Here is a 52,649-nt window from a genome sequence, read left to right on the forward strand (position 1 = left end):
TTGACTATTCTGATCTCTGGAACCTGACCCTTGCCTGCCCTTGACAACTCTTCCTGCCAATTCCCTTGATTGACAACCCGGTTTGACCCTTGCCTGCCTGACTATTCTCGATATCTGCCTGCCTCGACCCTGCCTGTCTGACGATTCTCTTTGCCTGCTCCATTTGTACCGTGACCTTCGGCCAAACTGACTTTTACAACAGTCATGCCCCTTTGCTTGCCAGAACTCCTCGCTTTGCTCCTCTCGAAAAGTCCAGGTGGCATCTGAGTACGCTGAGGGCTCCTCCCGAAGCCAAAGGCGGTCACATTACTGGTGAAGCCGAGCCGAGACCAGGGAGCTTGGCATTAGTTCTGGTTTAGGGTGCCGACCGTGACAGTGTGTTTGTTTGTGCACAGAAGTGGGAATCTGTTTAAAAAGAACGCTACACTATATATACTTTCTTGCTTCATCTTATCAATTCGCCACGTCTAAGCTGGCGAAGGAAACTCTGGCGAAAAATCTGCCGCAACAAAAAACAATTTTCGTGGATCAGAATAGTTGTGCGCATCAAAAAATTGTAGTAAACCAAAATTATTGGTTGAATTTAGTGCATTTGGCCAAAGTAGTCACGCGTATAAAAATTGTCGATTGTGTCAAAATAGTCGCCCGTCAAAATTATTTTGACGCCAATTGACTTCAATGCATTTCGCAATTTTTTTGGTAAATTCAAAATGTTTTTGGTAAATTCGCAATTTTTTTTGCCAAAACTAATTGCCACAGATTCGCCCATCACTACAAATGACAAGCGGCAATAATAATTTTAACATCAGGAACCTACTGTAATTACAATACAAACTCCACTAAGCAGTAGTAGATGTTTCTAAATCTGTTTCACAAATAGTATTTTATTTTCTTACATTTTCCCCTCAATTTTTTACTGAGCATTATTGTGTAACGCTAACCTGGGCTATACAGACCAAAAGGAGTGAATGTCCAGCTAGTGCTTAGAGCATGGGTTACATGTGACTCAAACACTTCAGGCTAGGGCCTTCGCTAAGTGGAAGATTTCAGGAATGGTGTAGTGTCACTCCCGGACTGGCAATCTGTGGGTTCTGGAAAATGCCCTGCTATATGGTCCCATAGAAAGTCGGTATTTAGTGGGCTGGTGGGAGCTGTTTGGGCCTCTATGTGGCTGATTGGGCCTCTGTGTACCTGAAATGCCAGGGCCTATTTTAATTCTCAGTCCGGACCTGGTGTCACTACAACTCTCAGGCTACTTTGCAATAAAAATAGGAAAAAATGGACGCCAGGAGATTCTTATAATGAAACAAAAGAGTAACAGTTTATTTGTGCAGGACAAATGTCCCCAGGTTTACTTACAGTGATGAGGTATATGTAGTATAAGTAGTGCTGAGACAGGCAAAGGATGATACAGCTGAGGAATGTGACTCCCATAGACATTGTAGTCAAGTAGTAATAGGAATTCCAGGCAGATGTACCTTGAAGTGGTTCGGATCCCACCCAGCGGAGTGGTCAGGGAGAAGGAGTCTAAGCCTGACACCCTATCCACTGTGGTCCCTTCACTTAAGACAATCTAGGAAGCTACACCCTGCTACACCCTGCTACAGATCCTTGATGGAGCACAAAGCTGCTCTTACTATCTGAACTCTCTATCTCACTCTCCTAGAGAGTCTATAACAGATATAACCTTGTCTCTAGCTAACCTTGTTCATGGGGTTTCCCGGTCCCCGACTCTAGAGGTATTGTACGGTCCCTCTTGGGCAATGGCTTTACTGGGCCTTGGTTTACCCAGGCTCAATCGGCACATCCAGATGGTTAGAACACCAGCAGCCAAAGGGGAAGATCCACTCCTTTCCAAACATTATATTGAGTGTGGCAGGAAGTGGTCATTAAACCCCTGACCAATAACTTGATAGGTGAAATTAAACTAGTTCCATGGGCTTTTGCCCAGCAACTAGGGAAAAGGAGGAAGGGTATGGATTTAAAGCCATAGGGACATATTAAACCTATGGGTCCCTACAATTGTTTTGTTTAGGAGGCATCATTTTCTTAGAAGACAGCTCTCTCGTATCAGTGCAGACAGAGATGGTCGATTGATGTTAAAGATATGGTGAGACTGGGTATCTAATGGCCTTATGCATAGAGCATCCTCTGTCAGTAGGATGGGATGAATAAGTATCTGGCCATCAAAATGGCAGATCTCTTCTTCCTGCTCCTTTACCTCAGGATTATAATATTTTTTCAGGTCAGGTCATCACAGAGGCCTCACATTTATAGCTAGGGTGCAGATTTAAAATGACTGCAGCTTATGTATCTTGACCATAGCAATTGTCACACATCAGTGTCCAACTGGAAACCCAAAGACTTACTGTTGGACCCTGCCAACACTGCCTACCCCGATCTACTGGCAACCACCACTACTCCCCTTTCCCCTACTCATCACTGCCTCCTGTTTACCCCTTACTTACACCTGCCTCACAGACACAGAGCAAACGGCCCACCACTATTTCTCCCCAAGTTCTGGTGGGACAAGCCAATGCTTTTTGCCATCAGGATTTTAGATCTAAGGCCAAAATTCCCTGCAGTTCTTTTAGGACTGGAGGGAAAGCTTCACTCCAGCAATGTTTATTTTTATTATTAAAACCGTATGAAGTGTACTATGAATCTTTGTTTCGTACGACTGTATCTTTGCATATATGGCCAGTTTAAGTCTTGTTTCTACCAACCAAAAACTTTCATATGAACTATATAATTGGATCGAACACAGTCCCTTCTAATTTGTATACAAATGTGTGCGGCTTACAGCACTGTAACAAAGGGCAGTTAATAGTTTGTCCTACATGACTGTGAAGAAAAGCAGGGTAGACTATATGGTCCAGGATGGCTTATGCTCCAAGATAAAAGAAAAGACAGTTTATAGGAAAGAGGGCAGCTGTTGTAGGATTGCAGGCAGTTAGTACTTAGTGAACATTGAGGAGATGGCAGTTAACACTTGCTGCTGAAGATAAAGGTTAGTTTATTGTTCGTTGTGTGGTACAGTTCTAGCAATGCAATGCAGTTTCAGGGGGCTATGTAATAAATGGCACTAAGTTTGCCCAGGAGCAGTAACCCATAGCAACCAATCAGCAAAAAGCATTTACTGGTCACCTGTTTAAAAGCAAACATTGTATTGGTTGTTATGGGTTACTGCTCCTGGGCAGACTTAGTGCCTTTTATTATATTTTTACATATTAGGGTTAGGCTTCGGGGAATAACTTATTTTGCTGGAGCTGCATACGATGAAAAGTATTTGGTTTTTTCTGAACACTATAAAAATGTATAGCTCACTTAGGGACAGATTTATCAAAATGTGAGATCAGAGCTCACTGCAAAAAAAAAAAGCACACACTTTCTATTCATTCCTGTGGGATTTTTAGAAATGTGCAGTATCAAATGGTGAACTCTAACTTTCACCCACGTGAAAGGTTTCTAAATGAACGACAGAGCCACAGAAGAAAAGTAAGGCCGTTTTGCTTTGCTAGCAGTGAATGGTTAAATACTAGACTTAAAAATACCCATTGAGAATGTACCAGCTAGAATTATGCATCTCAGAACCTGAGCTCTTAAAATCTTCCCTTTATAGGGAATATAGATATTTTGGGACAAATGCAGTAACCCTTAAGGATTTATCTAAGCTCCTCCTATGGTGTAGCTAGAACCACTGATGCCTTCTCTGGATCGCCAAATATGCTTCCCGCAAAACAAAATGACATTTTAATTGTCACACCTCCGTGTCCCAAAATACTTCCCTTTCTGCTACTCTTAGGCCTGTATAAAAGCAGATAAATATACATTGGGCTCAAGCCAATTCATATGCCATAACTTCTGTTTTTATAGTATGAGCTATGCATTGACATGATGTTGCACAAGCAGCCAATCAACAGTGACCTCTGGAGGGACTAAATAAACAACCAGCTATTACTCTCTTGTTGGTCACCACCAATCCATAGATTATGACTCCCCTTTCTTATGTATTGGGGTATCTAGTGGATACATAATAATCCTGGCATCTCTAGATATTCTTCCAATAGCCCTTTTTGCACTGCTTTGCCTTGATAATCCCTTACCAAGTATTGGAACTTTATGAAAAACTTAAAGGGATACGGTCATGGGGAAAAAAATTAAAAATGCATCAGTTAATAGCGCTGCTTCAGCAGAATTCTGCACTGAAATCCATTTCTCAAAAGAGCAACAGATTTTTTTATATTTTAATCTGAAATCTGACATGGGGCTAAACATATTGTCATTTTCCCAGCTGCCCCCAGTCGTGTGACTTGTGCTCTGATAAACTTCAGTCAATCTTTACTGTTGTTCTTAGGGTTGCCACCCGGCCAGTATTTTACCGGCCTAGCCGCCAGTAAATTTGTAATATGATTAAAGAGAGCCCTCGGCCTGCCCCCAATCCCCTGGAAATTAGCTTTTCTTTTGCTTCTTTTAGTGTCTGTGGTGCGGCCCCGCCCCTTTTGACATCACGACCCACCCATTTTGACATCACAGCGTGCCACTTTGTGTCCCTGCCCCCCACCAGCCGGTAAAGAATTTTAAAAAGGTGGCAACCCTAGTTGTACTGCAAGTTGGAGTGATTTCACCCACTCCCTTTGCCCCCCCAGCAGCCTAACAAAAGAACAATTGGAAGGTAACCAGATAGCTCCCTAACACAAGATAACAGCTGCCTGGTAGAACAACACTCAATAGTAAAATCCAGGTCCCACTGCAACACATTCAGTTACATTGAGTAGGAGAAACAGCAGCCTGCCAGAAAGTAGCTCCATCCTAAAGTGCTGGCTCTTTTTGAAAGCACATAACCAGGTAAAATGACCTAAGATGGGGCCTAGACACCAATATTACAACTAAAAAAATACACTTGCTGGTTCAGGAATGACCTTTTATATTGTAGAGTGAATTATTTGCAGTGTAAACAGTGTAATTTAGAAAAAAAACCACATCATAAAAATCATGACAGAATCCCTTTAAATCAGAACTGGATAAAAAAAAAAACATAGATACAAGTCCGTGACTTCCCTTGACATGGCTTTGCCTTCACCTAGGTCAGTGTGTAAGAGGAGCTCACTTTGAAGTATAATCACGTTTCATTGTTTCCGAGCAGAGAAAGTGTTTTTCTGTAGCACTCACTTCAAAGAGCATCTTGTAACAGTTTCAGTTCCAACTATATTAGGTGTTCAAACTGTCACCGGCACTGCAGGTATAGAAAAGTATATAACTGTAGCAATGTTTCCCACAGTCAGCTGGAAAATAAAGAAAAACACTATATAAATTTTAGTCTATGCAGATATGGGGATATTAATGGGACAGTATACACCCCCCCCCCCTTCCTTTTCAAAATGCATTCAGTGAATAGGGCTTGGGCTGAAAACAAATTTTGCCTATTATTTTTGATTAGGAAATATATATATATATATAAAATGAAAGTAAAGTCACATTCTACTTCCTGTCCTGCCAAGAAAGGCAAAAACAAATCAGCAGTCATCCCCCCCCCAACAATAAGCAAACCACTTCCGTCCCCCAGCAGCAGCCAGTTATCCTTTTAGATAAGGAGCAGCTCATTATACAGAGGCTCTATCATCTATCTATCTGTCTATCTATCATCTATCTATTATCAATCTATCTATTGTATCTATCTATCTATCTATCTATCTATATGTCTATCTGTCTGTCTGTCTATTAATCATCTAACAAATCTATTAACCTCTTCATTGCCAGGGCTCTTGCACCTAAATCAAACAATAATGTGGAAACCTACAGTAAATTGTAAGGAGTCAGCTGTCTGGCCCGGATGACCAGCATCATAGAATAAATGTAATTATGGTATCATTGTCACGGGTGTAATTGTTATTGTATCTGCTCTAATAGTTTTGCTGCAGTGTGCATGTAGGACTATGCCATAAATACCATAAAATGCACTATATAAAATTGTATTTAAAGCACCAATTGCCCCCCACAGCTATGCAATATGAAATTGATTTCAATGTTTTGGCGCTCGGACTTGGGCCGTTCCTGAAGACGGCCCATGTTAGTGCGCAGAAACGTTGAAATAAATTTTCACACTTTTTTTTCACCATAAACAAGACCTTGGAGTGTGGTTTTTCTTCTGTGGTTTGTTATGCTATGCTATAACCAACACCCAGGCAGTTACCTACTAGGATTGAGAGTGCACCACTATGACAGACAGATAGATATAGAGATAGATAATAGATAGATAAATAGATAGACAGACAGACAGATAAATTCTAGACAGACAGACAGACAGACCATAGATAGATAGATAGATAGATAGATAGATAGATAGATAGATAGATAGATAGATAGATAGATGATAGATAGATAGATAGATAGATAGATAGATATATGATAGATAGATAGATAGATAGATAGATAGATAGATAGATAGATAGATAGATAGATAGATAGATAGATACTGTAGATAGTTTGATTCTAAACCAGTTATTGGCACATGAAGATGATTAGTAGCCTTAATGTTGGTTTTCTGGCACGAACAATGTCCAAATGTCTCTGGGTTAGAGAAGCAAGAGAGTCCTGTTCTGGAGCGGAGTTTGTACCATTAGGGAGTTAAAATATAATATATTATTATATAATATATAATTTGTCTCTGCCATCTCCAGGGGACACAGGAGACAGGTCTGGACTGAGAGTCAAAATAGGCCCTGGCATTTCAGATACAAAGAGGCCCAAACAGCCCCCATCTGCCCACTTAATACTGACTTTCTATGGCAGCTTATAGCAGCGCCTCTGGCATTTGCCCAAAGGTGCTCCATGACTCCTATTGTTTTCCTTTCTAAGACCAGTTTTGCAAGTGTCCTGACTACAGCAGGTTGTACAGAGAGGTCTCCAGTGAGACTCCAAAAAAGGAACCCCCTCACTCGGAGAATGGCACTAACACTCGGGCAATACCTGGGACAGGAATCCCTGTACTCAAATAGTTAACCCACAATGTGGGAACTAATAAATCCGCATAATGGACTGATACCTCCCATATTGGAATAGAATAGATATTCTAAACTGAAATAGACATAGTGCCGGCAGAATTCAAAAATTAGCACCTGCTTTGAGGACACTGAGATCAACATCCAAGGAGTTGGAGAGCAACATGTTGTTCATAAGCTACTGGTTGAGGATCACTAATCAAGAAAGCTCTGAAATACAGAACAATGTATCTCTATTTATACAATCAATTCTTTGTTTCTTCAGTGTAATAATAAATACTCTGTCTGTACTGATGTTATTGAAACTACCATAAGTCATGGCAAAACAAGCTCATCATGTTAGTAGCTGTAAGGCATGAAGCTCCCAGTTAAGGAAATCCCCCCTTATCCAGATAATAAATCCTATACCTGTCCGGAGAAGGAAGTAAACTCTTTGTAAAATGCTTTTTGGAGACAACTGTTCATCAATAAAAGAGAGCACACCACCCTGAGTTTACACATTATATTGCATACAAAATATCACTGCATCTATGCCCTATAAAGAAGTGGGGGTGGGGGTATAGTAGAGGTGCCAGATTAACTAGCCCTGGGCAGCCAGACTCATTGATGAGTGTATCAGTTAGGGTTTAACTCCACAGGGAGATTTTGATCAGATTTTGTGGGTCAGATTTTTTCTGATCTTGCCATGCAACAACATGCAACTGCACAGGATTTGTAGGATTTTATGAAATGTGATCCCCCTATTGCTAGTCGGATGAGATAGACTCGGATGGTGTAGTTTTTTCATGCTTCTTCATCCAACATTCAGTGTATTTCAATGGAAAAATACGTTGGTCAGACACCATTACATTTTTATTTTGTTGTATGAAGACACATTATGCCGCATTCGCCTCGGACAGTCACGTCGGTTGGAAAACTTTCCATGTAGATAACACGTCAGATTTTTGTATCAGTCCCATTCTATTTTGACCCAGGTGACTAGATCCAACTTGTAGGATGTGATCTATCATTTAGACATCATCCAACAAAAGCACTTGTGGAGTTTAGACCTTTAAGCCCTTTACTCCGGACACATCCATCCTCAGCATCATCTGTTCCACTATCTAAATGGGAGGGTTCATGCATAGATATAGTATTGGGTGCATATACAAACAACTTGAAAATATATTCTGTATATACACTGAATATATATATATATATATATATATATATATATATATATATATATATATATATATATATTTCCAACAAAAAAGTCCGCACTCATAGGTCTTGTGAAGAAAAATTATTCAACGCTTCGGCTCCTAAACGCGATGATGGCTCTTGTTTAGGAGCCGAAACGTTGAATAAATCCACTTTTTTTCTTCACAAGACCTATGAGTACGGACTTTTTTGTTGGTTTTAAGTAGGATTCCTGGTTCCAGCACCTAGGCATTTTCTGGTACTCTGTGTGCACCTACCCATTTGTTTATTATATATATATATATATATATATATATATATATATATATATATATATATATATATATATATATATATATATAGGGGCCGAAACGTTGGACAATGCTGTGTTACAAATAAAAACACTATAATTCACCTTTACTAGAGTGTGCTAATCCCTGCATCGATTGTATCATTCCAATTGATCGTGTACCTTGCCCGCGACAAAGACAGAGTGCGGACACCCAATATATATATACTGTCCAACGTTTCGATCACATCATTCGACTTTACACATTTTACCTGCAGGCATGCTGTGTTTTTGTTTGGTGAGTGCTCCTCCATGTTCTATATATATATATATATATATATATATATATATATATATATATATATATATATATATATATATATATATATATATATATATATATATATATATATATATACTGTACATAAATATACTCACAAGCACTTGTATACATTCCATGCTTGTGTAGTTGTGGATGGGAGGGTTGAAATGCCACATTGAGACGTAGTTAACGGCATTGCCCACAGGTTCTGGGTTTGAGAACTGAGATGGGTGAGAGAACAAAAGCATAATCAGCTGGGGAAAGGTATAAGAATAATGAATAATAATTAAATGGAAGATGGAAGTGTCAGAGGGGTTTCCTATAGCATAAGGATTATAAAAAGGAAAGGCTGAGTGATACTGGATATTATAACCTCTGGGGAGCAATGTGTCATTTAGTTGAGCTGAGACAATGACTGGTGCAGTGTGTGTGTGAGTGGCTAGTAGGGTGGCTAGTGGTAGCCAGTGATGTGCAGGAGAGGTGAGGGAAGACAGATCACCTGCAGCCTGGCACACAATATCACTCTTCCAAGCTCAGCGTTGTGTTTGTTTTCATTAAGCTGAGGGACTGTCTGATGCCAGAGGGGCCAGCCCCCAGCTCCTGCCAAAGCCAACATCTCCCCGGCTCCCACACATCTTCCCACTGACACTGAGGAGACATCAGCTGTACCCTGAGCAGCAGCACAAGCGCCTGGACTCTAAGCGATTTCAGTCGCAGCGGCAGCGCTCATTGGCAACACGCACAGTTGTGTCGCAGCTACACCAGCAGGTACTGTATGAAGAGCTGCCCAGGCTGAGTGTATGGGCCAATATACTGCATGATCCTTCAATAGCAAACTTTACTAAACCCCTGCTTTTCTGCTTTGTGTTGCCCATCTTCAATACTTGGTTGTACCCGTATTTTCTGTGTGAGATAAGATTTATTGTATTAATATATAAATAAAATAGAGATGTGCACATATAGAATGTTTGGGTGTCACTGGTGCGGCTGTTGGGAATGAGGAGGTGGAAATGACAGTGAGTGTAATTTATAGAGATATATAGAAGTCTCCCATTCCTATCCATCTGCTGTTAGAGCACTTGACTGATAAATATAGAGTATTCCCGACTCCCACTCCGCTCATTTGCATTAACAGCTGATTTTATGGCATCTGGGCGATTTGCTGCGTTTTACAAATGGGATCCGGGTTAACTCGGAGTATTTTTATAAAAAAAAAAAAGAATTATACCACAACGGATAGATCTAAACTCGTTTCCATTATCAGAATTTTTCGTATGGAAATAAACACAATTATAGAAAAATACCTATAATACAGACAATTATAGTGTTTATGGATAGGCAGACGAAGCTTTGTTTATTGTAGTTGTTTTTATTTATTTCTGCATTTTAGCTATTAAATTAGCTTTTTTTTATAATAACCTATTAATAATCCGTTCATTCAAATGGGCATTTAGCTTCTATATATATATATATATATATATATATATATATATATATATATATATATATATATATATATATATATATATATATATATATAGCACAGAAAGGTTCCATAGAAAATTGTACGTTTTTTTTTCCAGCATATTGGATAGATATTATTTGGTTCATTTTGACTTCATTTCACCGTTTTGAATTTGCCATTTTACTGTTACCTTGTGTCCTTAAAGGACACTGTGTTTGTGCCTGTAGGTGTAGTTTTATATATATATATATATATATATATATATATATATATATATATATATATATATATATATATATTCGAATTCACGAAATTTTGATGCAATTGAATGTATGTATATGGAGGCAGACGAAGCTTTGTTTATTATAGTCGTTTTTGTATTGGCATAAATATTTATTTCTGCATTTTAGCTATTAAATTATTATAACCTATCAATAATCCGTTCATTCATATGGGCATTAAGCTTTTTGCTCCTATATATATTTATATATATATATATATATATATATATATATATATATATATATATATATATATATATATACATCTAGATAGATAAGCACAGAAAAGTTCCTTACAAAATTGTAGATGTTTTTTTCCATCATATTCCTGTGGATAGATATTATTTGGTTGATTGTGGCTTAATTTCACCGTTTTGAATTTGCCATTTTACTGTTACTTTTTGTGCTTAATTAAACCCTGTGTTTGTGCCTGTAGGTGTAGTTTTATCTATCTATCTATCTATCTATCTATCTATCTATATATATATATGTATAGGTGTGTGTAGTGTACCTGTAGGTAAATAGATAGGGAAGATACATGTGTGTGTACAGCAAAACAGCTAAAAACGAATGTATATATATATATATATATATATATATATATATATATATATATATATATATATATATATATATACACGAATGTTTTGATGCAATTGAATGTATGTATATGTATATTAGCAGCTCAATGACATTCTTTTCTTTCTCTGTTATTTGTTATCTCTCTCTTCATATTTATTTGTCTGACACTCTCTGTAACTGTGGATTTGTGTATTATAAATGAATGGCAGGGTGAGTGATGTCAGTTGTGCCAGGGTGGCATGTGAGTGGCATGTGAGTGTTGCTGGTCACTCCCTCGCCCAGTTCAGAGCAGAGTAGCGGAGTCAGGCAAAGTCTTTCCACTCCAGTGGGCTCATTTCTCGCCTCCAGGCACAGCTAACGAGATCTTTATTGTGGGCTGTGATCCTATTTGGGCCCTGGGAGAGGCCCGGGAGTGAGTGAATGTGGGGCCACTAATGAGCAGCAGCACTCACCGTACAGTCATTATTGGGATTATTGGGGCACCAGGGCGCTGCTTAGCACAGTGTATGTGTAGCACAGTGTATGTGTAGCACAGGACGCTACATAAACGCTCTAAAGTCACAGACAGTTTAGCGGCTCAGCGACTACTTGGGACATTTACCCTTTTACTTTATACACGGGCAGATTCCTAATATTTCCTTCTTTTAATATCTATGAACCTGTTGTCTTCTTAAATAATGCTGTGTCTGATCCGTAGGCGAACCTTCCATGTCAGTCTATATATATAGATATATGTATGTATATATATATTATATATAGACCGCACTGGGGTGGGAATGACCTGGTGCAATAGGAATTGTTTGTACTAAATAAACTGGTAAGCAAGTGACACAGAAGCCCGAGCAAAGGCCACAGCTAATTATTGCTAGAAATAAAGTTTACCTGCTTATTACTGGGCTCAGCTATTCTCTGACAGAGCTCCCTCTTAACAATGTGCTAATCTCCACTTTATGTTCACTACATGTCTGTCTGTCTATCCCTCTATCATCTATCTCTATCAATCACTATAATCATCTATATCACTGTTTCACTCTATCTATCTATCTATCTATCTATCTATCTATCTATCTATCTATCTATCTATCTATCTATCTATCTATCTATGTGTCTGTCTGTCTGTCTGTCTATCTATCTATCTATCTATCTATCTATCTATCTATCTAATCTATCTATCTATCTATCTATCTATCTATCTATCTATCTATCTATCTATCTATCTCTAATATATTAATTATACAAATATAATACACAAAAGCCATGAATATCCTGTAAATGATATCTGATGTCATTTCTGTCACATGACTCATTGAAATTTGTGTATTATAATAAATAAAGTACCCCCAGTTGTAAAATATGAGGATATTAGAAGTTACCTCGGAGTTCCATGACCTGTATAAAAACACTCGGCCTTCGGCCTCGTGTTTTTATATGGTCATGAAACTCCTCGGTAACTTATAATATCCCTATATTTTACAAAAGGGGCTACTTTATTCACCATATATACTTCTATTCGTTTTGTTCCTAGAGAAGCCATGTAGCTAGGAAAGCAGTGTTGTCCCCAAGAGCTTGCACTCTATGGCAGAAGTAGGCGTAGAAGTGCGAGGATATGGAGGGGACACTGTAATGAGGGAAGAGCAGATCACTGGGCGCCTGAGATGTTCCTCAGCCTAAGAACTAACTCTCTCTCTCCTGGCACCCAGTTATATGCATAGGACTCCCTGCACACATGGGGCTAAAGGCTGATACTTCACCGGGATTAGTTATAATATCATAGGATAAAGTGCATTAGGATTATTATTCCCTATTCCCCCATCATCTGTACTGAATCTCCACCTGCCTGACTGTAGCTGCCACATAAATACCCTCTATATCCATGTACCCTGAGCCCCGAGGGTGCAGTTCATCAGACAGACATAAAGGATAGATGAGTAAGGGAGCAATACAATGTATGGATAAAGAAATCCCCATAAACTCTTGTGAGTGGGGCCCAACTGTCACCCTTGTTTAATACATTGTTGTAAGGCCCCTGTGTGTGTGTAAAGTGCTGACACTATAGAATTAAATGATGATGCCCAATAAGAGATACTTCAGTTATTGCCCTATAGCTCTGGAACCTTTGCAGGCTCCCCATGGGGAGAGCAGAAATATAGACCCCCCATCACCATCATGCAACTACTTACCTCTCTGGGGCCTAGTACTAATGTTATATTTGGAGCCCTTTTAGTATATCAACACAATGTAAAATATTGATTTAAAGGGCCACATCAACTACAGAGCCCCTTGCAGAAACCACCACCTGTATCCCCAAAGTACTGGAATGTAGCCTGGTTAGTAACACACTGGGGGTCTGGGAGTGAAATGTTGATGGGCCATGATGAGAAATTTGGAGCATGATTTGGGGGGAATTTGGACTCAGACACAGGGATCAGGACAGTCTGTACCAGGGGACAAATAGGCAGTTGGGCAGACAGTGAAACAGGCTGGAGTGACAGAGTTTGCTGAGCAGTGTTGCCCACTGGGCACTGTGATAGGCAAATCTGACCCATTTCAAATCGACAAAAAGTTTTGTTGTATGTTTTTTCGTGCGACTTTTTTTAACATTAGTCAATGGGCGTTTTGTCACGGCTAAATATTTTGCTCATCCCTAAACCTAATAAGTCTCCTAATAGATCCTCCAATGTAATTGCGCTTAGAGCCTGGAAGGGCTCCTCAAAAACCAATCGCCCCATAACCAGTGCTGCTCCTTGGGAATAATAAGTGCCAGCCCCTGGCATTGAGCGGGTTAATACAAGCAGCAGCCTCGTGTCTGGAGCTGAGCACATTATTTGGGTTAAAATGAGCCTCTCAATCAGGCAGTACAAACTGTACCCCCAACATTTCACTCTGCTCTTCCTCAGTCTCCATAAAGTGGCAGTGGGAGGGGGATCTGGGGTGTCCCCCCAACCCCTTTTGTCACAACTTGTCCATCACAGTGGGATGGGGGGGAGGCTTCTCTAGTGTATGACAGCCTTTTGTTATGCCTAAAATATTCCCAGCCCCTCCTCCAGAGCGATCCTGATATGGGCTGCTTTGCGCTCTTGCACAAATTCTTCTGCATTCAGTGCGGCTCATTCTCAGCCGGGCAAGTTCTGTTGCGCCTCATGGCTCATTGTCTCCCCTTGTTGCTGTTGTGTCTCTAGCAGGATCCTGAGATCGCATGTTGGAAGCGACACTGGGGCTCCGTATATGGAAATTGTGGGGTGCAGAGCAGACGAAAGTGCCTATCCATTCCGGCCAGCAGCAGCCATGCTCTTCCACGGGATCACCGGGGGCCACATCCAAGGAATCATGGAAGAGATGGAGAGGAGGTCAAAGTCGGCCGACAGCCGCTTGGCCAAGAGTATCCAAGTCAATAGCAGAGAAACTGTAAGTCTGGCGTCTGGGCAACAACCCCTGTCCCACTTCAGCTTCATCCTCCATTCCATGTGTGCATAGAAATATCGATAGAATCACAAAGATTACAAGTCAAGCATTTATCTATAAATATATATATATATTGTATTTCAAATAGGTGAGGATAGACACTGTGACTAATAAATATCAACATAGCCTGTCCTGTGTCATTTATTAAACTGCTATTGTATAAAGAATGAGCAGAAAAAGGCTAAAAGATTAATGGAGAAAACGACTTTTAGATCAACCTTTCTCTTTCTGTGTATTCTTTTCACCTATAGTATTCTGTCTTTAAAAGCGCAATATTGTCGCATCTGTAACTAAATAGCCCAGTCATTTAATACATAGCCCAGTTATTTAATACATAGTCGTTATTTAATAAATAGCCCAGTCATTTAATAAATAGCCCAGTCATTTAATAAATAGCCCAGTTATTTAATAAATAGCCCAGTCATTTCTAGGATATAACTATCTTTTTTTGTTTGTTTTTTTTGTTAAAGGAGGATTTTAGTTTCTATACGTTGATGACTTTATTTTTAGAATGTTCTGCAGGTTAATTGTTAGAAATGATTTATTCTCGGAATCTCAGCGGTCCAGACAGCTGCGCCCAGCGCTGCGCTTGGTGAATATAATTGCGCATCTCTTATACCGAGGGGAATTCTATATGATTTTAGATCAAAAACTCACGACTTTTTAAGTAGCGAAGCATCCGGTTTATTTTGTTTAACTGTTATTAAACGAATGTACCTAAAGAATATTTGGTGCAAGGAATACTGAACCCATGAATGTGCCCAGCTTCAAGGCAGAAGTTTCTTACCCATGTTCCTTCCCAGCCAAATATTACAACGGTTATTTGTTAAAATAGTCTATTTTTCTGTTCTTATTCTCAGTAACACCTAAATCTATCCATTTCTTACATTTCAGTTTATTTGCCTTTAGTTCTATTTAGTTCAATTGTTTTGCTTTATACTATAATGCGAAAAATAATTAAAAGTGGTTCCCAGCTTTGTGTATGTGTGTGTGTGTGTGTGTATATATATATATATATATATATATATATAAAATACTCATTTTTATCGTTTATAATTAACTAATTAAAAAGTGAAAGTGCCTAAAATCAACTCCCCTTTTCCAATGATCTCCTAAATTGCCTGAAACTCAGACACTGGGGGGAAAGGACATTTCTTGCAAAGTATTCTGAAACACCTTCAGATTATACCATTATAAAGTCCATAAGCCCCAGCAAGCCACTCACATCTGCATTGTTGGGTTATTATACTATATAGCTAGAAGATGAAGCAATTAATAGATCAGCAAGAGCTCTCCCTAAAATCTGGCTGCAGCCTGTAGAATGTAAAGACAATATGGAGACGATCAGGCCAGAATTTGGAAGCTTTTTTTTTTTTTTTTGAAAAGCTCAATCCCATAAAACATAGGCTATGGCTAAGTATGCTTATTTTGGGATCAACTGGAGCATTTTGTTAACCCACAATTATTCTGTGGCATAAAAAAAATAACACTTCTCAAGATTAATAAACAGCCTAATATTTGTGTTAAAATGTAAAAATGAACAGACGAGCAGTCCTTGGAAGAAAGAGAATGTTAATTGGGGTCAGTAAAAAAAAACAAATTAGACAGAGATCAAGCCTCATTAGCGGATAAGGGATATTCTCTCCTGCTTTAATAAGGTCTCTGGGGAGCTATACAGACAGATACTAATGTGTTAATACCTCTGAATTTTAAGGATCTCTGCAGGGTTTAAGCAGTGTCTGTGTCATTATAACATACACAAGCACTGTATGTGTAGATAGACTGATAAATATAGATAAAGCTACAGTGGGCAGATATATAACTCCTTATGATAATATACATGGTGCCCAATATACAATGAGATGCAACTTAATTTCCTTCAATGTACTGGTGTGACACACATATAACGAGCAGATTTCCTCTGTTCCATATTCTATAGGTTATTGCTACATCCCATAAAATATTAAATTTTTTTACAAGCATACAACAAAAATAATACACCAAAAATGTGTATGTATAATGTATGATATGTATTCACAAATAGCTAATTCCTTTTTTTCCTTTTCTTCTTCTTTTTATCCTTCTATTATAGGACTTTTCTTCTATTTGTTTTGGCAGTAAAGAGGTTAAAAAGCCAAAAAAAAAAAAAGTTTTCAATCTGGTTTCCTGTGAAAGGAGCCCAATGTTATTTTTAACACCTTTTTCTGGATACAGAAAATGCTCCCTAATGTATCATATAAATAACTGAAAATAAATAAGTATATTATTTAAAAGGGGATTTCTTTAGTGCGGTAACATGTGGTTTTATTGCCAGTTACTTTGTTATCTGTACTGTATGTATTTTCCATTGCCGTTAGAAGGATATTATTGGTATTTCAGTTTGTTTAAATAAAATGTTTGAGGAATAAGGATGCCAGGAAAGAGTATAGAAACACTTGCTTGGATCACACACAAGTAGACAACAGGGTTAGTAGAACTGTGTACATGAAACTGTACCTACACTAGAATATCCAACATAAAATGTGTCTTTATCTGGCAGTGGTATAAAGTTCAGGTTATTCACAGTGCAAGCTCTTTGTCTGTCCTGTATATGATATAGTATCAGCACTTTGCCCTCTTGTCCCATCAGTAACTCCCTGAGCGTACAGCAGCTATATCAGACTTCCCAGAATTCTCTATCAGGGAGAGATTGCTGGAAGTTGTAGTTTCCAACAGCTGCAGGGACTAGACTATAAACTGATTGTCACTGCCAGGCACTTGCCAATGGGTCTTATTTATAAACATTTGCAACTGGGCAGTAACCCATAGTAACCAATCAGTGATTAGATTTTTTTTCCAGCCAGCTTCAAAGAAGACAATGAAAGCAGACATCTGATTGGTTGCTATAGGTAACTGCCCAGGTGCAAATTTGCCCAGTGTTTATAAATGAGCCCCATTTGAAATGTGTGTATATGGCAGTGATCCCCAACCAGTGTCTCGTGAGAATCATGTTGCTCTCCGACCCCTTGGATGTTGCTCCCAGTGGTCTCAAAACTGGTGCTTATTTTTGAATTTCTGTCTTGAAGGCAAGTTTTAGTTGTACAAAAACCATGTGTACTGCCAAACAGAGGCTCCTGTAGGCTTCCAGTCCACATAGGGGCTACCAATTGCCAATAACATTCCAGATTTCGCACCCCTAGGAACTTCTTGCATGATTATGTTGCTCTCCAACTTATTTTACATTTAAATGTGGCTCACGGGTAGAAAAGGTTGGAGACCCTTGGTATATGGCAACTCCAAGAGATTCATAGCAAAGAGCACCTCAACTGACCCCCCTCCTTATACTGTATATTTGTACTTGTGCTATACAACTGGTGCTGAGCAAAAGGATATTCCGTGATTCTGCGCATCATTTTTAATTAGCGAAAGTGCCAATTTCCTTTATCTCTTTGTGCGCCATTTAGCCTGGAGCTCAGGATATAAATATAGCAAGTGCCTGTTGGAATATAATGCAAGTGCTACAAGTGTCACAGGCTGGGAAAGTGTTTTCACTATAATGTTTCCCAATTACGGGACTGATGTCAATAGCAATACCAGTATGTGGCAACGGCATCTCCCATTATTCATAAAGGCATTATTGTATGATATCAAAGCTTATAACTTGTCCTGGTTATTTTTATTCAATCCTAGTATACACGGTGCCTATATATGCCCTTTCCTATTCCCTCCATCTCTCATTCTCGTAATGCCCCCTGCTGATGTACTTTATCAGTATTGTAACTGCCCCTTCTCCTGGGTATGACGAGTTTAGAGTGACTGCCCCTTCCTTGTGAATAATAATATTTGTATGGGAGAAATAAGAAGGCAAAGTGCTTACATTTCTGGACTGTGAGTCAGGAAACCCTGATTCTTCTGGCCAGCCACTTCCTCTATAAGCCCAAAGTGGTCTCAGTTAAATCATTATTTCCCCGCACTAGAGAATTGTAAGCTCTATGGCACAGTGACTCCCATACTTAATATCCAATCTTTGCACTCTGCTCTAGTCCTTATGGAAGGAAAAAGAAAATGATATTTTCCCCTAGCGTCTCCTTTCCTGCATGGGATGCTAGCACAGTACTTTTCCACTCTAACTCGGAGTATGATCTCATGAGGGTAGAGCTCTTTATAATGGCGCAGAATCAGAGGGGAAAATACTGTGTGTAGTTCCTCTTTGTTTATATAAAGTAGGCAGTGTCGGACTGGCCCACCGGGATACCTGGTCCCGGTGGGCCAAGGTCAGGGACCCTCATGCTGCTAGACATTTGGCCTATTTCATGGCCATTCACTATTTCTATGAGAACAAAGTGGCTAAATAGGTGGAATAATAGATTATAGTATGTAAAGAAAAGAGACTAGGAGATTAAAGGTTAAGTGAAGAGAGGAATAATAATAGTACGGAGAGTGGGCCCCTTGTCAAAGGTTTTTGGGTGGGCCCCTGGTGTCCCAGTCCAACACTGAAAGTAGGACTGACCAATCTATGGCCCCTCAGTTGTTGTACTGCAATTCCCAGCAACCCCTGATAGCCTTCAGCTATTGCTAGATGCTGGGAGAAATCATCAACAGCTAAAGGGAAGCAGGCTAGGGAATACCGATAATTATAATGATGTTCTTGTGCCCTAGTCTTCATCCTGCTCCAACTGTTACATACTTGCACTTTGTTTTCTGTGGGTCTCCTATCCCTTGCGCTAATATAATCACTGCTACACAACAATGAGGGGGAACTAGTGTCCATCCCCCATTGTATATCTGTATATAATTATATATTCTATCAATCTACAGTATATATACACATCTCCTCTGTGTATGATATCGGCCATTACTGTTATTTTGGTCCGTTATGTAGAAGAACATGGAGCACAGATGTTAGAATTTATTAGATTCAGTGTAAGAACCAATCAAACAAGGATTCAGTTTGGGATTTGGTGAATAACAGAAGTATTTGCAAGATCTAAAGTCGCCTGGTTTCCAGCATAGAGATTTCTCAGTATTCACCCAGACCCAATCTAAAAACCCCAAATGTGACTTTAAAGCTCAGAGCAGCTGCAGGGAGCCTTTTTTTCTTCACAGATGGTGCAGGTTTGGATGGTTTTGCCTAAATCTTAATGAGGACACTAGGGTTAGGATTTAGTTGCTTATTTCGCTGAATCGTTTTTAAACGATTTTGTAGTTTGCTGTGTCTAAAAATCAGGTCCTGAAAATAAAAGTTAAACACAGGTGCCCCAGATATACACAAGATTGTAGAAAGACAAGACCGTTTTTAATTGTGACCCTGCTTTTCTTTGTATAATTACCCCCTCTTAGTGTATGTGAGCTACTACTGGCATTGCCAGGACAGAAATGAAATAAATGCCATTACCTGTGTACTATGTTAGAATACTAACTGCCCTTTCCCGTTTATTATCATTATTGGTAATGTATCTCTCCCTGAATGATTTTAGAATAACTTATTTATTTAATTATTAATGCAATTATTTAATAAATAAAGCACAACAGCTAGCTGTAACGTCAGCATGGCAAATGCCAGTACTTTTGTATGATGTTAGCATGAAATCTGCATATATTCATTGCATGATGCATTTTTACTGTACACAGTACTTATGGGGGCAAATTTACTAAAGGGCAAAGTGACTAACGCTGGCGACGATTCACCAACGTTACCGCTTTTATGCACTTTGACAATTTACTAACAGGTGCAGGCATAACTTCGCTAGCGAAAGAGACAGACGCTGGCACTCATTCTCACTCTATCGCCAGGCGAATTTTGCAGATGCAGATTTTACTGAAATTTACTTCTATCGCCAGACTTGCCTTTGCCAGCTCAGACCAGGCGAAGTGCTCTGGAGTGCATTGATCTTCCTCAAATTTTAGTGGAAACATTTTCTAAGTCCCAAAAAACGCTGACGTCTTTTCCTTTTTTCAGAGTGATAGCCCGCAAAAGTCCTTAAAAATTATTTTGGCTTACTGGGTTCCCCCACACCTTTCCTAACATATGGAACATAAACTATACAGTGGGCTCATGTGTAGGGGATTATAACAACTCTATTTTTTTATTAAGGTTCCCTGGACTTGTGTAATGTAATGTATTTGCTGCAACATATACGTCCATTCAACTTTACAATTTCTCACTGTTTGCAAATTAGCTTGAGCGAAGACCTCTAACGAAGTTGCACTAGGCATAATTGAACGCTAGCCCAACATTACTTTGATTGCTGCAGTAACGTTAGCGAAAAATCGGCAGCATTCGGCGCCCTGGACTCAACTTCGCATTTTAGAAAATTAGCGTTGTAATAACTGCCCCTGCTGCATGTGATTTTCCCATAAGGAACGTTCTGTTTTGTATCTGCTATGTTAGCAGAGCAACTGTCCCTACATATGGTGTCCATGATATTCCCTGTATATGGCTCCTTATTCAGTATTATTTAGATTTGGCAGCATAGTGTTAACTGCTCTCCTGGTGCGCAATATTCTTTTTCTGTGCATAATCTCTCTGTATATGAAAGCAATGGTCTTTGTGTTCCTCTGTTTATATAAGGCTGATGTAAGCAGAGCAGTACACAGTGATTGCCTTAGGGCAGCCTAAGGAGCATAAGCAGTGGAGAGAAGTGGTAAACAGAGAGAAGTAGAAAGGGAACAGGGGCTAAGGCAAGAATATGCAGGAGTAGAGAAAAGAACGAGAAAATGATACATGACAAGGGGGGGGGGGAGGTGGAATGGTGCACACAAGGCCAGAACGAATGATGGTATTGGATATAATAATGAGAACAAATTTCTATTGTGAAAATGTAAGGTGTAAGAGTTTAGTAGCTGGAGTACAAGAAGTGTAGCACAATTAATTAGCTCAGCAAAGGCCCGGCAATAACTATTGAACTGCATTTGCCCAAAAGTACTCCAAGCTCTACAGCAGTGATGCCCAACCAGTAGCTGGGGAGCAACACCTTGCCCTCTAACCCCTTGGATGTTGCTCTCAGTGTCCTCAAAGCAGGGGCTCATTTTTGAATTCCCGGCTTGGAAGCAAGTTTTAATTGCATTAAAACTAAGTATAGTGCCAAGTAGAGCCCCCTGTAGGCTGCCAGCCCATATAGGGGCTACCAAATAGCCAAGCACAGCTCTTATTTGGCACCCAAGGGACTTTTTCCATGCTTGAGTTGCTCCCCAACTCTTTTTACATTTGAATGTGGCTCACAGGTAAAAAAGGTTGGGGACCCCTGCTCTACAGGATCTGTCCTCAAGGCTCTATTTTGTTGTAACATCTTCATTTCATTGCCCACTATGGTATTCATACACAGCATTCTCTGGTTTGTATAATAAAACTAGTGAAAAGGCTATTGCCCTGTGCATAACATCTGTATCTTCCACCTCTCTGGAAATTTTACCATTGTATTATTAACAGTCTTTTTTTGTATGAATGAACTATGGAACAACTACCTTTTGCTATGTATTGTATTTGTATAGTATCATGCATGTAAGATTTAATTCTCTCTCACTACAGCAGTAAGTATTTCTAGATATTAGTGTGCCCTAAACAGGGACAGAGCATCAGGAAAGTGTCCAGGAGCAGCTTTCATCATTTATAAGGGGAAGGGTGCTTGTCTGGGTACCCGGCTGAGCTGCTTTACTGTAGCAATTTTGCACTAAATTTGGACATACCATTTTGAGTGTCTCAAGAAGATAGAGGACCCTGATCTAAAAGAGCTTACAATCTTTGGAATACTCGCTAACTTGTTGACTCAAATACAAGGGTAACAGGGGCTAAGGGAATTGGCCTATATACTGTGAGTGCAGAATCTGAATCAGTTATAGTGCTAATGTAAGATTTAAAATACTTTTTGAAAATTGGGGTTAGGAGCAGCACTTGATTCAAGCAGTGGTAGTAGATTTTCATGGGTTCATACATTATCTGTATAGAGCCGAGGAAATGAACATATGATGTCAGCCTATATTGGTGGCTTGTAGATTTCTTGGAATCAAGCTCCTGTATAAACTTAGAGCAGAGTAAACAATTTTGCATAATAATAATAATAATATTTGCTCCTGAGTAAAGCTCATCCATCCCACAGTATTTATCAATAGGTTGTAATTTCATAATATAGCTCCTTAACATCCCTGTATACAGGTTCTAAACACCAAGGTCTCTGTGTATTATGTCTGTTGCCATTATATGATGTCAGCAAATCCTCCTTCTCCTGTTTATGATGTCATCTGTGTCTGATGTCAGCTTTCCTCCTTCCTTTCGTTTATATATCACACCACCCTAGTATAACTTTTTCTTCTGAAAAACACCCAATTAGAATATTTTAAAATAATGATATTACAAATAAGTTTGTGGAGCCCTTGACAGCATAAAAATGTTTGGAAGGACTGAATCCAATCCACAGGCCTCTGGACAGATTTTCTGGGGTATGATGTCTATATAGGTCCATATAGGCCCATCTCCTTTATTCTTAAAAGATGCTCTAGAGCTGTGATCCCCAACCAATAGCTCGTGAGCAACATGTTGCTCTCCAACCCCTTGGATGTTGCTTCCAGTGGCCTCAAAGCAGGAGCTTATTTTCGAATTCCAGGCATGGAGGCAAGTTTTGGTTGCATAAAAAACAGATGTAATGCCAAACAGAGCCTCAATGTAGGTTGACAATCCACATAGGGGCTACCAAATAGCCAATCACAGCCCTTATTTGGCAGCCCAACAACATTTTTATGCATGTGTTGCTCCCCAACTCCTTTTACTTCTAAATGTTGCACATGGCTTCAAAAGGTTGGAGATCCCTGCTCTAGAGTAACTTATGGATTTATGTGATTAAATAAAGACCAAAGTCGATAGTGACCAACCAACTTGCTCGTACCCACGCATACAATACTGTCAGATATATTGAGCAAAGAAGGTATCCTGTCCAAGTTGATTTCACATTATATTATAATCTGTGCACTGTGGAGCTTCTTATGTCAGTCATATATATCAGTGGTATAGTGCTTAGCAGAGCACATTTGTAACTATAAATCTGATGTATCTTTCTGATTTCTGGAGACAGAGCAGTAACTGTGTTTTTCGTTAAATTTGCACAGAGGATGCCTTCCCTGAATCCTGAGAAGCCTACACTGTGCGCTGGGTGTGGGGGCAAGATCTCAGACAGATACTACCTCTTGGCTGTGGACAAGCAGTGGCACCTGCGCTGCCTGAAATGCTGTGAATGTAAGCTGACCCTCGAGTCGGAGCTGACTTGCTTTGCTAAGGATGGCAGTATATATTGCAAGGAGGACTATTACAGGTATATTGTCCAACCACAATACTACGTCACTCATGCTCTGTGCATTTACTATGTTACAGGAAAGGAATCCTCACTGTCACTTGTTAAGCAGTCTATATAGGTACATGCACAATACAAGTAGAACCCCCATTTTACGTTTTTCAGGGGACCAGGAAAAAATTATGTGAAATCCGGGAAAATGTAAAATCAGGGAAATGTGTTAAAGTGACTTTTTCAAGTACTGAAAGGATATAAGCACAGGCATCCATTTTACTTTGAGATACAACATTTACTGTGTTAATAACAAGGGTTAAAGACCGGTAACAACAAAAAATTTGTTTGTATGCTACGGAAAAAAAAGACGGCAAACATATTAAACTTTAAAATCGCCAAGTCTTTACTAAGATATTACTTACCGAAACTCTGCTTGCGCTTCACTTCAGAAACGGCGACAGGCCGTGCGGTGCTCCATTTCTCCTCCCTGACTATCTCCTATAAGGAAGGCAGGGAGGAGAAATGGAGTGCCGCACGATGGATCGCCAATCGTCTTTTCTGAAGAGGAGCGCAAGTGGAGTTTTGGTAAGTTTTTTCTTAATAAAGACTTAGCGACTTTAAAGTTTAACATGGTGTCTTTTTTTGTTTCATACTAATGAATTTTTAAAAATTTTTTTTTGCTGGTCCTTTAAGCATTGCAGCATTCATGTTACACTATGGGGGGCATGTGCAAGGCTCTCAGTCACATACACAACCTAAAGCAATAAGTGATTGGTGCAGGACTGTATAAGGGGCAGACTAATTGGAATTAACTATGTACAGGCAGAACATGGCAAAATATATATCTGGTTAGTATTTAAAGCCTCTTTATTTCACAAATTATAACATTCATAGAGGGGAAAAAAAATATATAAAATGCGGGAAAACTTAAAATCAGGGTATTAAAACTAAGGTTTCACTGTAGTATATTTATAGTATAAGGCCAGAAACACAACAAATTTCTATTTCTTTGAATGTCTATCAGTGTTTCTTTCTTTGCTGTATCCATGAAACCCTTTTCTATACCACTTTTTAATGCTGTCCATAGATCTAAAATGAAGTCCAATGATTTCATGTAACACCGTTTTGCCATTATTTATCCATATGGTTCTAATATTGTTCCACCTTGTCTTCAGCTTATTATTTGTCCATGGCCTTGCTTTCACACAGCCCCTATAGTCCTCCCCTCTGCCCACTCAATGAGTCTGCATTACATTTTCCAAATGCTCCTGCTTATGCCAATATAACCTCTGTACTACCCTTATACAATTCCAGGGATCTTTAGTGTATCTCCATATACCTGCACACCTCCCTACATGTTTACTTTAGCTCTCTTAATAACCTCTCCTGCTTAGAACACTGCCTACCAGAGACAATCCATTATTCTGAATACTTGGGAAGCTCATGATGAATGTTGCTGTACAAATTGATGACTCCTGACATATTATTCTAGGTAACATAAAAGGGGGAGGAGAACATGCTGCAATATGAGTGGGAATAGCTGCCATTGTAATTCAAGCTGATGCTTCATTGTGATCTATTTAGTTATACATACTATTAGATGTTTATGAAGCAATTATTGCCCATTGTAAACTGAAGTTCTGCTTGTCTCCAGAAGGTTTTCGGTGAAGAGGTGTGCCCGTTGCCATCTTGGCATTTCAGCCTCAGAGATGGTAATGAGAGCACGGGAGTCCGTCTACCACCTGAGCTGTTTTACCTGCACAACCTGTAACAAGACCTTAAGCACCGGGGATCAATTTGGCATGAAGGAAAACCTTGTCTACTGCCGGATTCACTTTGAGCTTCTTGTCCAGGGGGACTTCCATCAGCAGCTAAATTACACGGAGCTCTCAGCCAAGGGTGGGGGAATAGCCGCCCTGCCGTATTTCAGCAATGGGACAGGCACAGTGCAAAAAGGGAGGCCAAGAAAGAGAAAAAGTCCAGCGTTAGGTGTGGACATCATGAACTACAGTTCAGGTAAGACAATGCCACTATTTAGATTCCTTTTTAAAATCTGTCATAGGAATATTTCCTAATTAACGCTATAGCAATATGTGGTACAGACTTATGAAACATACCGCCTTTATTGCTTTCTTTTGTTTATATGGAGGTAGGATCGATAGGGCCTGACTTATTTAACACATTAAACATGCCACGGCAAAGAAGTTAGTTTGCATCTGCATGTGACAGTTTCTTTCTCCTACTGACAGTCTATAGTTCCTTTTGTAGTATTTCTGTGGAATCTAGGCATTTTAGTAGCCAGGATTCATGTTCTGTGGAGCGTGATGTATACGGACAGACTGTGCTAATTATTTCTTATTAATTAGGAGTGACACTGGAATCCCTTGTCCAGTAAGCAGCATGTCATCATCCAGTTACCCCTAGAGTTGAACGATAGCAAATAACCCTTTCATGCCATGGGGGAAACACCTAAAACCTCTTTCTAGCTATGGCTTTCAAACATTTGGAAGTTTCAAATTGGTAAAAAAACTGTATATATATATATCTATCTATATCTCTATATATATCTATCTATATCTCTATATATATATATCTATCTATCTATCTATAGATAGAGATATAGATATATATATATATATACACATACATACACACACAATGTTTATTTTACCATGCTTACCGGTATATTTTTAGGAGAAAATAGTATTTCCCTATGTGTTTTATACATTAAAGGGCAGATTTATTGAGGGTCGAATTGAAAATTGGAATTACAATTTTCTAATTTTTTTGTAGTCAACTCTCGAATTGGGAATTATCCAAACTCGAATCGAGTTTTAATTTGAATTTCGAGATTTAGCATGCTCTGGCCCTTTAAGAACTCGAATTTGACGATTCGCCACCTAAAACCTGCCGAATTACTGTAAAAGTCAATGGGAGAGGTCGAGGGATCAATTTGGTGATGTTTGTAGCCTTCCCGACAATCACTTTTTTTTTTTCTGAGAAAAAAACTCAAATAGAGTTTTTTTAATTCGAATCAAATTCATTCCAGTTTTAATAAATAATCAAATATTCGAATTTCAAATAAAATCAATTTCATGTGAATTTGAAATTCGACCCTTGATAAATGTGCCTCCCTATCCAAAATCTCACTAAAGGGGTGCTCATCCACCAATCTATTGCTTTATATAGTACTGTATGTACAGTGCCTTCTTGTTACAATCCTTTGTAGTGCCAGTCTCATTGTCTGCCAGGTGAAGAACAATTTGCATGAAATAATATTAGTTGAATTCTGTATCATACGCTCCTTATATCACAACCCTCTCTATAACGCCAACCGTGGCCCATGTTTCAAGCAGCCATTACACCAAGGAATCAGTGATTTTGTCTCATGCCCTATATTGTGACACATTACAAATTTATATTGTTTAATTACCTGTCCCTCCCCTGCAGTGGCGTCTGTAGGTAACGAGAAATGAGTCAGTCATGTATTCATACAGTAGAGATCTGTTCAACGCTACATGGAACGGCAGCCGTAAACCTAAAATTAAAGAGAACATACTTTGCTTTCTGCAAATGCAGACATAACTATATTTTTATTTCTAAAAACACATCCAGTAAGACAATGTCCATGACAAATAGTCATTTTATTACACACAGGGAGACCGTATGAGACAATAGGGTTGCCCCTGAACATTCGCTGTATATATGACAGGGAAGTTTGGATAAACAGTAAGAATTAACGTGGATTCTTAAGGCTTGTCTAAACTATTTGTCTCACTGAAAAAATATTTATTTCATCATATTTTAATAAGAGGCAGCCGGGCCATGTCTGTGTCGGTTTCCACCATACTGGAAAATCAATAAAACAAAACAAAATTGGCTCCTGATAAAACTGGCCCTTAGTGTGTGTAAATGTGATAGAGACCTTAGATTATAAACTGGGGCAGGGACTGAGGTGAACCAAGTATAATCTCTGTAAAAGCACTGGAGAAATGTGTCTGCGCTATATAAATAACAGATCATTTCTATATATTATATTGTCAATGTTCTGTAATAGAGGTACTGAACATTTACAATATTTATAGCAATGTCTTGATTAAGTGCCGTATTGCTGTACTCTAGGGGCCTATTTACCAAGGTCTGAAATAGTGAAAAGTGCTTTATTTTTTTTATGAAAATTGATTTCCCTTGGTTTTCCCTTTATATCATTATTAAATATATATTATGTATTTTTATGTTTATACAATTTTCATTTATTTATCTTTATGTCTCTACAATTCCATCCGCCTAAACCTTCCATTAACCATTATACCGAATTGAAAATGATTGTTGTAGTTGGAAAATTGATGTAAAGTTATGGAAATATTATATATTTATAAATAACAGTTATGTATCATATGTTATTCTAATGCCTACAAGACAGCACTCATTTTATTGTCAGATTTGCTTTCAGGGTTCAATGGGAATCTAAATGATACCAGATGAATATTTATCTGCTCTAATATACATGCACTATAGTTATTAGCAGTGATGGGCGAATTTGTCCCGTTTCACCACGAATGTCACGCAAAATTCGTGAAACTGGCAAAAAATTTGTTTAATGGCAATTTTGACACTGGTGACACTTCGCCGGCGAAAATACTTTGACGCCAGCGTCAGAACCATCAGCAAATTTTCTCAGAAAATTTGCGAATTTATTTGCCGGTGGTGAAACAGCCAAATTCGCGCCTGGCGAATGCACTATAGTGATTAGCAGTGATGGGGAATTGTCCCATTTCGCCACGAATTTCACGCATAATTCGCGAAACTGGCAAAAAATTTGTGAAACGGCAATTTTGACACTGGCAACATTTTGCTGGCATCAAAATGGGCGCCGTGTCAAAGTTGCAGCGGCGAAAAAACTTTGACGCCGGCATCGGAACCGTCAGTGAATTTTCTCTGCAAATTTCCCTAGTTATTAGGGATGCACCAGATCCACTATTTTGGATTCGGCCGAACCCCCGAATCCTTTGCAAAAGATTCGGCTGAATACTGAACCGAATCCAAATCCTAATTGGCATATGCAATTAGGGGTGGGAAGGGGAAACAATTTTTACTTCCTTGTTTTGTGACAAAAAGTCATGTGATTTCCCTCCCCGCCCCTAATTTGCATATGCAAATCAGGATTCGGTTCCGCCGAGGCAGAAGGATTCGAATACCGAATTCGGCGCATCCCTAATATTTCTATACATACACAGAAGAAAAAAAAAATATATTATGGGATCTGTTATCTGGAAACCTGTTATCCACAAAACTCCAAATTACTGGAAAGTCATCTTGCATAGACTTCATTATAATAAAAAAAATCTAAATATCAAACATATTTCATTTTTTCTGTAATAACTCATTGATCCTAAATAAGTTGCATGAATCTATATTGGTGGCAAAACAATGCTATTGTTTTTAATGTTTAAATTATTTTTAGCAGAATTAAGGAATGGACACCCAAATTACTGAAAGATCCCTAAACTAGAAAACCCCCAGATTGCAAGCATACTGGTTAATAGATCCTATACATATATAAACACAGATAGATATACAGACACTTTTATAGCCTTTGAATCAAATCAAAGGAACAATTCAGTGTAAAAATAAAACCTGGGTAAATATATAGGCTGTGCAAATCATGAAAGTGGATAAAAGTAATGTTCTGGCTGTTATGTTAGACATCCAGTCACTCCAGTCTTTACACATTACATTTTTGGCTAACTATATTAGGAACATTTTTTACTTTACCCAGTTTTTATTTTTACTCTGAACTGTTCCTTTAAATATGAAAAGAGCATAGGAAAGTACAGTTATGGGACCTGTTATTCAGAATGTTGTGGACCTGGGGTTTTCTGGATAAGAAGTCTTTCTGTAACTTGGATCTCTATACCTTATATCTACTAAAAATCATTTGAACATTAAATAAATCCAGCTGCATTGTTTTGCCTCCGATAAGGATTAATCATATCTTGTAATACAAAGGAAGAAAAAGAAATGACCCTTCACATTGCACCTTCCCATCCATGTGTTGTAACCATACGATTGAAGTGATTAATAAAACTTAACTTTTAATATGACCAGTAAAATTATGTCTAGATAGCAATATTAAAATATTGGTTAGGCAGGAGGCTGATTGACTAAAAAGCCAGGGGTAGGAGGGATAAAGTCACCTGAGAGTGACTGTTGGTTGGAGCAAAACAATCAATCTTTTCAATTTCTTGACGATTATTCATATTATAGAGGTATCAGTACACCACCAGCCACCCCTTCTCCCACCACAGGATCCCTCCCTTCCGGTCTACAATCCCCATGCAGGGTGATTGAGGTATCAAGGCCTAAAAAGCAGCCTGAGTGGCAAGCGGTTATGAGTTAACCAAAATTATCAAAGTGTTGTTAGCACGTTCTTAGCCCCACGGATCGTCCATTAACCAACCCCTTCACCCTCAAGAAGTGCCCTCCCGATCCGTTCACCCCAGCAAATTGCGTTGTCCCTATCCGACGCCTGCCTAACCAGAACTAAAATTGCGCCTGACGCGCGTTTCACCCGTTCAGTCACGGGCTTTATCAAAGGCATGATTAATCATATCTTGGTAGCTGGAATCAAGCACAAGGTCCTGTACACATAAAAAGGATTAATTGAGTCTATGGGAGATGGGCATCCCTTAATTCAGAACTTTCTGGACAATGGATCCCATACCAGTATATCTAATTAACATTTTTATATGCAACAGGTACAAACTTCTACACTACAACAAAAACCTCCATTTTCTACTTTTACAAATAGTGCTTACAAAGCCCTGTAGGAGAGCAATAAGAAACTTGAACTCGGGTAAAGAAGAAAATTACTGGCACTCAGGACTCAAGTCCTGAGTGCCGGTAATTTTCTTCTTTACCCAAGTGTAATTGAGGGTGCCGAACCCTTTTTTTACTGAGCACCAGGCTAATATACTTCGAGAGGTCAGGGTGTGCTGGTGGTTTTTTTTTCTTTTGCACAGTGAACTCGGTCCATCCCACCTATGTGTGAAAAATACAATATGCAGGAAGTGTAGAAATGAGTTAACATATGACAAAACGTAAGCGACTGACAAATGAACGTTGCAGGTTTTCATGCTGAGGAACAATGCCCCCTAATGGCCTCTTGGGAGATACCTTAAGCATTTCACAGAAAGCTGTATATTTTGGAATGTATATATATAAATCTTACACCCACAGTTGAAATGTATGGCTAGAATATCATATGTCCTTTGCGATATTTCATCCTCCAACTACTTCTCATCCCAGATTTGATGTTTTGTAACCCTTATTACATACATAGGTTGTTAAATATTCTAGGAATATTCTAGGGAAATGTTTGTATTCCCTGTAGGGATAGTATAGGGTGTTTATCCTTAAAGAAAGTCAAATCTGTTTAGTGTGTGCTATTGCACTGGAAGCTTCCAAGCATTTCTACATAAAATCCAGTAATACATTTTGTAATCATTTTTGCATGCTATTGTTCTCTAATGGATACGAATGTACGAATAATATGGCTGGTGCATAAACTCTCATGAACAACACACATGGAAGCCACATTCTCTCTGCCCCCCCCCCAATATTTCCCTGAAGAACTTACATAATCACTCACTATGAGGCAGATTTACAACACATTGAACTGGAGAATTCAGAGGGATCCTCAGCAGTGTTTGCCATCAGTACATTTTTATTAAAGTATGAGTCTATACCAAAGCACATAAACATGGCAAATTATCAGGTTGTGTTTGATTGTTGGGCAAACACCATTCTGTACAAAGCTTAGGGGGATTAACAATTCAGTTGGTGTTGGAAGTGCTGTCAGTAAGCTCTAACATCCCACCAAATTGTAAATCCCCAAAACTAACTAGCATTGTATGGAGGCATCACAATATGACACAAATATGAACAATAATCAAAAAATTACAGATTTCTGAATCGAGTTTGATCAAATTGGCCCTATGTGACACCATGGGCCATCATTTCACCAGCAAAAGGCTGCTTTAAATGGAATCTCATGCACCTTTCCCCCTTTGTGTTTGCACCTGCCACTGTCAGGTTGCAGTCTTTGCCCCTCCTGTGTGGGGAGCAAATCTGTGTGTGTTATATAATGTCTGCTTAAATATAACAGCAATGCATATACGGTTATATATAGTTATATAAATGTTTTTGGAAACCATGCTAGTAACCATCTTCTCATTATAAGTTCTGGTAAGAATGCCTGAATATGCTGCTATATGAATTGTAATTAGGAACTTTCTGTGGTCTCCGTCTTTGTGTTTATTATGTAAACTGGATAAACATTAAATATCAGAGAAACATTAATATCAGAGATAAATTCATCCCATAGTTGTCTATTGAACTGCAATTTCCAAAACAGATAAGGTGGACAAGTGGCATGATAAAAATGGGTCAAAGAAATCCCAAGACCACAAATACAATAGGGGCCTATTTGTGATGCTGTGTAAAATAATTTTCACTGGTAATAAAGCAGTGTAAAATACATAGTGAATTTATAAAAGGTGTGTGTTTTCTACCTGGCTGTATTAAATGCAGTAATTATATGTCTATGGTGTAACCCATTCAAGTCAAGGCAAGTATATACCAATAGTGATGGGCGAATTTTGGGCGTTTTGCAGGAAAAACGTTGAAAAATCGACGCCGGCATCCGTTTATGACGCCAGCGTCTGTTTTTTTGACGAAGGCGAATCTCTGCGGCGGTTTTGCGTATTTATTCGCCGACGACGAATCGTAGGAATTCGCTGCGAATTTGCGCCTGGCGAATAAATTCACCCATCCCTATATACCAATGGAATAAAAAAAACTTCGGGTGGAGGATGCCATTTTTTCCAATTGTATTTTCAATAGCCCCCTGAATTTAAGCAGAAAATAAATTGAGCCAAAAATGAATACACAGTGTCATCTTTATTCAAATGGCTCCTAGGTTTGTATGGGCAGAAGATTCCCTTTGTGCTCCATAAACTGTAATGGGCAATGTTACTAGTGTTTCCCCCAAGAAAAACATCAACGAGAAAGACACCTGATATAGTCCTGGATTCAGTGGGGGTCATTTATCAACACTGGGCAAATTTGCCCATGGGCAGTAACCCATGGCAACCAATCAGATTGCTGTATTCATTGTTCTACTTGCAGCTGGCTTTAAAAAGCTAATCACTGATTGGTTGCTATAGGTAACTGGCCATGGGCAAATTTGCCCAGTGTTGATAAATGAGCCCTAGTGTCGGACTGGGATGCCAGGGACTCTCCAGAAAACATTAGACTGTAGGTCCACTTTCCAAACTATTATTCCTCCTCTCCTCACTTACCCTCTCTATTCTCCTAGTCTTTTATATTTACTAACTATACTCTGTTCTTCCAATATTAAGTCTTTTTTTCTCATAAAGAAATAGAGAATGACTATGAAATTGGCCAAATGGTTAGAAGCAAGAGGGCCCCACTGACAGCTGAAGTTTCCCTGGTATCCCAGTGGGCCAGTCTGACAATGCATATGGATTTGACGTAGATCTTTTACATCATTATAAATAAAAAAACCATTTATTAGCAGACATATTAAACAAGATTGTGAATTGAATACAGTTATTCTGCATCTTAAAGGAAATAGTGCTATGTGAAAACCCTACTACTAAACATTGAAATATCACTGTGACCTCTTCCCTTGGAGATTAGATTTGTGTGATATTGACTTGACATTTTTCACAGTGTAAGACAAGGTTTAGTATATGATGGATTTGATGTTTATATATATTTATATATATATATGATATTGGTAACTATCAAACAGAGCCTGTGAATTCTCATAGGAAAAGAGGTGAAGTGGTGTCATTTTGACAGACCCAACTGTGCTGGTGATTGATCCACCTGCTTCTTTGAGGCCTTCGTAAAAATGTACTCTACTGGAGAAGACGAAGATAGGTAGGAATATATTGTTATTTAGTGAGTACCACAAGTACAGATAATACAGTATACATAAATAGAAGCTAAAATGAGTGCTTGTCTGAAACACTACAATTTTAAACGTAGAATTTCTGATAGCAATGAAAAGGAGAATGAGTTGCCTCTTAGTGGGGAGCTGATAGATACTGATTCAACTCCTGGTCTAAATAAAGCCACTTGGACTTCTACCCTGGTATCTGTATATGCCAGTGGCGTAACTATAGAGGAAGCAAACCCTGCACTCACAAGGGGAACCGGGAACAGGGGTCTGCTTTCTCTATAGTTGTTAGAAATCCCCATCTCTCTTACCTACCCTGGCACAGGTGGGCAGGCAGGTGGAGGAAGGACTGGGTATGGGCTGCTGTGAGTTCTGTTACACTGCTAGTTCATGTACTTATCTCCAGGGTAGCCCAGCGAGATCTGTGTACACTCAGGCCACTGAACAATGAAGAGAAGCCTGGATATATAAAGTGATTAATATGTACACTTGTTAGTTTTAATTCACTACATCTTTGATGTCCTAGAGCTGAATAACCCTATGACACCGGTACTTTTAAGGGCAATGTGTTTTATTAGTTTCTTAGTGTTCAAGTTTATGCATGTTGGACTGGGAAATTTTGACAGCAACCTTGGGGCACAGGTAAGTGGATCGTTTTTACAAGCAAGTGATCAAAGGTGGCCATACAAAGAGATCCGCTCGTTTGGTGATTTCTCCAAACGAGCGGATCTCTCCCTGATATGCCCACCTTGAGGTGGGCATTATCGGGCTGATCTGATCTTGCGCCCTAGGGGCCAACCATCGGATTGTAACGGGCAGTCGGATTGCGGGACCGAATCAACGAACAGATGCAGTCCACAATCCAACTGAATTTTTACCCCTGCCCAATTGACATCTGGCTGACTCTCAGCCAGCTATCGATTGGGGAAGCCTGTCGGGGGGCCAATAAGCAGACGACTCAGTCTGTCTGCAACTTTTATCGGCGCATGTATGGCCATCTTAAGATTGCCTAGCAACCTATCCATTCAAGCTGGAAATCTAGCTGTTCCATGAAGGACGATATAGGTAAATGTGGAAGTAACCCCAGGACAACCCAGCTCGATACCTAAATAGTTGTTAAGAGAATATGCATCTAGCAAGCTTATTGCCAGTGGTGCTCCAGAGGTAGGGTAGGAAACAGCACAGGTTGCAAAGTAACCATATAATCAAATAGTGTTTCCCTATTATAATTTTGAACTGTCAATATCTGACATAATTGCATGATAGAGGAATCGCTTAGATGAAATTCTCAATGGCAGTGCACCTTGCCTATATTGCAGTTGTAAAAAGACAAGAAGAAACTCTGAATTAAAAAAAGAAAATGAAATGACAATAGAATTCCCTGACCTTCTCTCTCAGGTTGTAATGAAAATGAGACCGATTTGGATCGGGACCAGACATACCCTCCTTCTCAGAAGACGAAGCGCATGAGAACCTCTTTCAAACATCACCAGCTCCGTACAATGAAGTCCTATTTTGCCATTAACCATAATCCAGATGCAAAAGATCTGAAACAACTGGCCCAGAAAACTGGATTAACAAAGAGAGTTCTGCAGGTGAGAAACTATTGCTGTCATATCTCTGGAAGCCCAGTATTCCCATATCTAATTTCTCAAAGCAAAGTCTCAGTGTGTAGAAACCGATCTCATTTACTGATTAATGCAGCCCTATTTACTATTTAAACGTAGATCGTAAAACCTATGACACTAAAATACCCGACTGCCAGTGCATAGATTTTATGTTTCTGGGTTTCATTCTGTTCTGTGGAGACTGCATGTTGGCAGGCAATGTGAGATTCCACTTGTGGAAGAAAATCCTCACTGGGACTAAGGGCAAAAGGTATGAGCAACACTATCATGTGCTTTCAAATTAGAATGGCTTGTCTGGTGGATATTCAGATGAAAAAAAGTAAAGGTTTTTGATAAGCCTAGTTACGTATTTAAATACAGTATTCCCTTATGGCTTGCCTCACAAGGGGCATTAAGTAATGGAGCAAGCTTCAGTTAGCACACCATTTGCCTGCTGGGTACAGGCACGCAGATGCTGACAAGTGAGACCCTTTCATGCCAATGATGAGAATTTTAGAATACAATGCAGTCTATATTGGTCTTTTGATTGATGCCCAACCGTAAGCCATCAGTGTACATCAGCCTTTCCTCAGTGTCATAGGAGGATAGAAGCATGTCCACAGTATCTAGCAAGTTCCACTGAGGACTGATGCATTCAGCAATCTCCATTGAGCACCTCAGTACCTCCCTGTAGGAAACTGTTGTTGCATTTATATTACCCAAGAAAGTCTCCAGTCTGGCTATGATGGTTACTCAATCGATAACCCTAACTGAATAACAGTCTCTCTTAATAGAAGACAAGTTCTCTTATTTCATTTGGTCATCACTGGGATGTTATACGATGAACTAGGGATGTTATGTAGCTGTAATAATATGGTTTATGTTGGTGCCAAAAAATCTATATGGGTACTACTACAAAACTAATTAATAATTCATAATCAAATATTATTAAAGTTAATCATGGGGAATATACTCACAATTCACCCCAGTCTTAGGGTGTAAATCCAAGTCAACATTTCAAAAAAAAAAAATAAAAATGTGAGTGTCCCCCAAAATAATGAATCAATCAATTAAAAAAAATGAAAAATGTATTAGGACATCAGAGCAAGACCTAACGCATTTCATGCCTGCTGGGGCACTTACTCATAGGTTGAGTAAGTGCCCCAGCAGGTACGAAACGCGTTAGGTCATTATTTTTGGGGACACTCACATTTTTCTTTTTTGAAATGTTATGTAGCTGCACTATTAGATATACAGTGCTACTCGTAGGATAAAAAATGGTCAATAATAAAATCCAATTGGAACATTACACTGTATTCTCATGCATTGGTTGGAAAATGTTGTTGGTTTCACCATACAAATGGCAACTTCCCTAAGCACAAATTGACCTCTCTTTCTTTTGGTAATTATTAATTAGTATTAACTGGAAATCCTTGATATGTCTTGGTTTTCTGAGGCACTGCCAATCTGAAATTAAAACAAATTACAAGAAGATTGTACTAGTTTGGGATACATCTTCATGCATGCTATGCATTATGGTATGGCTTAATGAAGACAGGGAATGGGCAAGCAACAAAGCCATTGGGTTGCTACTAACAATATCCCATCAGGCGTATTAGGAGTGGTGGCTTTTCCAATGATATTATCTAAGTTTTTTGTTCATGAGAATTTCAGAAATCGAGAACACAAAGAAAATGACATCACAAAGACAAATATATATATGGTGCTCCTCATGGTTTACGTTTGGTTCTCAGTTTTTTGGTTTTCAAATGATTCATATTGTCAAGTAAGCAGGTAGAACATGTAGTCTATCAAAGAAGGTTTACTAAAACTGCCATGTATTCAATGGACTGGAAAGTCAAACACAATCAATTATAAAGGTGTTGGGTGAAAGAATGGAAGCTGAAAAGATGGATAGCCAAATCGTTCTTAGATACACTCATGCATACATACAGATCAAGAGCTTTTCTGGGATATAACTGCAAAATAAAAGGACCACAGACATTGTATAATCATTTCTTTTTGTTAAAAAAACACCCTCGATAATAAGATCTACTTACAGGATTCTGGAGAGGCCACTAAACCTCTGATCCAACAGCAGCTTTCCTCAGGTTAAGAGAGGAGCTAATAAAATTATCTGAATTTTAAAAAAGTGTTTAATGAACATATTTAAAACTTAAATAAAATAAACAATTGATAAACAAATAAAAAATTTGAACCAGGGCTCCTATAGTTTGTAATTATAACAATTTGGGGCTAATTTTCAAACTAAAGTGTACATTTTTGTACTTTGCATTCTTCCTTGGATGCCATAAATGACCCCTTATTTGTTCTACCTTATTTACTGGATGATTTGGGACATCTGTGAAACTAAAAAATGTCAACATTTTCAATTTGGCAGTAATGCCTCACCAATACCAGGCTTTTTATAGAAATATAGCCCATCCTAATGAAAAGTTTATTTATTCTATAAGGTGTTTTTTATATAATAATATAAATGGTTATAATAAATGGTTTTCTTAATGCACCAAGATTTTAACATTTTCCCCATCTTTGTCTATGTTTTATGTATGCGTTTACATTTTTATGGGTGATGTGGAGGCTAAGCTAATGATGTCAAACTAACAACTCTACAGTTAATGTTTTAAGGTTTTCATACCTTTCCTGAAGTCACTGTGCACATGATCTTTGCACACACTTCTCATAACCTATGTGTAAAACGTGAGCAGAGGGGTTGATCAGAGCAAGTGCTGAATCCTTTGTGCTTAATCAAAATTTTCTGTGCAATCCACAATTTATTTGAGCTCATTTTGCCAACCATTGTAGCCAAAGACATATCCACTTAAGGCTGCAGGGAAGTATATTTCATAACAGCTAATGAGCAGTGATTGTAAATTTGACATTCTCTGGCTTAACATTCACATTATTATTAATTTTTGTATATATTCTACAGATTAAGGATTGTTCTAATTGTGAGTAAAATGCTTTAAGGTTGAGCCAGTCTCACTATGTGGTTCATTATACTTTTGCTAATGTATTCCTTTACTGAGAAAAAGCAATGTTGCATTATTTCATATTTCTACATCTAAATATGATTGTGTTTTTCTGATAAAGACAAGATATTAGGGCTTCTCAAGTAAACAATATATAAGTTAATTAAAGGTGACATATAGTGTATTTTCTATTGCATTATGTGCCTCTAAAACAGAAGAAAAGTGCCTGTCATTCCGCTGCCTAAAGATATTTTGCAGAGCTGTTCAGAAGAGCTGCTGTCACTGCTCACCGATTTGCACTGTATAATGCCAACCAATTGCTGACTTTTGGCCAAACAGCTATTGGCCTTGCATACCTGATAGGGGAGGGAAGAAATGTGATTGGCTACCCAGATTTAATAGTTTTAATGGAACAGTTCAGTGTAAAAATACAAACTGGGTAAATAGATAGTATGTGCAAAATGAAAAATATTTCTAATATAGTTAGTTAGGCAAAAATTGAATCTATAAAGACTGGAGTGCCTAAGATAACAGAACACTACTTCCTGCTTTTCAGCTCTCTAACTCTGAGTTAGTCAGTGACTTGAAGGGGGGCCACATGAGACATAACTGTTTAGTGAGTTTGCAATCGATCGTCAGCATGCAGCGCAGATTCAAAAGCAACAGTTATGACCCATGTGGCCCCACTCACGTCTCTGATTGGTTACTGCGTGGTGGAAACCAAGAGAGCTGCAAAGCAGGAAGTAGTGTTCTGGCTGTTGTGTTACATCCAGTCACACCAGCCTTTTATAGATTACATTTTTGGCTAACTAACTATATTAGAAATATAATATTTTTAATTTTGCACAGCCTGTTTACCCAGTTGTTATTTTTACACTGAACAATTCCTTTAAGACACTGCCACCACTAATGTACACCACAGGCAGGCTCCAGAAAAGATATATGGAGCTTTCCAAAACTTTTAAATGTTAGAGGTAATGATCAAATTAAGCCAAACCTTAAATCAGGTGCCATATATGATGTATTTATTATGGACTATGTGGTTTTGAAAGATGCTATATGTCTCCTTTAAAGATATGAGGCAGTTATTGTCTTTTGTATTAAGCTTCCATTTAAGAAAAACGTAGGGACATACAAGTTAGGAAGCCAGCAAAATAACGCAACAAATATATAAAATAATAATTGGTAAAGGAATGCCCTGGGATTGGTTTGCAGGTTTGGTTTCAAAACGCACGAGCGAAATTCAGAAGAAATCTTTTACGTCAGGAGAATGGGGGAGGCGATAAAGTTGACGGTCCCTCTCTCAGCGCTCCAGCATCTGCAGAGAGTGCTGCACTAACGCCAACCGATGCCACGTCCACATTATCAGACCTCACCAGCCCCTCTCTCAATGTCGGGGGAACTGTAACCCCAAATATGGACACCCATGAGTCCGGGAGCCCTTCTCAAACAACACTAACCAACCTTTTTTAACATCTGCTGCATCTCTACACTTGTTGCCCTCTATGAATATTTCCACAAGACTGCATAATTTTTATTATTATTTTTTCTACCATCCATTGAAATACACTTCAAAATATTTTGGAAGAAAGAAGAAATTTATGGTAGACACTCAGTGAAGCAAATACAGAAGATAGGCTTCTGTTGTGTTAATTTTCACAGAAAATTTGAATGTCTGCATGATGAAGGTGGTAACATGAACTCTCTGAATTGGGAAGGTATATATCTAGAAGGGCAGAGCATAGAAAGGTGCAAGATACTGACAATCCCTCAAAAACCTTTGTGTAAAATCTTTCATATAACCTATTTCTGAAATATACTACCCTTATTTCAATGTTAGTGCAAGGGATATTCACTTACATTTGACTTTTCTCAGTCTCTCTCACTGTGAACTGCCACAACATTCATGGATTTTCATTTCCTATGTCCATCTAGCTAGCTCCAAGTCCATCTCACTATACTTTTCAGGAACAAAAATAATTATTTTAGTAAATTGCCCCCTTTCATTAGAATTTGCCCAAAACTGACTTCCTAATCCCTAGGAAACGAAAAACAGTTTTGTTGCACAATTCTTTCACAAATGTTAGACTTATCTCTTACTTCCTCCATTGAGCCTGTTTACTCAAAAATTATATTAAATGTCCTTTGACGTTTCTGCAGAAAGTCCCGTTCTCTAGATTTAGCTCTGACTTCAATCAATGGGGCACTGACTGGATGCACAAAATAATATGTAAATTAATGACACAAGTTATCAGTGTCATTTTTTAGTTTTATGTTGAAAACAATCAAATGAGGTAAGGGTTAAATTCCAATTCAAACATCCTTAAAAGTGCCTCCAAACAATTGTATATTACTTATTTCCATAATCTTGAAAAATAAATGAGCAAAAATAAAAAGTCTTCTTAATAAAATTAAATTTATATTATTTCAGTCTTAAACAATAATCTACTATATATACTATGTATGAACTACCTGGCCAAGTCAAAATAATTCTGGAAACCCCCCAGCATATCAATAATTTACCAAGCAATTGAGTTAAGTCACACCATATTTTTCCATACAGTTTAGAAGCAGACAGACTTAATATTTTTAATATTAAGTATATTTTTAAAAATAAAAATTGGATGTATATTTATGGCATTTTAATTTTAAGCAATTGTAACCTTTAGTTTTTCAGGTGAAATGGAAATAAGCAATATACGATTTTGTAAAAATGTTTTGTGAACAGTGAGTTTATTTCCATAGATTTTTTTTTGTTATTGGACAGATTGTACCAGACAAACATTAAATATTTCTAATATATAATATTTTTGTTACTTTTGTATAAAAAAATCAATATCTTATGTGCAAATGAGCAGTGTTTACTTTTTCAAGTTGGGTGCTTAAAAGACCCAGAAAAAGCAGAATGTTAATTTTTTTTCGTGTGTTTTTTTTTTTGTTGTATCTTGTGAAATATGTACAGTTTTTCAGAACAAAGTGCACACATACTTAAAATAAATGCAAAAGCTTTTTAAGAATCCGAAACTCTTTTTTTAAGTGGTTACAATAACTTATTTTTTCAGTAAAGAGGCTAGCCGTTTTGTACTCTAGCTGTGTAGACAACTGACAGTTCTAATAAGGCAGTAAATAAGACAATTTCTAAATATGCTTAGTTTATAAAATGCTCCCATTGAACATTATTTTAACTTACAGTCTCATTTCTACCTAATACCGATATGTTTTATTTTAAGGCCCACAATCTTGTAGGAACATGGAACTCATTTTAATTGGAGAGCTAGTGCATTATAAACAATATTTCATCAAGGATACAACAAAATATTATGATGGATTGGGTATTTTTATAACTATTAAAATCAAGCTGTAAAATCAATGAGATTATTCATCACAGGCCCGTGGATTGGGATATATTTTTGCTTTATACAGCATATTTTATCTGAATATAAGGCAAATGGCTTTGACATTGGTGAATGTTCATTTATTCATATAAAAAAACTATTGTGTTCCATTGCTTTCAACCCGCATCCTGTTTGACAGAGTAATGTTTTTGCACAACGCTGTAGTGGTTTGTGTTGAGGGATTTATATACAAATTGCTAAAAGTTTTCATTCATGCTGCACTGTATAAAACACTTAAACATATGATTAACTTTAAGGGGCAGATTTATCAAGGGTCGAAGTGAATTCAAGGGAATTTTCGAAGTAAAAAAATTAGAAGTAATTTTTTGGATGCTTCGACCATCGAATAGGATACTACGACTTCAAATTTAATTCGACTCGAAGTAAAAATCGTTCGAATATTCGACCATTCGATAATCTAAGTATGGTCTCTTTAAAAAGACTTCAATACTTTGCCATATTGAAACCTGCCGAAGTGCTATGTTAGCCTATGGGGACCTTCTAGAGCAGTTTTCTAACTCTTTAGAGGTCGAAGGAAAATCCTTTGATCGATCGCTGAAATCGTTCGATTAGGCTTTACTTCGATCGGTCGATTGCCAAATTCGGTAAAAAAATCCTTGACTTCGATATTCTAAGTCGAAGTATTTTAATTCGATGGTCGAATTTCAAAGTATTTTTTACTTCGAAATTTGACCCTTGATAAATCTTGATAATGAACATATGATGGACCGTTCTGCTCAAAGTTAGCCAATAGGTTGATTTCTGAAATGAACACATTATAACATCAATCTTTATTAGGCAACCATTGTTTTTGTTTTTTTAACGAATTGTATCATACAATCCCATGCAGCTGCTGTTACAAATCATAAGTCAGTAGTTAACGGCTGAATTTTTAAAACCAGGCCTTAATATAGAACATAATATTAAATACGTAGTCTGCCTGATATATCTATGCTAAATCCCAATTAATTTATTCACCCCACTTTGTTCTCATGCACCAGGTTCCCAAAACATATGTATAAATAATATATATTTAAACTTTTTTTCAACCCTCTTGGAGCTACTACAATCATTTGGTGGTTTAACAAAAGACAAGGCAAAGCACAATAAAAAAATAGACATTAAAAAGCCACACTAAAGTAATTATAGGTATTTGATTCCAGAGGAAACACATTTCCTAAAAATGCCTTCAAATACTTCCATGTATAAAACTTTCTTTATAATGTATGTTGACCTTGCATTGGTTTTATCTCTTTTTCAATACAAACAGCTATTTTTAAAGGGATACTGTCATGGGAAAAAAATTTTTTTTTCAAAATAAATCAGTTAATAGTGCTGCTCCAGCAGAATTAGGAACTGAAATCCATTTCTCAAAAAAGCAAACAGATTTTTTATATTCAATTTTGAAATCTGACATGGGGCTAGACATATTGTCAATTTCCCAGCTGCCCCAAGTAATGTGACTTGTGCTCTGATAAACTTCAATCACTCTTTACTGCTGTACTGCAAGTTAGAGTGATATCACCCCCTTCCTTTCCCCCCAGCATCCAAACAAAAGAACAATGGGAAGGTAACCAGATAGCAGCTCCCTAACACAAGATAACAGCTGCCTGGTAGATCTAAAAACAGCACTCAATAGTAAAATCCCATGTCCCACTGAGACACATTCAGTTACATTGAGAAGGAAAACAGCAGCCTGCCAGAAAGCATTTCTCTCCTAAAGTGCAGGCACAAGTCACATGACCAGGGGCAGCTGGGAAATTGACAAAATGTCTAGCCCCATGTCAGATTTCAAAATTGAATATAAAAAAATCTGTTTGCTCTTTTGAGAAATGGATTTCAGTGCAGAAGTCTGCTGGAGTAGTACTATTAACTGATGCCTTTTCAAAAAAACATGTTTTCTGATGACAGGATCCCTTTAATTATAAAAAGTGGGATTCTTTCCATAATTTAATTGGATTTCACAAACCTCCTTTAGCAAGTAAAAATATTAGACTTTTTACACAGTGATATGGATAGAGTATGAGCAATATGCCCATTAAATATATGCCCATTTATTTACCAGTTGTAGTACTCCGAATCAGATGTGAGATTTGTACAGCAATTGATCAGATATACATGATCACACTGTTCCTTAGACCTAAACATAACTTTAGACATTTTTTTCAGACATTCTTTTCTCAGGGTTATTAGAAAACATAGGCTCTTGAAAATATAGTTTATATTAATCAAAAGTGGCAGGGTGCACTGGGAAGTAATTGTAGATTTGCATTTTAAATGATTGAAAAGATATGAAATTGTCATCTCTGTGGAAAAAGCAAAATCTTGTAAAACAGCAAATGTTAACCGACTCTTTTGTATCAGAACGAGTTTTGTTTTGACAGAATTTGGCTTGGCTTGTTTTGAAACTACTATTTTGAGTAACATTTCATATATGCCATGGAAACCTTTAGTTTCACTAAAAAACATTCACATTAAATATGCTTAAGCTGCAGAGAGAGTGAGATTTCCCCCCTTGTAAAAATTAAGATCTTGTAAGGTGTTCTTTGTACACCTCAGTATCCTTGTTTGTTTCTGTGGTTCAATGAGCATTAAAACTCCAAGATTTTTGTTTACATATCAATTCACTGGTAGACCATAATATATATAAGTATTTTTTTAACCTACGCATTGCTTCACAAACTGTAAATTTTGCCTTTATAAAGTTGAATAAGACTCCTCTGGGGTTACAGCTCACTTTTACAAGTGCCTTACTGTACTTCCTAGTACTTCTGTGAAAATCAGGATTAACGTGTGTCATTCACTGTTTGTATCCCTTTAACAATTCAATCGTTTTGTACTGTTTATTTCTTTCTTTCTGGATTAAAAAATAAAACCATGCTTTTCAAGGATGTGTCCTGTTAGATAATACAGGTATTTAATGCAGCCAGACAGTCTGGTTAACAAAAAAATCTATTATACTTATAAGTGTTTAAGTACAGTTTGTGGTAGAGCAAAATTGTCCATGTTTTTTTTCTTTTTGTTTTTGTTTACTGAGAAATGCATTGTATAGAGCAATTTCCTTTGAATATTTATGGACCAAACCTTTGTGAATTATTCTGATTAAATTTGTGTGAATAAACGATTTTAAGTCAGTGGAGTTTTATTTTTAGATAATGTTGCACATTGCTTTTTAAAATATTTTTATAAATCATACACAAATCAATTTTTACAGTGTTTCTAAATCTGGTTACATTTATTAGTTATTGTATGAAATATATGGGGAGACATGTATCAAGTAATGCAGGTAGAAGAGAAGCACATTTACTAGATGAGCTGTGGGAAGCCAAAGAGAAGGAAAGATTCTTTATGTATATACATGGAAAAATAATTTATTTTTTCTTTTTGTTGGCTTAATCTCCTTTTGATTTGTATTCTTGATATAAAATGGTAATTTATTACAACCACGTGACTGAGAGATTTATGCAGAGAAGGGGGAAACTCCAAACGTTTTTAAAATATAACAATGAAACGAATAGGTGAATACATACAGTGCATTTTCGGCTAATGGCATCGGCTTGATACATATTGCTCCATGTTCATAAATAACCACAGCATTAGAATGGTGGTAACCTAATTATTAAAGCAAATGAGAATTAAATGTAAGCCCATTAGTGCCAGGTTGCTCTGTAGTTTAATACATTTTTTTGCTATGATTTTTTTCAGGGAGAACAATGTTCGGGGTTTAACAGCCATACAACCCGGCGTTTGAAAATTCCCTAAAGTATTTAAAGAAGGGGAAAAGTTTGATCGGGAAGTCTACTGCAGTGAAGACAAAGACAAAAAATTAGCCAAAAATTTTAAAAATTTAAATCTATATATATAAAAAAGAACTTCTATGTCATTTTTTGGAATGTTCAAGCACATGCTTTTTTGTATGTATGATAGGAGTTCTAACATTGTACCCTGATAAAATGAGGGAAGGATGTTAAGCTATTACAGTTTTAACGCCATTTTCATATGAATGCTTCGGATTTGTTGATAAAATGATACAAAACTGTGTGATTTTTTTTTTGCCCGCAAAAAATGTGTATATATCATGGAGCAACCTGGCATTAATAAACCTTATACAGTTTTGATGCAGAATTTATCAAAATTTTGTTTAGACTCAAGCACAACTGAAGATTAATTTAAATGTAAAAATAGCACTCTACAACCACGCTTGCAAAAATGTATTCTTCACAAATGTGAAATTGCAAAAGTGTATTCTTCACAAATGTGAAATCCCACTCTATTTGTGCCTGTTTATTTAAAGTTATTGTTTTACTTATAGGTTCTGTTCCATGTAGCAGAAATAGACTGAATTATAATCCGACACAATAACAAAATGACTGTGGTCTTGTAGACCTAATTCTTGTGTGTAGCAAATTAACTTTACATCTCTAAATTATATAAAAATATGTAAATGCTTACACAAGGAGAAAACATACACTGTTGTCGCTATTATATTATTCAACATAATGTGAATTGTCCATAGAATGGACCTCGGAAATACAGACCTAGTCATTTGTTTGAGCCTTTACATTACCGGAGTGCAGAATGTGCAGAATACTCTATTTCTTTTTATGGTCTTCACATGGAGCTTAAATGTGGCCGAGTTTTGTGCAATTACTCCAGCTGCAGCAGTGGGGATCCTGCTCTTAGGAAAAAATGTCATTTGGGCATTCTGAGTAGGAATATTATTACACCAAAGCATAGATGCAATATAAACAAAAATAAAAGCGGACTGCATGGGACAAAACTATAAAGGAGAATTAAAATCTGCATGACATCTTATGCTTTCTTTTTCTCTGTATGTGTGAATCCCTAACTTACAATGATGTTTTCTGTAAAATACAGTTTTCATGAATAAATACATCATCTGATGTAGACATAATACATGATTCTAAAGCTCGATCTAAACGAAGCATTATAAATGAAAGAATAAAAAAAAGGACACAGTTGTTAAATTATATAATGCTAATGTATTAAAGGGTATGTTACATTCACAAATGAATCTGAAGGGGTTTTTCCTTTATGTGGCTGATCAAAATGCATGTAATTTATATCAGAAATCCAGGGAAAGCTGTTCTAACATTTTTTTGTTTTAATTTTCTGTATTATTTATGTCAGCATTATTTAATTCGATCTTTAACCCACCTATATAACTATTGCTTAATTTCAAATCCCAGCATCCAACCAATGTTCTTTGGTGACTAGAGATCGCTGATTTGAGGAGGATGTCATTAAGGCTAAATGAAACAAATTCATTTGTTAAAATAGCTAAGAACAAATCACCAGCAGTTAGTGGTTTGGTGTCTTATGTTGTACATGAAAATGAACATGAAAAAAAAAAATGAGGGAATTAGGAAATATTAAGAAAACAACGCACCACCAAAAGTAAATGAGTGGAGTAATAGCGTTAGTAGAAGGAATATTTATAAACTTAAGATGTACATTTACTAAGAAAACATGTAAAGTAAAAATAATTATAAAATCCCAAAATAAAAGACAAAAGGAAAGAGGCACGAACAGTTAAGTTGGGTTGAAAAAAAGACCAAAACCCACTGGTTCAACTCCTCCAAACAACCCTCAGTGCACATATATACACATACTTATACAGACTAGTGATGAGCAAATCTGGGCCGTTCCACTGTAAAAATCATGATTCAGAGAAAGAAATGTGCAAAACACATTGAAGTCAATGGGCTTAAAGGAATTGTTCAGTGTAAAAACTGTGTAAATAGATAGGCTGTGCAAAATAAAACATGTTTCTAATATACGGTAGTTAGTTAGCCATAAATGTATTGTATAAAGGCTGGAGTGATTTGATGTATAACATGTCAGCCAGAACACTAATTCCTGCTTTTCAGCTCTCTTGGTTTACGCTGACTGGTTACCCTGGTTACCAGGCAGTGACCAATCAGTGACTTGAGGGGGGGGGCACATGGGTCATATCTGTTGCTTTTGAATCTGAGCTGAATGCGGAGGATCAATTACAAACTCACTGAACAGAAATGTACCATGTGGCCCCCCTTCAAGTCGCTGACTAACTCAGAGTTATAGAGCTGAAAAGCAGGAAGTTGGATTCTGGCTGTTTTATTAGACATCTGTTCACTCCAGCCTTTATATATTACATTTTTGGCTAACTAACTATATTAGAAACATTTTTAATTTTGCACAGCCTATTTACACAGTTTTTATTTTCACACTGAACTATTCCTTTAAAAAAAGAATTCACTTGAAATGCATTAAAGTCAATGGGTGTTTTTTCTTATGGCAACTTTTTTTGTTTAGGCAAAATTTTTCATGGCCGATTTTTGCGAATTAAGCATAATCAGCAAAAATAGAGATAGTACTTTTTCTGGTCTTCTCCAGGTCTAGGCCAGGGACAGACCCCTGTGCCACTCCACTATCATTGGTTCAATTAGAAAATGTTTAATTTGCCACCACTTTTTGTAATCTATTCTCCATTCAAGTACAAACATTATGTTCCAGGCCAATATTCCATAATGTAATCAGTAGCCTTCTATGTGGTAGCAAAGTCTAAGTATATCAAATCCACTTCCATCCCAGAGTCTAAGGGGCAGAATTTGCGCTAGCGTCCGCATTGTTCACATCGCAAAACACGTCACCAGGCGTAAATTCGCCAGGGTAACGCTAATTAACTAAAATCCGAAGTTGCGTCCAGGGTGCTGGTTAAAGGGGATGGAAACCTAGTTGGCACAAAAACCCTGCCCCCCTCCCGTGTGTTGCCCACCCTCCCTCCTCCCCCCTGGCAGGTCCAGTCCAGGGAGTTCACAGACGACATCTTCTTCCACGCGATCTTCTTCCTGCTTCGAACGGCGTTTTGGCGCATGCGCAGTAGGAGCATTTCGCTGGTACGGATCTACTGCGCATGCGCCAAAAGTCACAATGTACTTTTGGCGCATGCGCAGTAGATCGTACCGGCGAAATGCTCCTACTGCGCATGCGCCGGTCAAAGCAGGAAGAAGATCGTCTTTGAACTCCCTGGACTGGACCTGCGCAGAAGGGTAAGTAACAAGTTAGGGGCATTTGCCCAGCGGGACGGGTAGGCCAGGGGGGAGGAGGGAGGGTGGGCAACACACGGGAGGGGGGGAGGGTTTTTGCGCCAACTAGGTTTCCTTCCCCTTTAAGTAGTGCTAGCATTACTGAGGCAAGTGAAGCGAAGTTGCACTAGTGCTGGCTAATTTGCATACAGCGGGAAGTTAAAGTTGAATGGACGTATATGTTGCAGCCAATACACTACAAAAGCCCAGGGAAACCTTAATAAAATAAAAAAGAGTTGTTATATTGCCCTACACATGAGCCCAGTGTATAGTTTATGTGCCATATGTTAGAAAATTTAGGGGGGAAGATTTACAATCTTTTGCAGCCTATCACCCTGAAAAATGAAAACTCACCACCGTTTTTTGGGACTTAGAAAGTGGCGAAGGCAAGTCTGGCGCAAGAGGTAACAATTAGTAAAATCTGCATCTTAGTGAATTTGCATAGTTACGTCCCTTCACCAGAGTGCAACTTCGCCAGGCATAAGGGAGAAAATTACCGCTAGAGTCTATCTCCTTCGCTAGCGAAGTTACGCCTGCACCCGTTAGTAAATCGGCAAAGTAACGAAATGACGTCACGCTGGCGAATGTTCACTAACTGTAGTCACTTCGCCCTTTAGTAAATCTGCCCCCAAGTTCCTGCTCAAATCCTCATAAGAAGGCAAAAAAGTGAAACATTTTTAAAAGAACTTTGCAACATTCAGGTAAAAAACAGACGTATTACTGTCTTTAAATTGCTAGAGAACAGTAATGAAAAAATAATTAAACTCAATCCTAGCCCCTAGAAAATGTTCTCGCTTTTCAACTTTTTATATATTATCACTGCTCAGTTTCATAATTAATACCATTAAGTAGGTGTTCCATATTGTTTTTAATCTGACATTGTTAAACAATATCATTTGTACTTTAATTCCCAAGTTCTCAAGAGAAATTATTTTATGTTTTCATAAAAATACATAAAAAAATGAAACTATATTATACCATTATTTACTTTTTTATTTGGTGGTGGTGAAAAAATTGCCTAACGTTTTCTGGTTCAGACTGAGAAACAGCTACAAAGATGTAGGTAAGCATTTCTTTTTTCTGAAATTCTGAAGTTGAAGGTCCCAGCAATTGTGCATCCCCCTTGGCCCTGCTTTTCACTCTAGCACTGCTTGACTTGACATTGCTTTAAAGGGTTGTTTACCTTCAAACACACTGTTTTCAGTTCAGTTGGTTTCAGATAGATCACCAGAAATAAAGACTTTTTCCTATTACTTTCTGTGACTGTTTTTCTTTTGAAGTGTCACCTTCTAAAGCCCCTCTGGGGGGTCACTGCCTCTTTAACTGTTATAAATTGATACATTTAGTTGATACATTTGTTCCTGTTGAGCTGAAACACTAAGTTGCATTAAAGGCATCTGTTAGAATTGATACAATAGTTGCTAATATTCCACAGATGCTGCTGAGAAATGTATCAACTAATTGTATCAACCAAATGTAGCAAATTGTAACAGTTCAGATGCTCCTGAATTACTGAGCTGCCAGACAAACACCAGAGACAGGAACATTAAACATTAAACTTCAATTTTGGGAAAACTGTAAAAAATAAAAGACAGAAAGCAAATGAAAAAATTCTTTATTTCTGGTGAACAATCTGAAAACAACTGGGTTAAGGGGGTTGTTCACCTTCTATGCACTGTTTTAAGTTCAGATTGTTCACCATAAACAAAAATTGTAATACAAAAAAATGTAATAATTATTTTTAAAGGCAAACCGTGCACTTGCAATCTTTCTTCTTTTGTGGACACATATTGGCTTTTTATTGTTTGCAGCAACTCCAGAATGTGACTTAGACCGAGCACTGGCAGAAGGGTGTTTGTAGCAGCTGGTCAACACCACAGCATGGTTTTTTCCACATCTTTTTATAATTTTCCCTGATTCTGCATTGCATTTAGTTGATACATTTCTCAACAGTATCTGTGGAATATTAGCAACTATTGTTTCAATTCTAACAACTGCCTTTAATGCAACTCAGGGATTCTGCTCAGCAGGGGCTAAAGATAAACACATTAACTAAATGTATCAATTTAAAACAGTTGAAGAGTCGGCGACCCCCTCCAAGCTGCTTTAGAAGGTGAAAAATTAAAATTTAAACTTCAATATTAGAAAAACCGTCACAAATAGAAAGTAATTGGAAAAAGTCTATTTCTGGTGAACAAACTGAAACCAACTGAACTGAAAAAAGGGTTTGAAGGTAAACAACCCCTTTAAAGGAAAACTATAACAGATCAGACTATGTTCTGTCTGACAGCAATCGAATGAAAGTTATGTCCAACAAAAGCTGGTGACAGATTCCCACCGATATCATCAGATCGGCAATATGTGCAGAGATAGACAAAAGTTTTCTAACCTGTCCGATCAATCACCATGGCACAAAAATTGTCGGGAGACTCCACACACAGCCCGAAAATCATACGAAACAGAGATTTGTACGGTACAATTTTTGCGTCTATGGCCAGCTTTAGAGCCCTGTATACTTATCTAATGACCATACAATTCACTACAAGTGATACATTGCACTTAAAACCTTTCACATTTAGATAGCACCGTGTTCACATTTAGATGAGAACTCTTATAGTATTTTATAACAAGCAGCTTTGTGGGCTCCAGACCAGAAGTTGCAGAAGAGATTTGTTTTTTAATTTGGGAATATATTGAACGTCATAGAATATTTCTGAAAAATTAGAGGAATGAAGATAAAAAAAATAAAACAACAGTTATACGTTTAATATACAAACATATAAACCCCCATGCACAATTTTGGTGGTAGACAAGAAGTTCATGTTCTCCAAGAAGACAAATTATTTAATTTACGTTAATCCTTTCTTTACAATTAGTATTTTTTCATGAGGCATGCATCTTACACCCAAGAGGAAGCTCATTGATCCTCTTAACATGACAACTATGTTTAAGTTTAAATGTGCCAGCCTCGTATTTTTTACATACTATATGATAAATGCATTTAATTACGTTAATTCCCAGCCATTTATGGTGCAAATAAATATATATATATATATATATATATATATATATATATATATATATATATATATATATATATATATATATATATATATATATATACACATATATACACATATATATATATATATATCTATATCTATATACATACATATACACACATATATACACATATATATACATATATACAGTCAACTACAAGAGGTCCTCTGCACTCAACCCATTATCAATATATTTAAGACAGAGACATTTTGTGCATACTGCTACTGAAAAATGCCTTACCCTTTAAACAACACAGGGATTGTTTTTCCATATATTGCAATATATTTAAGCTGGCCAACTATGTCAAATTCATCCCATATCTGGCCAGTCCTACGCTTAATTTTCATCTGATTCATTAAGAATTCAATTGCTTAATTATACATTTTACAAAGGGACTAAGTTTTACCTGCAACTTACTAGCTGCTTTCAAAGTAAAACTCCCAAACTTGGCTGCCCTTTTATTAGACACCAGTGGGATCACCTGACTATAGCTGGGAAGGGTGGGAGCTACAACATGGAGCTGGTCACTGCTCCTGTATAACTATAACAAACAAGGGAAAGTTGTGCTCACCACTATTTTTTAAAACCATTAGGCGGGGGTGCAATGAGGCTGTGACCACAAAATACATATAGTCAACTACAAGAGTCCTCTGCACTCAACCCATTATCAATACATT

General features: G+C 37.7%; 1 protein-coding gene across 5 annotated transcripts; it reads left to right on the top strand.

Moving 5' to 3' along the window:
- The first annotated feature begins 9,402 nt into the window (after positions 1-9,402).
- On the top strand, positions 9,403-46,736 carry lhx9.S (LIM homeobox 9 S homeolog). Of its 5 annotated transcripts, none has more exons than XM_018259656.2 (6): positions 9,403-9,562; positions 14,302-14,527; positions 23,663-23,865; positions 25,493-25,854; positions 35,225-35,421; positions 39,642-40,255. In XM_018259656.2, the coding sequence occupies exons 2-6, from the start codon at positions 14,348-14,350 to the stop codon at positions 39,897-39,899; spliced, it is 1,200 nt and encodes a 399-aa protein (XP_018115145.1). In that variant the 5' UTR covers positions 9,403-9,562; positions 14,302-14,347; the 3' UTR covers positions 39,900-40,255.
- Positions 46,737-52,649: the final 5,913 nt, after the last annotated feature.

This window comes from Xenopus laevis, chromosome 4S (assembly GCF_017654675.1).
Source record: "Xenopus laevis strain J_2021 chromosome 4S, Xenopus_laevis_v10.1, whole genome shotgun sequence".
NCBI lineage: Eukaryota > Metazoa > Chordata > Amphibia > Anura > Pipidae > Xenopus > Xenopus laevis.

Bases quoted from the DNA above. Each gene is read 5' to 3' on its own strand.
- lhx9.S (XM_018259656.2), top strand. From the start codon at position 14,348: ATGGAAATTGTGGGGTGCAGAGCAGACGAAAGTGCCTATCCATTCCGG. The intron at 14,528-23,662 runs GTAAGTCTGGCG...AAATTTGCACAG, and splicing joins AAGTCAATAGCAGAGAAACT to AGGATGCCTTCCCTGAATCC. The intron at 23,866-25,492 runs GTATATTGTCCA...GCTTGTCTCCAG, and splicing joins TGCAAGGAGGACTATTACAG to AAGGTTTTCGGTGAAGAGGT.